The sequence below is a fragment of the Pseudoliparis swirei genome, chromosome 10 (genome assembly GCF_029220125.1).
Source record: "Pseudoliparis swirei isolate HS2019 ecotype Mariana Trench chromosome 10, NWPU_hadal_v1, whole genome shotgun sequence".
NCBI lineage: Eukaryota > Metazoa > Chordata > Actinopteri > Perciformes > Liparidae > Pseudoliparis > Pseudoliparis swirei.
Genome location: NC_079397.1, coordinates 15749049 through 15821137, shown reverse-complemented (window position 1 = coordinate 15821137; position 72089 = coordinate 15749049). Strand labels below are relative to the sequence as shown.

At 42.9% G+C, this 72089-nt stretch overlaps 2 protein-coding genes and 1 long non-coding RNA gene across 3 annotated transcripts in view; 1 reads left to right on the top strand and 2 right to left on the bottom strand.

Moving 5' to 3' along the window:
* Positions 1-24297: 24297 nt before the first annotated feature.
* Positions 24298-27213, bottom strand: LOC130200344 (uncharacterized). The gene is made up of 3 exons (XM_056424561.1): positions 25051-27213; positions 24793-24949; positions 24298-24652 (listed from the first exon to the last, which is right to left on the bottom strand). The coding sequence occupies exons 1-3, from the start codon at positions 25583-25585 to the stop codon at positions 24502-24504; spliced, it is 843 nt and encodes a 280-aa protein (XP_056280536.1). The 5' UTR covers positions 25586-27213; the 3' UTR covers positions 24298-24501.
* Positions 27214-44313: 17100 nt separating this feature from the next.
* Positions 44314-45368, top strand: LOC130200353 (uncharacterized). Its single transcript, XR_008832992.1, has 3 exons — positions 44314-44516; positions 44656-44780; positions 44910-45368. It is a non-coding gene; the product is annotated as an uncharacterized LOC130200353 (long non-coding RNA).
* Positions 45369-57466: 12098 nt separating this feature from the next.
* LOC130200345 (zinc finger protein 595-like) overlaps positions 57467-72089 on the bottom strand; it is a gene marked incomplete at its 5' end in the record, with an annotated part of 26985 nt that continues 12362 nt past the window's right edge. The window contains one exon of the mRNA XM_056424562.1: positions 57467-57505. The remainder of the gene's footprint in view (positions 57506-72089) is intronic.

The window sequence follows — 72089 nt, the reverse complement described above, 5'->3', positions numbered from 1 at the left end:
GGTAAATGCTTTGGGGTAGCTGAGGTGTAGTGCATACATGAATCCAAAGACTACCAGGAAGGCATCGCCAAGTCTGGGGAGACTAACCATGACATCACTTTCAATAATCACAGAGATTTTCACAGGGTGGTAGTGAACTGCACTTGTGTTATTGTCACTGGTGACAGTAAGGAGGCCCACTGCAACCCCATCAAGCTCTGGCTCATCAGACTCGTCCTGAATGAATGAAAAAGAGATACCAATCACAAACTAACACATGGAACAGCACAGATGACATAATGTATCTTTCCTTAACCAAGTCCCAATGAAAACATACAGGCCTCTTTTACAAGGGAGACCTGTGTCTCATTGTAAGAGGGGAACAACATAAGATCCATGTTCTGCACACACAAATCAACCAAATTACCAGAGAATCCAAGTGGTGAGAGACTGAAACCAAGCTAAAGGACATTGACAGGAACATGTTTTAGACATCTTCTCACTTGCAATACAGTTCCTTTGTAGTGAGGCGAAAACAGACTATACCCGAAAAGTGTATGGGTAGACTAAACAAAGGTAAGTCCTAAAAGATATTAGTATTTTGATGAACTGTTTACATCATGCACACGTATAATCTGTTAGTGACTTAAGAAGACTCACTGTGCAGGTTCTGAAGAATCCAGATACATCCTCGCACAGATAGACAGGAAGGCCGTGGAGAACAGTCGTGCGTTTGGTGTGTATGTCCTGGTTTTCCTATTCAGATAGAAACACATTTGTACATTTAAAATAATCTATTCAGAACATATGGCCACAAATAACCTGTTCACATCTTTAATGCAATCAAACAAATGTCAAACACAAAGTGGACTAATTGCAAAATTCACAAAGCTCATTTGAGTCATTGAACCTGTTCGAAGTTCCACCGGTTCAACCTATGAAGTGTGTAATAATCTATTTACCTGTTCATCGTGGATTTTTAAAATTTCAGCCAGAGCATCTGCTGTCTTTCCAGTTCTTGATGCCTTCTGCCTAAATAAAGTCATTTCAATCAGGAGAGACGGGTATTTAGAGTTGAACAATCATTTATTACAATAGAATATTGCAATAGTGCAAAGTCTTTTTTGGCGATTGGACTCCATCCTGAAGTAGGATAAACCAGGGGTAGAGATGCTGATATCTGCGCAGGCAGAATCCCCCCATGGAGTCCAGACACTGGTGGTGGTGTCGAAGAAGAGTTGCCACAACTCCAACTGGAGGAGCCTGGGGTGGCGGAGGGGCAGACTGACGCGAGCTGAAACGACAACTGACAGCAGCAGAGAACAGAACTTTAAAGTGTTACCAACGACTCTGTGATAGGCTTATCCAACTGGGCTGGCTCTAAATGGTTGGTTCATTCATCGGGCCCGCCCCCAATCAGCTAATGAGTAATCGCTGCAAGACTTGTGAATGAACCAGCTGTACCCAATGTCTTCCTGTCTGAATTTTCGCTAAGCTACATTAGTCGTGGAAGATGGCGGTCAAGCTCAGCATAGAATCGGTTGGGCAGGTTCTGATTGGTTATCCTCTGGAACTCTGCATACAACTACATTGAAATAACAACAACAAATAAAAAAACATTCAATTAGAAGAATCTAGCACACATTTATTAAGCCGACAATAGCGGTCAAATGAATAAGAATCACAATTTTCACTTAAAGAGAGATGATCCATATTACCTCAGACTCTATTCTGAGGGCAGGCCAGAGGTCCATGAGCTCGTTCACGGGTGGGCAGCACATAATTATGGTCTGTCGGCGTAGGGCAAATGTGGTGTCCATCATCATCCTAATGAGCAGCATGTTCTTTTCAGTCTTCTGGACCTCCTCAACAAGTGTCTTCCTCAAATGCTCAAGGCTTAAAGGGTCTTTTCCTTGGGGAAAGTTGGGGAGGAAGTTCACTTCTGCCCGCTTCGGTCTTTTAATGTTGGAATGTGGCGAAGCATTTTCAGGATGACTCAGACTTCTTTTTCCTGCATTTACTGTGACCTCCTGACATCCAGCCTGTCTCATCTTGTTTCTGTAGTTGCCCATCTTAAACTTTATGCTCTTTTTCCAGCCATTCCAGCCAGTCTCTGATCCAACTTCCTTCAAGCAGTGATGTTTGGCAACAAGAGCCTCAGCAGCCATTGCAATCTCCTTGTCACTTGGGTACGCCTTAAACCCATATATGGAAGATGCAAGGTGTTCTAATATGTCGTGTTTTAAGCCTCTTGCCAACTTAAGGTGCGTGCCGTTTTTCTCAAATTCAGCATTTCCATCCCCAAGTTTTAGTTCAACATCAAATGCAAATGTGGGAACAGGAAAAGGACCTGGAGGCCACCTGCTGAGACGTTCTGGAGAGGACACATCTGAAAGTTGAACAGTTGATGCAATAGAGCTGGAGTCTTGTGACGGGGAAATGTGCACAACAGCCTTTTGAGGTAATTCGTCAATGTCGATAAGAGAAGTAAGCTTTCCTTCAAAGTCCGGATCTTCATACAGCAAATCAAAGTCAATGTCGATCTCCAGCTGTTCTTTTATAATTTTTACCAGTGCATCAACAGATGCTGGCCGTGTGCCGAGTTTTAGTTTTCGAGCCTGGTCTGGTTCAACGACACGTAAAATCATTGCCTGTGGGGATGCAGCAGCCATTGCGCTAATGAAAAGACAAAAACAGGTTGTTAGAGTACCGCTTATAGTATATAGTTTAGAAATTAATTCAACAGAGTGAATAAAGACACTATAACTGATAAATAAAAGAACCATCGATTATTACCTGAACTCAGTTCTGTCTCACTTGAATGAACCGCTTGGGGGTCAGCAGCAGCGAGCCGTCTATCTTGTACGCCGAGAGAGGCAGTGTGTCATTCAGACCAGACTGCAGGTGGCTCGACAGGCTTGTGTTTGAAGTTGACAGCTCGTAGGATCGTATATGTTCTACATACCAGGAGTCATAATCACAACACAGAAAAGACACGTTGTGATTCACAAGGAGGATCTGTTCTATTTTGCTAAATTTAGAGAGTCCACCGCTGACTCCTACAGACAGAAACATTCCACAAACATAGTCTGTACCATCAATGGTCACCTTTGATGTCTTGTAGACTGTGTCACTACTTGTTTGTTGTCTAATGTGCATTTGAGCAACCTCTGGTAGAGCTGAAACCAGAACAGAGTCAACCCTGGATGCCTGAGTTTTTGGCTTGAAAAATGATGGTGCAGCAAGATGATATGCCATCATGTGTTGGTGTCTGACTGCCATTGTCTTCAAAATATTTTTGAAGTTTTGAGCATCATGCACCACTCTTTTGAAAAAGCGGTGCTTGGCCTCAAACCGCATGGTCCAAACGTGCAGCAGGGGCCCACAGCACTTGATTAGAGCGGGATAATGCTCCACATAATGATGTTTAGGAAGGAGTCTAACCTGGGGGAACACCTCTAGCAATGCCTGTCTATGATCACTGATTTTGCACACAAAATAGTCTATGGTTTCATCAGTAAATGATGGGCACAATGCTAACTCCACCACCTCTTTCAACTCCATCAAAACTGCCCATGTGCCATCACCCTCTGGCACTACACTGCCAACAAGCAATGGAAGAAGTCGGAGCAGAGTTGCATTTTCATGTCCATTACCTCCAATCGTTCCTCGAGAAAGAAACGTTTTGGGAAGTGGCTGAGGTCTATCCACTTTATCAGTGTGTTGATATGGGAATGATGTAATCTTGTTGTTCAAATACTCCAAAGTGAAGTACTTCAGCCGGATCATCTCTTTAACACAAAGAGAAATCTCCATGGGAACAATACCTTCCAGAAGATCATGGAGTATATCAGGAGGGAACCCTGTGATTGTATGGAAGTAATTCAGGGACTCACGCAAGACACAACCACCTTTAACACCAAAGTGGATGCGCAAAGTGTCACTTTCTTGAACAGTTTGCACATGTAGGTCATGGCTGGCTTTGGTTCTCTGAGGAAACTTCATCTCTCTGACTTCAGTTACTTGAAACTGTTCAACTGAGCCCATACAGAACCTGCAAACATGGCCTGCTCTAAATGACTCTACAAAGCCACCTAATCCATGAGCAGCCAAATTGTCAGCAGAAACACAAAAGACAGTGCCTCTGACATTCTGACCAACTCTTTTGATGAAGACACCATCTTTTTCCAGAGTATGAAGATCACGCAGCAATGGAGCAAGTACAGCTGCATATCCATACTTACGGAGGTCTGTCACTTTTACCAATATTGCTAGCTGTATAGCATGTAATGCTGATCTGTATTTTGGTGGCACATTAGCGAGGACCCAATACACAGCGCAAAATTTGTGAATTTTGCGTGATGTGCCAAGCGGATTGCAAATTTCAAGATCATCAGTATATAGCTGGAGTGGTAGGATGAGATCCTCTTTTGACAGCAACTCATTTTCAAGGAAATGAGAGCCATTGGAGCAAGACGCATATTGACCAGATGCAGCATTTGCTTCAGTTATCTTGTTAAGAATGTCTGTGTTTTTAAACAACTCTTGTATCATTGAAAGGATAGGAACATACATGCTGGTATGTCCAGGTTGCTCCAACTGATACTCCACTGGCATTACATAAGGATAGTTGTGCTCAATAAAGGTTTTTCTGCGCTTGGATGAACTCAATTCAGCACCTTTAGAGGTTGATGTAGAGAACATTGCAGTCCATGACAGCGGCAACAACTTCACTCAGTGTAGGTTCTGCAATACTGTGACCATTTCTTTGCAGTATGTCATTAACGGCCTCTTTGATCAATGGCTCAGATAAGGAGAAGATCTGATTCAAGTGGTCTACTATTTCCTGAATAGCTGTGTTCGAGACATGAAGGATAGCCTGCATCTTTAGAAATAAAGAAGCTAAATTTGTTTTAAGTTGATTTCTTAGACTGCCAGTGTCACACTGATCACCGTTCCCCACTTCTCTGCTCTGGTCTGGGCATTCTTCATGCGAATCACTAGTTTCCTCAGAAATACTGGCTTGAAGAATATGGGGATCCTCATTGACAATATCAGTTTGAAAGTCAGATGCAAGACCTGCTTGGTGTTCTCTACTTTTATGAGAATTGAACGAGGAGTACACATTTGTGATATAGCTACAATCCTTATATGGGCATGTCACCGTTTCATGATTTTTCAAATGCTTTCTGAGATGACTGAAAACGGCTGAATGAGAAAAGGGTTGCTGAAATGTGCATAAGGGGCATTTGAATAACACAGGCCCCTGACTCTGCTCTGTACAACTGCTAGGTTGTGCTGTATGATATCTTGATAAATGAGTACTCAGTGAATTAAGTGTCTGAAACCTGCAAATGCAATCGGTGTAGAGGCATGGAAGAGGGCTGATTCTGGAAAAGTGGCTGTGCTGCAGCCTACAGTGTTTAAATAACTGTATTCTGGAGGTGCAAGAAGCTGCGCACAACTTACACTTCCAGATCATTTTGGAACCAGCAACCTAAAAGGCAAAGAAAAAAATCACAAAGTTTAGACCAACATCTAAAACTTTAAAAACAGAATTACTATTACTTACTAATTAATATAACAAGTTAATTACTATTAGCTTACCAAAACATGATCATGGACTACAGCTAACACTGCTTTAAAATTTCATGTGTTCCATTTTTGTATGCGATGTAAAACTAAAAGTAAATATTTGATTTGAAAGAACACTGACTAAAAAAGGACCGGTAACTGTTTCCCTATTCATCAAAGAGAAGAAAAGGAAAGACTGAGTTTTGAATGCTATTACAAACAAATTTTTTGCACAATTTTTCTCATTCTAAAAATATATAATGTGTGGTTCTTAACCTTTAAATGAGTCCAAAAATATTTTACTGGTTGGCCACCTTTTCAGGAAGGCTTTTTTTTTTTTTTAGTGGAGATAGGTTGATGCAAATGATATGCCATAGTACAATTACTGTCAATTATTTCATTTTATTTCTTCAAACAAGATTTTTCTGTGCTGTTCTTTGATATTTCTTACTTAAGGACTCTTCCCACAACACGTTGTGATTCCCATGCAACAGCCTGTGAGGTCCTGACACCCAGGTTAGGAACCGCTGGTATAATGCACTGACAAACATAGTTGTCAATACATAATTTGTTGGTGGCATATCTAAACATTTCATTTATGCAGCTTACATGCAAGTCTCAATAACACCACCGTAAAACACTATCTATCTAGGATTTGCCATACAGGGTCTAACAATAACGTGTTTTTAATTTGACGTGCACAAAAACAAAAGAAATGCCAGAGATGCGAGTGACGTGAATAGTCAAGCATAAACACCAAGCGCTGCCCGTGAACCAACAGAGAAGCACGGGAGATCACTGTCAAGTTACGTTAGCTAGCGTACGTTCGTTAGCCGCGATGTTCTCAGTCGAACAAGGTAGTTTAGTGGAACACCTCGTGCTCCTCCGCTGGTACGTCAAGTTACGTTAGCTTACGCGAACCGACGTGCGTTAGCTATAGTACCTTAGTACACGAGGAGCGTACGTTAGCCAACGTTAGCCGCCACTTGTGTCTCTGAGCTCAAACCAGCCACTGCTGAAGTTGAGAGACAGACTCGGAGAGGACTGGAGTCTCGTGAGTGAAGCAGGCGTAGCTAGCTCGTAATGTCTCTCGCAAAGTCTAGGAAATTATTTTATGTTTTAGTTTTTCGAGGTTTGGCAACTGGCTGATTGTAACATAATGTAACTAAACACATTACACATATCAACGTATATATAAAAACACTTTAGATCTCACTCACCTTGAAAACCGTCCGAGTCGACGATGACTCCACAGCCTCGCGAAAAGGTGCAGGACAGTAAAGTAACGACTCGCGTAATCCCCATAATGCACTTTGATAACGGCCAAAACACGTGATGACTCCAAGTTGATTTACACTACAAGTTGAATGTGAATTTTCAGCGTTACGTTTTATTTGTCGTTGATATGTTACTAGTTATTTTGTATTATCATGACAACTTCAATAGTCTTTTATGATACTGACTAAAAAACAACTAAAAGCACATTTTACTGTGTATTTTACACTTTTATTGTATTTTAGCATGTGATTTAGGTTTATTTTTAAATCATCCATATTTAAAACAATAGAAATAACAGGACTTTATCATTAGCAGCATATAATTACTAAATTCTATTACGTTGGGCGTACGTTATGTTTTACAAAATAGTTCCATTTAATAAAAAAATATTAGTTAAAATTACTCAAAAAGAAGAACATGTTACACCAACTTGACATATTTAAGTTAGTAGAACTTTCTCTAAAACTTTGAGTATACACTACTTAATCTATTTGATTAATTTGGACGTTCGGGTTTACAGTGTAGGTCTGGACCAGGTGAACTTGATTCAGCTCTAACTATAAGATTTAATAAGACTTTGTAAATTAGGACACTAACTTTATTTAACAGAGAGCCAGTGCGGAGCAGCTCATGAAGGAGTAATGTTATCTCTTTTCTGGGATCTGATTAAAACGACCTAAAGGTGTATCATAAAGATAAACTCACAGTATGTGTCACAGCTCTAGACTTCCCCACACAACTATACTATGACCTTTATTTCGACATATTTTGGCATACTATACAATGACTTTATTTTGACATATTTTGGCATACTATACAATGACTTTTATTTTGACATATTTTGGCATACTATACTATGACTTTTATTTCGACATATTTTGGCATACTATACAATGACTTTAATTTTGAGATATTTTGGCATACTATACTATGACCTTTATTTTGACATATTTTGGCATACTATACTATGACCTTTATTTTGACATATTTTGGCATACTATACAATGACTTTAATTTTGACATATTTTGGCATACTATACAATGACTTTAATTTTGATATATTTTGGCATACTATACTATGACCTTTATTTTGACATATTTTGGCATACTAAACTATGACTTTAATTTTGACATATTTTGGCATACTATACAATGACTCCCCCAGGCCACAACAGACAGAGTTCTCAGACCGCAAGATGGTCGTTGCCATGGAGATAGCCTTGAAGGGTCTTGGGGAGAAAACAACCACAGGTGTCTGTGGATAGGGGGAAGGGAATGAGAGAGATTCTCGCTTCAGTGATCTTCGGGGGAGTTGTTGTTCCAGTCACGGCCTTGGCCAAGGCCCGTCCTGCTAGAGGGAGCCGAAAGCAGATAAGATTGGGATTGTTTGGTCTTCCAGTAGCTGCATTTCAATTTGCGCAACTACTATTCCTCCATTTTCCTCCCATTTCCCAATAGGATTTCAAATCGATCCAATTTCATTTGCAGAGCCGTCAGCTTCTCCACGATGTTGTCATTCTGGCGGTTTAATGCCACAGTCTGAGTGCCAACAACTCTACCCAACGCGTCAATCATGTCGGGCAGCCTTAGGGGGCTTTTAACAGCTGTCACCGTTTCCTTAATTTTCCGATAAGCCAGGACAGCGCCAAATCCAAACAGCAGAAATCCTGTAATCATAGTTCCGAATAGGTAGAGAGTCTCTCAAGTATAAAACAAGACAAGACATGACGATAGGAGCCAAGCAGGGAAGGGAAGGTCATGGGGACCTTTATTTCGACATATTTTGGCATACTATACTATGACCTTTATTTTTGACATATTTTGACATACTAAACTATGACTTTTATTTTTGACATATTTTGGCACACTATACTATGACTTTTATTTTGACCTATTTTATTTTTGAAAACTCCAGGAGGAGCGGAAAAACACAAGAGCTATCAAAAAAAGCTGAATAATAAAGTTATAGCTAACAATTGCGTCAACATTTTAAAGGTGGGATTGTTTCTTTAGCTGAATGTATGCCGATATTGTAAGCTTTTAAAATGTAAAAAGTTTAAGCGGATTTGAAGATGTCCACCATTGGATCCCATTCATTTTTTATTCCATAAAAAAAATTAATCATTTAAAAATTTGAAAAAGATAAAAAATATTTGAAAATATTAGGGCTGTCAGCGTTAACGCGTTAATCTATGCGATTAATTTGGCCGCGTTAACGCACTAAAATATTTTAACGCAATTAACGCAACTTTGTTTACTTCCGGTGTTCGTTGAAGTTTTTACACTCAAACCGAGTGTCAAACCGCGGCAGTACGGTTTAACACTGTTTCCGTTTTTAAAACAATTATTTCTCCGCGAAAATAAGGAGCAGAAATCAGTTTAAACTCGTGGATTAATCAGTCGGGTTTCCTCCTGCTCCTCCTTCCTCCCGTCTCCCCCTCTGATACACAGAGGAACAGAGGGGCGACGTGTCGGGTGACGCGCGGAAAGAACTCGTCACACGAAACCTTCAACGTGATTGGTCAATCCGTTTGTCTGTCAACATTTTGGGAAAAAAACAACCAATGAACACTCAGTAAATCACAAAGGACCTCCCACCTCACAGGTGAAGCTCATTAGCAGCCTGTCAGTCAGAGAGCAGAGAACACGGCACGAGGACAACTGAGCCTCATTGAATAGAGCTGAGATTGTTCTGGAATGTTTGATGTAGAACACGGGGGTATGTGTCATATGCAAACGCCTTTAAAAGGTGAATTTACATGTTTTGTAAAATGTATAAAATGAGCCCAGCCTCCAGAGGGTGAACAGGACATATGTGAATGTCAGTCAGTTACCAAGGCCACTGGTTCTGCTGTTCAGTGTTAAAGATGACAGGACCAATGGGGTCTCAATATACTTCTTTTTTTTAAACTAATCTGATGTTTCACTGAAGAAACAATTTATCATCCACAATATTAAATACCTCGCTGGCACTTTATAGGTAGGAGCCTCTTTGAAAACACAGCTCTGTGTGAAGTTTGGTCTTTAAAAAGAATGAACTTTTAACTTTCAACTTTTAATTGCGATTAATCGCGATTAATTAATGAATTTCAAAATGTGCGATTAATTAGTTAATTTTTTTTAATCGATTGACAGCCCTAGAAAATATACAATAGGGGAAAACTATGTGAACATTAAAAAAATTAAATAGCTGAATTTTCTGAAAATATGAAGATACTGTAAGCTTTTAAAGTTTTCTCCATAGGATCTGATGCACCAAAAATAACATTAAAGTATTTAAAGATATAACCATTTGAAACATTTGAAATATGAAAAGTCTTTCCCCTCTATAGGGTATGGAATAAATAGAATAATATAAAAGTTTAATAAAGAAGACAAGAACAATAGTTTGACTGCTGAAGCATTCCAACTAATTATGGAAATAGATAGGAAACCAACACTATATGTTAAAGATACAACTTGTTGTCTTTTGTCCTCTAGAAATCAACTATAAAAATGAATGAAGATGTTGACCTTTTCATGACCTTGACCTTTGACACGATCGATCCGAAAATCCTATCAAATGGTCCCCGGATAATAACCAATCATGCCACCAAATTTCATGCGATTTGGTTTAATACTTTTTGAGTTATGCGAATAACACGCATACAAATAAATACACAGCGATCAAAACATAACCTTTCGCATTTTCAATGCGAAGGTAACGAGTACCACATGTGGACCGCCAGTTTAGAGATCTTGAAATACTATGTAATGAAAAATTTACTACAACACTATGGAAGAAGAAACTGGTTTGACACACGTGCCCAGAAAACATTAAATATTAATACATACAGTATGTATCATATTTAATGGCTTGATGTTTCAAAGTGTTATGTTTATGATCTGAATGCCGTCGTCATGCATGTATCCAGAGTTCTGGATCAGACAGCGGTGAAGGGAGTAAGAACAGGGTGTGTTGTTCTACACTGTGACACTTCAATTACAAGCTTGTTGTCATAGTAACCCTCTCTGGCACAGTCGGAAAATACAGCATCAGTATAGAGTCTACACAGTATACTGATGCTCTATTTTCCAAATGTTGGATAATTTATTTGTATGCGTGTTACTCGCATAACTCAGAAAGTATTAAACCGAATCGCATGAAATTTGGTGGGATGATTGGTTATTATCCGGGGACCATTTGATTAGATTTTGTGATCGATCGGGTCAAAGGTCAAGGTCATGAAAAGGTCAAAATCTTTATTTATTTATTTAATATAATATAATTTTTATCCAATTGGCATGCAACTAATGCCAACATGTACATAATTCAATGCCCGATATCAGGCATGAAAACGGGTCAGGGGTGAAAAAGGTGAGGAGGATAGGCGGGGGTGTGCTGGTGGTGACTTCCACGAACATCGATGTTGGACGTTGTATGATAATCTATAGGTCCTCCATTCTGACACCAAGTCAGTGATCGGGCCCTATAGTACTATAATAATAGTAATATTGTGTATAATATGGTCATTCATGAACCAACTTCCTTTTTTTGTTGTTGGCGTGAACAAGTCTTCAAGTCTTGTGCTCTGCTGAGCCACGAGTCTGTTCCTCGAGTCTGTTCTGCCTCTACCTGGTTGTCACGATCTTCTATACCATACCTGCCATAAATATCATGATACAATACCATAAAAACAGGATACCATAAATACGATACTGGTATATTTATCTATAATAGTAATAAATAAAATATCTGTATGGTTCACTTTTTACCAACTTTTTCAACACTGAACAAATAGCAGTAATATTAGTATTAATACAGCCAGATATGAATGAAACTACATGGAGCCATCATAGCATTGATCAATGATTATACACGATGAGGCCGTTAGTCTCTGACCAGAGGATACAGAGTTCATGAGGATGAGCAGCTGTAGAGTTACAGAACTTTACAGACTGAACTTAAACATTTCACTTCTGGCATCTTTTTTTATTTTTATTTTTAAAGCCGAAAATTCCGCCACTTAACGCCTCGCTGTGCTGCGCTGCAAACAGCTCGACACGGAGCAGCTGCGCACTCTGATCGCTTTTAATGAAGTATTGAGACTAAAAATATGCTAAATCACATCGCTCTTAACGTACGGGTACTTTGTTAGCATCGCTCCACCGTGCAGCGCGACAGCAGCAGAAGTAGCGTCTAACATTCAAGCTAACCTAAACCACCAAACGCTGAAGACATCTTGACGCTGATTGGCCGAGACGCGACACGTCCCATCAAAGATGTTTTATGTTTGTATTTGTAAACGATGACGCCTCGATAACCACCAACGTTAATCACGGAGTTCCACAAGGTTCTGTGCTTGGACCAATTTTATTTACCTTATACATGCTTCCTTTGGGCAATATTATCAGGAAACACTCCATAAACTTTCATTGTTATGCAGATGACACTCAACTATATTTATCGATAAAACCAGAGGAGAGCAACCAACTCTGTAAAATTCAAGCATGTCTTAAAGACATAAAAACATGGATGACCTGCAACTTCTTGATGTTAAACTCAGACAAAACCGAAGTAATTTTAATCGGCCCTGAGCACCTCAGAGATCAATTATCTGGTGATGTGGATTCTGTAGACGGCATTGCCCTGGCATCCAACACCACTGTAAAGAATCTTGGCGTTATCTTTGATCAGGACTTGTCCTTTAACTCCCACGTAGCAAATCTCAAGGACTGCATTCTTTCATCTACGTAATATTTCAAAAATCAGGCACATCTTGTCTCAAAAGATGCAGAAAAATTGGTTTGCTCGTTACGAGACTGGATTACTGCAACTCCTTATTAGCAGGCTGCTCTAATAAATCTTAGGTCCCTCAGTTGATCCAGAATGCTGCAGCTCGTGTTCTCACTAAAACTAAGAAAAGAGATCACATCACTCCTGCACTAGCTGCTCTGCACTGGCTCCCAGTAAAATCAAGAATCACTTTTAAAATTCTTCTTAACCTACAAAGCCTTGATTGGTGATCGCCCATCATATCTTAAGGAGCTTGTCGTACCATATTGCCCCACTAGAGAGCTACGCTCACTAAATGCGGGACTACTTGTAGTTCCTAGAGTCTTAAAAGTAGAATGGGAGCCAGAGCCTTTAGTTATCAAGCTCCTCTTTTATGGAACCAGCTTCAATTTCAGTCCGGGAGGCAGACACAGTCACCTCGTTTAAAAGTAGACTTAAGACCTTCCTCTTTGACAGAGCTTATAGTTAGGGCTGAATCAGGTTTGCCCTGGTCCAGCCCCTTGATATGCTGCTATAGGCTTATAGCTGCGGGGGGACGTTTTAGGATGCACTGAGTACCTATCTCCTCTTTTTTCTCTCCTTAAGGATGAATTTTCATCTCTCAATCACACGTTACTAACTCTGCTTTCTCCCGAAGTCCTTTTGACTTTCGTCTCATGGGGTCATCGGACCCTATGAGACGGCATAGATCCTATCTGCCTGATGGATCGTCTGGGTCGTGGAATTCCTGCTCATGACTACGCCACTGTCCTGTTGAGACTCCGCACACTCCTCCTCCCCGCCATCTGCCTGATGGATCGTGGAGGTCTCCATCGTGGAATATGCCTACTATGAACTATTCATACACTCTGTCATATTCATTGAATGTATTTTAACTCTAAATCTGTCCTTCTGTACACATTACATCTATTGCATCTGTCCATCCTAGGAGAGGGATCCTCCTCTGTTGCTCTCCTCCAGGTTTCTTCCCTTTTTCCCCCTGAAGGGTTATTTGGGAGTTTTTCCTGGTCCGATGTGAGGTTTTGGGGCAGGGATGTCTATGTGTACAGATTGTAAAGCACTCCGAGACAAATTTGTAATTTGTGAAATTGGGCTATACAAATAAACTGAATTGAATTGAATTGAATTGAATTGCGAAGAGCAACACTTCACACTTTCTCCGCGTCCCACTCCAATCTCATAAACGCCGGCCGGCCAATTGACCCCCTACCCCAAAACAAAAACTCTTCGGATCTACACGATTCACGTAAGTCACCTATTTTGGTTTCAAAACGGCGAATTTCGCCGAAAGGTGAGGGATTCTCATGCCTGTAAACTAATCTGATGTTTCACTGAAGAAACAATTTATCATCCACAATATTAAATACCTCGCTGGCACTTTATAGGTAGGAGCCTCTTTGAAAACACAGCTCTGTGTGAAGTTTGGTCTTTAAAAAGAATGAACTTTTAACTTTCAACTTTTAATTGCGATTAATCGCGATTAATTGCAATTAATGAATTTCAAAATGTGCGATTAATTAGTTACTTTTTTTTAATCGATTGACAGCCCTAGAAAATATACAATAGGGGAAAACTATGTGAACATTAAAAAAATTAAAAAGCTAAATTTTCTGAAAATATGAAGATACTGTAAGCTTTTTAAAGCTTTCTCCATAGGATCTGATGCACCAAAAATAACATTAAAGTATTTAAAGATATAACCATTTGAAACATTTGAAATATGAAAAGTCTTTCCCCTCTATAGGGTATGGAATAAATAGAATAATATAAAAGTTTAATAAAGAAGACAAGAACAATAGTTTGACTGCTGAAGCATTCCAACTAATTATGGAAATAGATAGGAAACCAACACTATATGTTAAAGATACAACTTGTTGTCTTTTGTCCTCTAGAAATCAACTATAAAAATGAATGAAGATGTTGACCTTTTCATGACCCTGACCTTTGACACGATCGATCCGAAAATCTAATCAAATGGTCTCCGGATAATAAGCAATCATGCCACCAAATTTCATGCGATTTGGTTTAATACTTTTTGAGTTATGCGAATAACACGCATACAAATAAATACACAGCGATCAAAACATAACCTTTCGCATTTTCAATGCGAAGGTAAAGCGTACCACATGTGGACCGCCAGTTTAGAGATCTTGAAATACTATGTAATGAAAAATTTACTACAACACTATGGAAGAAGAAACTGGTTTGACACACGTGCCCAGAAAACATTAAATATTAATACATACAGTATGTATCATATTTAATGGCTTGATGTTTCAAAGTGTTATGTTTATGATCTGAATGCCGTCGTCATGCATGTATCCAGAGTTCTGGATCAGACAGCGGTGAAGGGAGTAAGAACAGGGTGTGTTGTTCTACACTGTGACACTTCAATTACAAGCTTGTTGTCATAGTAACCCTCTCTGACAGTCGGAAAATACAGCATCAGTATAGAGTCTACACAGTATACTGATGCTGTATTTTCCAAATGTTGGATAATTTATTTGCATGCGTGTTACTCGCATAACTCAGAAAGTATTAAACCGAATCGCATGAAATTTGGTGGGATGATTGGTTATTATCCGGGGACCATTTGATTAGATTTTGTGATCGATCGGGTCAAAGGTCAAGGTCATGAAAAGGTCAAAATCTTTATTTATTTATTTAATATAATATAATTTGTATCCAATTGGCATGCAACTAATGCCAACATGTACATAATTCAATGCCCGATATCAGGCATGAAAACGGGTCAGGGGTGAAAAAGGTGAGGAGGATAGGCGCGGGGGGGGGGGGGGGGTGCTGGTGGTGACTTCCACGAACATCGATGTTGGACGTTGTATGATAATCTATAGGTCCTCCATTCTGACACCAAGTCAGTGATCGGGCCCTATAGTACTATAATAATAGTAATATTGTGTATAATATGGTCATTCATGAACCAACTTCCTTTTTTTGTTGTTGGCGTGAACAAGTCTCAACACTTAATAAATGCCAGTAATATTAGTATTAATACAGCAAGATATTAATGAAACTACATGGAGCCGTCATAGCATTGATTATCACGATGAGGCCGTTAGTCTCTGACCAGAGGATACAGAGTTCATGAGGATGAGCAGCTGTAGAGTTACAGAACTTTACAGACTGAACTTAAACATTTCACTTCTGACATCTTTTTTTAAATTTATTTTTAAAGCCGAAAATTCCGCCACTTAACGGCACTATGTGGCGCTGCGTGCAAACAGCTCGACAGGAGCAGCGTGCGCTCTGATTGCTCTTTTAATGAAGTATTGAGACTAAAAATATGCTAAATCACATCGCCTTAACGCACGGGTACTTTGTTAGCATCGCCCACCGCAGCGCGACAGCAGCAGAAGTAGCGCAACATTCAAGCTAACCTAAACCCCAAACGCTGAAGACATCTTGACGCTTGGCCGAGACGCCGACACGTCCCATCAAAGATGTTTTATTGCGAGCACCACTCCACATTTTCTCCGTGTCCCACTCCAATCTCATACACGCCGGCCAATTGACCCCCCCCACACCCCAAAACAAAAACTCTTCGGATCTACACGATTCACGTAAGTCACCTATTTTGGTTTCAAAACGGCGAATTTCGCCGAAAGGTGAGGGATTCTCATGCCTGCAATATTGTGCTATGCGAAGGTATGCGCTCTACCGAGTGCCAGTTCTAGTTCCAAACTTGCTTTGTTGAACCAAAAAGCCTCACTTGTGATCTCATCCTGAAAATGATCCAGCTAACTACGTTAGCCAGGTACGAGAAACAGGGCCCAGTAGTGCTTCAGGTCAAATGATCACACATATTCAGTTCAGTTAATTTTTTATATATCGACAGACACACACACCTGCGTAACCCTCGACTGTGATGTCACAGACTGTGAACTCATAAAACACTCAGTGTTCACTCATATAGGGTCAAGACTGGCAGAGAAAACTTCTTCAACCTTTTCATGAACAACAACAACGTAGCTGAATGAACTTATTTATTCAACCCTCCGGTTTTTAAGTATTTAACCATGTCTCATTTATTTCTGACGATCTTATCAATGCAATAGTGATTTTCTTAAATCACAGAGAAGAGAGAATTTTTAAAAGAAAAATGTACCACTAATTTGTTTTTCCAGTGTGGACAGTTGAGTGTCGTTTCAGATTGCGTGCTTGTGTGAATGTTTTACCACAAACTGAACAACTGAATAGTTTCTCTCCAGTGTGGACAGTTGAGTGTCGTTTCAGATTGCGTGCTAGTCTGAATGTTTTACCACAAACTGAACAGCTGAATAGTTTCTCTCCAGTGTGGACAGTCGAGTGTCGTTTCAGAGTGTTCGCTTGTCTGAATGTTTTACCACAAACTGAACAGCTGAATAGTTTCTCTCCAGTGTGGACAGTCGAGTGTCGTTTCAGATTGTTCGCTAGTCTGAATGTTTTACCACAAACTGAACAACTGAATAGTTTCTCTCCAGTGTGGACAGTTGAGTGTTCTTTCAGATTGTGCGCTAGTCTGAATGTTTTACCACAAACTGAACAACTGAATAGTTTCTCTCCAGTGTGGACAGTTGAGTGTAGTTTCAGACTCTGCGCGTGTCTATATGTTTTACCACAAACTGAACAACTGAACAGTTTCTCTCCAGTGTGGACAGTTGAGTGTTCTTTCAGATTGTGCGCTTGTCTGAATGTTTTACCACAAACTGAACAACTGAATAGTTTCTCTCCAGTGTGGACAGTTGAGTGTAGTTTCAGAGTGTGTGCTCGTCTGAATGTTTTACCACAAACTGAACAACTGAATAGTTTCTCTCCAGTGTGGACAGTTGAGTGTCGTTTCAGATTGTGCGCTTGTCTGAATGTTTTACCACAAACTGAACAACTGAATAGTTTCTCTCCTGTTTTGACTCCAGAGTGTCTCTTGTGGCCAAAGCTTCCAGAGGAGCTTATTGATGTTTTTCCAGTATTACAGTCCACGTCACTTTCAAGTACTTCATTGTTTTGCAAAGGGTTTAAATGAGACAGAGGTTCCTTCCAATCATTACTGTTATCAGTCTCACATTCAGAGGATTGGGAAGTCTCATCAGCAGTCGGTTGTAAAGGACTATCTGGATCTGATCTGGATCCGTCTTCCTCTCCATCTCTTTCTGCTTTCAAATGTTTTTTTTTTTTAGTGGACTTTGAGAATTGAGCAAATGGAAACTTGATACCAGCCTCCTCCAGCGCTTGAAGCTGCACTCCTTCCTGACTGATCCCGAGTTCCTCCTGTTCCTCTTTAATGTGTGGGGGCCCTGGGTCCTCCTTAATGTGTGGGGGCTCTGGGTCCTCCTGGTCCTCCAGTTCCTCTTTAATGTGTGGGTGCTCTGGGTCCTCCAGTTCCTCTTTAATGTGTGGGGGCTCTGGGTCCTCCAGTTCCTCTTTAATGTGTGGGGGCTCTGGGTCCTCCAGTTCCTCTTTAATGTGTGGGGGCTCTGGGTCCTCCTGGTCTTCTTTAATGTGTGGGGGCCCTGGGTCCTGGGTCCTCCAGTTCCTCTTTAATGTGTGGGGGCCCTGGGTCCTCCTCCCTCAGTTCCTCTTTCATGGGGCCCTGGGTCCTCCAGTTCCTCTTTAATGTGGGGGCTCTGGGTCCTCCTGGTCCTCCAGTTCCTTTTAATGTGGGGGCCCTGGGTCCTTGGTCCTCCAGTTCCTCTTTAATGTGTGGGGCTCTGGGTCCTCCTGGTCTTCTTTAATGTGTGGGGCTCTGGGTCCTGGTCTCCTTTAATGTGTGGGGGCTCTGCGTCTTCCTGGTCCAGACTGGAGCTCCAGTCATGCTGCTCAGAGGGAACCTCTGGTTTAGTCACCAACAGTTGCTGGACATCTGTGCAGATTAATACAATACATGTATACATCTTAAGAATCTCATATTGAACTGTAATATTCAAGAGGTTTATCAATGAGTGAGGACAGGTTTCTTTAGGGAGAACCTGAACAAAATAAACTCAGAAGTGAAATCAATAAGTCATGACACAGAAAGAGGAAGAAAAACTGTCATCTGAAAAGTACACCATGTACCTCTGAGGTGTCGTAGCCTACAGTAAAAAGTACAATATGTACCTTTGTGATGTATCATAATAAAAAGTATGAACGTGTTTACATACTGCAGAACAGTACCTGTAACTCTACCTCAGTACATGATGTGAATACTTCCTCCAGAATTGTTTCCGACAGTTTAAAGTTATAAAGAAACATCTTTCCTACCCGTTCTACTCACACCCAGCACCTTGTCACAGGAGGCCTCTGGAACTGTCAGTCAGCCAACCGCAAGGCCCATTTCATCTCTGGCTTCGCTATGGAGCAGTCGCTTGACTTCCTGGCTCTCACTGAGACCTGGATCACACGTCTACCCCGGCTGCTCTCTCCTCGGCCTTCTCCTTCAGCCACACACCCAGACCCTCTGGTCGGGGTGGAGCTACAGGTTTACTCATCTCACCCAAATGGTGTTTCTCTCTCTCTACCCGCTTCCACTTTTTACCCCACTGACTTTTGAGTTCCATGCTGTGATGGTTACTCATCCGGTTCAACTACACATTGTTGTTCTCTACCGTCCCCCTGGTTCTTTGGGAGATTTCTTGGAAGAGCTAGACGTCCTCCTGTCGAACTTCTCGGAACACGGCCCCCCGCTCATCCTTCTGGGTGACTTGAACATCCAGACAGAGAAGTCATGTGACCTGTTACTCTTACTGTCTTCCTTTGACCTCTCACTCAGTCCCTCCCCTCCTATGGAGGACTTAAAATGACTTAAGTATAAATAAATAAATGCATGAATAAATACAAGAATAAATAAATAAATGCTTAAATAAAGGAATAAATAAATAAATACTTAAATAAATAAATACAAGAATAAATGTATAAATACAGAAATAAATACAGAAATTAATATATATAAGTTATAACTCAACAGGACATCATTAAATAAATGTATTTCTACATTTCTGTATTTCTTCATTTATTTATATCTCTATTTATGCGTCCACACGTATTTCTTCATTTATTTATGTGTGACATTTACGTGTCCGTATATTCAAATGAGCTGGGCGGTCCGAACCTCATTGTTAAACAGGATTGGTCAAGTCGGAGAGCAAGACAGAAGCAATCGATCCCTAGCACTTGGACCTGTAGACGAACAGCGTTTATTATGCATTCTTGTTTGTACATTCTAAATACTACTGTTGTTGAGTCACGGAATGTAATTTAAGGATGTTTTCAGCCGAGAAGTTAGTAGTTTAAGCATAAAATGTGTGGTCGGTTTATCGAGATTCAGCCTAATAAGGATATGCGACGGAGATTTGAGGTCCTGCTCGCGGGACCACTGAGCTCCACAGCGCCGGGCGGTCAGCGCGCTGTGTGGCCGCCGAGAGAAGCCTGATCTCGGCAGGACTTTTTGAAATGCTCCGCTGGCTCTGACGTCTCAGCGGCTAAACATGAGATATAATTAGGTTTTGGAGGATCTAAAGAGCAGAATGAGTTTATTATTTATTAAAAGATAACGTTATGTCAATTTGACTGAGGGTTAAGATTCATAACTTCATATTGTAGCGACCCTGGGTCAGGAAAGCTACGAGACGTTGTATAGTTATTACCGCTATTCGTAGCTCACGCCAAACGACAGTGAACACCGCAACACATTCTACTCCACTGTAAAGTATTTTACAGTGAATAATTGGAGGAAATTCATGAGCAAGAACAGTTGATGTGGTGACGTCACAAGACCAGAAAGACCGTCCTGCGTCCTCGAGAGTCTGGACTCCCAAGACCAGACTCACAAGACCAGACTCCAAAAGAACACGAGTCTGTACTCAGTGTACATGGAAATGATAAACGGCTGAAGTCAAAAAGCTGTCTAGGCTAACTTCTGCTAACGGTGAGCTGAGCGAGCCAACTTCAGCTTCATGTGCCAGGCAGAAGTAGTAGAGCACAACACACCAGGTGCATCATACTCCTGTGACCAATCATGCTTTAGACAAAGGTTCGGACCGCCCCAGCTCATTTGAATATACGGACACGTAAATGTCACACATAAATAAATGAAGAAATACATGTGGACACGTAAATAGAGAAATAAATAAATGAAGAAATACAGAAATGTAGAGATATATTTATTGAATGATGTCCTGTTGATTTATAACTTATATTTATTCATTCCTATATTTATACATTTATTTAAGCATTTATTTATACATTTATTTAAGCATTTATTTATTCCTATATTTATTCATGCATTCATTTATTTATTTATACTTAAGTCATTTTGAGTCCTCCATACCCTCCTACTCACAAAGCCAGCAACCACCTTGACTACATTTTCACTAGAAGCTGCTCTACCTCTAACCTCACTGTGACTCCTCTCCATGTCTCTGACCACTTCTTCATCTCTTACTCTCACTCTCTGGTACTGATAACCCACCCATATCTACAGACTCTGTCCCTCCTCTCTGGCCTCCTCTATCCTATCTGCTCTCCCCTCAACTGACTCCTTCTCACTCATGCAGCCTAACTCTGCCACAGACACTCTCCTCTCATCCCCGTCTTCATCTCTTGATTCTCTTTGTCCTTTTAGACACGACCGGTTCGCAAATCCTCTCCGGCTCCGTGGTCGCCTGACTCGGTGCTCGCGAGAGAGCCACCTTATGAGCGACGGAAAGGAAATCCCATCCCAGTCACAACCTGACTACCACCTTCAACAGCTCTGTGTTGGCCCCTACCCTGACTGCCAGGAACCTCGGGGTGACACGAGACAGTCAACTCTCTCTGACGACCAACATCACTGCGACAGCGCGTTCCTGTAGGTACATGCTGCACAACATCAGGAGAATACGGCCTCTTCTTACTCAGAAGGCGGCACAGGTTCTGGTCCAGGCTCTGGTCATCTCACACCTAGACTACTGCAACTCCCTCCTGGCTGGTCTACCTGCTTAGGCCATCCGACCTCTGCAGCTCATCCAGAACTCAGCAGCTTGACTGGTCTTCAGCCTCCAGAAATTCACCCACACCACTCCGCTCCTCCGCTCTCTTCACTGGTTACCGGTGGCGGCTCGCATCCGCTTTAACACATTGGTTCTAGCGTACCGTGCTACGAACGGATCGGGCCCCGTCTACATCCGGGATGTGGTCACACCGTACACCCCGGCACGTTCGCTCCGCTCGGCAACAGCCAACCGACTTGTGGCTCCTGCACTTCGAGCTAATCACTGGAAATCCAGACTGTTTGCTGTCCTGGCTCCTCATTGGTGGAACGAGCTCCCCGCTGACATCAGGACAGCAGAACGTCTCTACACCTTCCGCCGGAAACTAAAAACACATCTTTTCCGAGTATCTGGATTAAAACACAGATTAGCACTTCAGTGGCACTTAAATTAGGGTGACCAGACGTTCCTCTTTTCCCCGGACATGTCCTCTTTTTTAGACCTAAAAAATGCGTCCGGCAGGGATTCCAAAAACGTCCGGAATTTTACTTCGTCGGATATTTGTGTTTCTCTAGGTCTTTCACAAACTATTATTTACCCCTTACAAGTTTTGGAAATGGTATCTCCCTTACGTTCCACCTTCTTGCGCGAGCTCTGACTGTAGAGAGAACAGTCATTGGTCGACCGATCTGAGGGTTGCCAGATACACGATAATTATCCTCCAAATACGACCATTTTGAGCCTTTGGTACGATACTTCACCATTTCCAATCTGGCAACACTGAGCACCTTGCCGCCTCCACTAGTTGCATGCTATACACTACTACTACCCCCCCCCCCCCTCTCTTTTTCACAAACTCAAATCTGGTCACCGTACTTAAATAGCTCTTATTATGGTACTTTTGTAATTCGACTATGTTGAGGAAATGTTACTTTCTGTATTCTTGTTGTTCTTAGTTTGTACTCTAGGTTGATGCACTTATTGTAAGTCGCTTTGGATAAAAGCGTCTGCTAAATGACACGTGATGTAATGTAACGTAACCAACCTGCTCGTTGTAACCGGACTTTCGGGTTGAACATGGCGTCCAGTCGTTTCCGTTGGCGCTCGTGCTCCTCTTTTAAACTAGTCAGTTCCTCCTCGTGCTCTGCTGTGTCTTCAAACAGCCCACATATCTCTCCAGCAGCCGCAGTCAGTCGCTGGTTCACTAAACATATCAGCTCTGGGACGTTACACATGTTCACGAACTCACGGACAGACGTTTCCTCCACACGCGCTCGGCTCCGTCTACTTCCTGCTCATGACGTCATGACACCGGGAGACAATCCGGACGGAAACAACAACTAGGCCGTAAGGTGAACACTGTTTTCGTTTCAACCCGCTCCACAGTCGCGCATCTACACAATCGTTAGCTCATAAAAAAGAACGAGTTGTGCTAACCTACCAAAAAAAATTCCGCCGCTGAATTTGCCGTCGATTCTCGATGCGACTATGTTTTATGCCGAACTAGTTTCTTCAGAGCGTAATAGGATCTTGGTCACGAGGGGTGGCACGGTTCGACACGTGATCGGTCTACACCAATGAGGTAGCTGCTTTTTGTCAACAGAATGGCAAGATGGCGGCTCCCGTGGTTGGATTCAACGTTACCGATAAAGAGGAAAACACCCTTAAAAGTGGGCTAAATGGATTCTAAATAGTGCTGTATACATAGCCGCGTCCAATAAGAACAATGAGGCAAATATACGATCATGTTATGCTTATGTTAAGTCATTTAGATCAAGTTTGACATACCTGGGAATACACCTTACTGACGATCTAACATGGACTGTGAACACCCAGCACACACTGAAGAAATCAAGGCAAAGACGTAGTCTTTGGCAGTAAAAGTAGGACGTACAGTCTTTTGGCAGTAATTGTACTTATACCAATGACCATTTGTTCGTTCGTTCATTCATTCTTCCACAAATGAAAACAACACTGATGAACAATAGAAACAATCTTTATGAAAAATATGACTGATATATAAAACTGTACAAAACTACAAAAGAAATAACATATTAAGGACGCTCAGTCCTCCCTGTCAGTGTCAGGACAGTTGTCTTCCAGTTGCTCGGTGTCTTTGGTGTTGGCACAATTACAGCAACGACATAAGTCTGTGCAACACAATCCTGCAGAAAAACAGGAACATCTTCCTCTCACAGGCACCTTTACAGCCGCAGTGTATGACATGCAAAACACTGTCAGGGGCCGGATTTCTGGTCATCCAGGTGATGTGCAAGGTCCCATCCTCTATTTGCCAACCATATCCAGCAGGTGATGGAGCACTTATTTTTTGTTTGCGACAGGACCTCATTATTGCAGCCTGGTAGTTTGCCCTTTTGCAGTGCTGTTGGAGGGCATCAGTAGTTGGGGGAATGCATATTTCTGGCAAGGCTGATGATGCCATACAGAAAGCCTTGTACCTAGCTTCATTGACATTATCGGCAGCTGGCTGATCATATAAGTGGCACACATACTGGCAAAGAAGTGCAAATGTTGACTGCTCCAAGTTAAAGTGAGTACCTAAACTTTTAAAAGCCTTTAGGTACTCACCTTTCTCACATGCAACAGAAAATGTCTTTTTTTCCCCCTTGCCATAAAAGGCACTTGTGGAGTCACACCCAGAGAATGTGTGAATTCATCAAGGCTGAACACACACTGGTTCAAAGCTGATGACACCTTGGTAATGTCAATGATACGTGTCCTGCCAGTCCCTGTGAAAACATATAAACTGCATGGGAAATCTGTCTGCACACTTACAGCAATGACTGCCACATCAGTGTCAGAGCTCTTGATGATGACAGCTTTATGCTCCCGTGCAGCATGTTGTGCATGTAAAAACACCCTTGTCACATTCTTCATGATCACACTGCAGGTCTTCAACAACACGAACAGACTGTACACCCTCCTTAACAGTCACACATCAAGACCTTCATTTGCTTTCACCAGTTCAATGAAGGCCTTCCTCAGCTGGCCCATTCTCAGCACCTCTTGGTTGACAAGCAGCCTTTGGCGAATGATCCTTTCACAGAATATCTTATCGCTGACATCAAACGTGGGCTCATTCCTAGAACACATATGAATGAGAAGGAAATAAATGAATATGTGTTGTGATTGTGTGCACATACAACAGAATGCGGATTGAATGTTTACTTATGCAATGTTAAGTTAGTAGCTCCTTGAAATGCCATATAATAAATAACTTACTGTTCTTTCTCTGGTTTTTCAGGCCTCATCAAAAACCTGGTGTACTGATTATAACAGCCTTTGTGGTCCTGCACCTCCAGAGCCACACAGTCTTTGTCTTGTATATGCAAAAGAATACTTTGGTCCTCCTTCAACTCGGCAGCTTTCTGCAATTGGCCTTAACAAAACAAAAAGGATAGCTCAATGACTTTGTTGACATATCTCACACATAATTGTACCTTTCAGTCACTCAACCACAGTGTGTGTGTGTGTGTTTACCTGCTGTTAATGTTTCAGCCTTTGACAGAGTATCCCTTTGTCGTTTGCCTGCTCGGTTGACGAACTTCTCCTTTTTTTGGCAAATTATGCACAGGGCAGGAAGAACGGGGCCAGAGCCTGCGATTGGCAGCCCTGACCTGGATCGCAGTTTCTTTGTTGGACTCGTGCCGCTAGAAGTTGATGGAATGGCCTCGTGGTCTTCCGTCGCTTCTTGTCTCTCACGTGCGAGACGTCTTTCCACCTTTGCCATGGATTTTTTGTCCGTAAATCTACGGTAGCACGTGTGATGGAAGCCAGCATCCTCGGGAATATTGTCAAACTCCACATCGACACAGTGTTTGAAGTTCTCAGCCACGTCCCGAGACTCACCGTCCAACCCGAGGCTTGTCCTGTATGTATTCCATCGTGTAGTGGTGAAATAATGTACCTCCTCGTGCTTGACTGAAGTAATATGCATAAAACAAAGTTTGTTTTTTGATTTATTAATATATTCCGGTGTATTTTCTTCGTCTTCCGTACTGCTCGAGGACGCCATCTTGCCATTCTGTTGACAAAAAGCAGCTACCTCATTGGTGTAGACCGATCACGTGTCGAACCGTGCCACCCCTCGTGACCAAGATCATATTACGCTCTGAAGAAACTAGTTCGGCATAAAACATAGTCGCATCGAGAATCGACGGCAAATTCAGCGACAGACTTTTTTTTGGTAGCTAAGCACGACTCTTTCTTTTTTATGAACTAAATATTGTGTAGATGCGCGACTGTGGAGCGGGATTCATTTTCTAAAGGACTTTTCGATGTTCACCTTGCGGCCTAAACGCCGCGTCCACTCGGACAGGGTCACGTGGCGGGAGGAGGACACACGCGGTTTGGTCCCGAATACGAAGAGTCACTGCGACGGCCGAGTTCCGGCTCCGTCTACTTCCGGTTGGCTCCGTTCTTCTTCTTCTTCTTCTTAAATTTGTTGGCAGATGGCATCCAGTGAACGGTGCATTTCCGCCACCTACTGTAGTGGAGCGTGGACCAGAGTACCCTATCCCCTTTCAAAACCAAACAAACAAAACAAAACCCAACAAAATAACCACAAAACAAAATCAATAAAACAAAACAAAAGGGAGATTCAAAATTTCAGTGCTTTAAATTCTATTGCTTAATCCTGTTTCTTTCAAATATTGTAATACCTGTCTATTACATGCATTAATGAGGAACAGAGGTAGAGATATGGCTGTTTGTTTGATGTGACATGCGCGATGCTAAAGCAGTTTGCAGCAATGTGCTGTAGCTTTTATCTAAAGTTCATGAAAGCATTATCTCCAGAGCTCCTTCCAGCAGATGTTTTTTTAAATAATGGCAGCCATAAAAGTAAGGCAAAAAATAATGAGGCTGGATCGGCTCCCTGCAGCTTCACAACACATGCACGCAACATTTTCGGGAATTTCATTATTCTGCTTATCCTTCGTTTCCAGCTTATCTTGCATGAAAATGTTTTACTCGAAATATATTCACTGTCCCTGGAACATCTCAGGTACGACCACCTTTCAGGGCGCGGAGGAGAGCCGGCATGGCCCACTCCATTTTCATCCAGCTTCTTCAGCTGTGTGGCTTTTTTCCATTCTACGTTAAAACTGGAAAACAAAACCTTGTGAGCTGTGACGCTTTGCAGGAGCCTGACCGGACCACTAATGTTCTACAATACATCGCCAGGAATATCATGTCGTCAGCTAACAAAAATGTAAACATAAATTCCTAAAATAAGTGAAAGGATAATTTCCTATACCTTTCAATTCAGTTTGTTTTATACAGCCCAATATCAAAAATTTACGAATGTGCCTCAGAAGGCTTTAAAATCTCCACACAAAACATCCCTGACCTTTGACCTCACATCAGAGTAAAGTGTGATGGAGAGATGTAAATTCATCCATAAGGAGAGAGAGAAGAGGAGATAGGTGCTCAGTGTTTCCTAAACGTCCCCCAGCAGCCTATCAGCCTATAGCAGCATCTCTAGGTCTGGACCAGGTGAACCTGATTCAGATCTAATTATAAGATATGATGGTGCATCACCAATCAAGACTTTGTAAGTTAGGACACTAACTTTATTTAACAGAGAGCCAGTGCAGAGCAGCTCATGGAGTAATGTTATCTCTTTTCTTGGATGTGATTAAAACGACCGCTCTAGACTTCCCCACACACACCCATTGAAAACTCCAGGAGCGGAAAAACACATAAAACTAAAACGGGGACAGTTAAATAACTATAAGAGTTATCAAAAAAAGCTGAATAATAAAGTTATAGCTAACAATTTGGTCAACATTTTAACGGTGGAATTGTTTCTTTAGCTGAATGTATGCCGATATTGTAAGCTTTTTAAAGTTTTCTCCATAGGATCTGATGCACCAAAAATAACATTAAAGTATTTAAAGATATAACCATTTGAAACATTTGAAATATGAAAAGTCTTTCCCCTCTATAGGGTACGGAATAAATAGAATAATACAAAAGTTTAATAAAGAAGACAAGAACAATAGTTTGACTGCTGAAGCATTCCAACTAATTATGGAAATAAATAGGAAACCAACACTATATGTTAAAGATACAACTTGTTGTCTTTTGTCCTCTAGAAATCAACTATAAAAATGAAGCCAGGCATCTGTGAATATTTAATCAGTTATGCTTAAGAGTTTCACACATTCGGCTTCACCCAAAACATTTTCAGTTTCATCTCAATGTGAGCCAATAATTAATAATAATATGAATTAATTAATAACTAGAACGGGCACTCGGCAGAGCGCATAGCTTCGCCGCAGCGACATTTTGGTATTAGTTGCATGCCAATTGGATAGAAATTGACCGTGCTATAGTAAAAAGAAGATTTTGACTTTTTCATGACCTTGACCTTGACCTTTGACCCGATCGATCCGAAAATCTAATCAAATGGTCCCCGGATAATAACCAATCATCCCACCAAATTTCATGCGATTTGGTTTAATACTTTTTGAGTTATGCGAATAACACACACACACGCATACAAATAAATACACAGCGATCAAAACATAACCTTACGCATTTTAAATGCAAAGGTAAAGCGTACCACATGTGGACCGCCAGTTTAGAGATCTTGAAATACGATGTAATGAAAAATATACTACAACACTATGGAAGAAGAAACTGGTTTGACACACGTGCCCAGAACACATTAAATATTAATACATAAAGTATGTATAATATTTAATGGCTTGATGTTTCAAAGTGTTATGTTTATGATCTGAATGCCGTCGTCATGCATGTATCCAGAGTTCTGGATCAGACAGCGGTGAAGGGAGTAAGAACAGGGTGTGTTGTTCTACACTGTGACACTTCAATTACAAGCTTGTTGTCATAGTAACCCTCTCTGGCAGTCGGAAAATACAGCATCAGTATAGAGTCTACACAGTATACTGATGCTGTATTTTCCAAATGTTGAATAATTTATTTGTATGCGTGTTACTCGCATAACTCAGAAAGTATTAAACCGAATCGCATGAAATTTGGTGGGATGATTGGTTATTATCCGGGGACCATTTGATTAGATTTTGGGATCGATCGGGTCAAAATCTTCTTTTTACCATAGCGGTCAATTTTTATCCAATTGGCATGCAACTAATGCCAAAATGTACATAATTCAATGCTCAATATTGTGATATGCGAAGGTATGCGCTCTAACGAGTGCCCATTCTAGTTCCAAACTTGCTTTGTTGAAGCGAAAAGCCTCACTTGTGATCTCATCCTGAAAATGATCCAGCTAACTACGTTAGCCAGGGATGAGAAACAGGGCCCAGTCGTGCTTCAGGTCAAATGATCACATATTCAGTTCAGTTAATTTTTTTTATATCGACAGACACACACACCTGCGTAACCCTCGACTGTGATGTCACAGACTGTGAACTCATAAAACACTCAGTGTTCACTCATATAGGGTCAAGACTAGGGCTGCAACAACGAATCGATAAAAATCGATTATTAAAATAGTTGGCAACGAATTTCATTTGTTGTGCCTGCGATTATTACGTCTCAATACGTCACAGAGTATAAACAAAGAAGAGTTGAGCGCAGAGCGACGCAGCAGAGGGCGGACAGAACGCTGCGTTGTGAGCCAATCAGCGCTGAGCTGCTCCTCTGTTGATGAATCTAATTGGCTGCTGCTGCTCACGTGGCGCTGGATGCGGAAGTCATTCACATAGTCGGAGACATTCACGGAGATAAGTGCGCCTCCGGGTGACGTTATGACCCCAGACACCAGGGCGATACATGTCACGACGTGTGTGGCATTTCCACAAGAGTATAACGTAGAAAACGTGGTTATTTATTCCGTGGCGGATAGTGGAAAATATTTTTCCACGGAGAAAGGCAACGGAGATAAGCCACGACGCCACTCGCTCTGTGCGCTGCGCGTGCGGACAGCATTTAACGGAGCGGAGCAGCGTGCGCTCTGATCGCTTTTAATGAAGTGTCGATCCTAAAAATATGCTAAATCACATCGTTTTTAACGTACGGGTACTTCGTTAGTATCGCTACACCGTGCAGCGTGACAGCAGCAGATGTAGCGGACTAACATTCAAGCTAACCTAACTTCCCAAACGCTGTTCACATCTGAACGCTGATTGGCCGTGTAACGTAATTCAGAATTGGCAGCCTGGAAGAGCTTCAACAATAATACGATCCACAGTCCGCTGTAGTTCTCTCCTTTAGGGAGACGTTTATTCACTGATCAAAAGCAAAGTACAAACGCTCACCAGCGATTGCAATCACACGGGGAGCTCTCCTCAACATGCAAGTCGAGGCCCAAAAACCACACCCTCTCCTCACATTAAGATTCAATCTTTTATACCCAGATCTCGTCACAGGTGCATATCCCACCCCCCCTGAGATCTTCTTGACTCTTGTCATCTCATGAGAATTCACTCTTACCCCCGGGTGGGGGCTGTCTGTTGGCCGTGCCTCTTGGTATGTGTAAATACTGATAACATATGTGAATGTTGAATACTGTCAGGCGTGTAGCTGCCCTTGAGCTGCAGACACAATATCTCTCTCTCCTCACAGGCAAAGTGCCGTCTCTTCTGATGTTTTGCCGGAACCTAGACATTACGGTCCCTTCAATAAATCAGATTAATATTAACAATCCCCATTTTTACATAATTCATTCTGTAACTCAATTTTAATACAAATCTAGAAGAACTGGCTCGATCAGTGACAGGGTGGAGATCTGAACATTATAAGTAGAAATAAGTGTAGTGTGATATCCAAAAACTTGATAGATGTCATAAGAAGCTAAGCTGAACCCTCTTATATCCAGGATCTTTATATTCCTCGTACTAGAGAACCGTTGTCTCCAGGTATTTGTAACCCTCTCCTTTCTACTGGATATTCCTCTGAGCACATAGTATGCTAATACAAAAACAGTATGAAAAAAAAACTCCCTATCAGAACAGTCTCCCGCCTCTTTAAGTGTGTGCTTGTGTGCACTATATGGGATATGATCAAACCTTAGCAAGTTATGTGTACAGGAAGGGAGCGTCCAATTCGGTTTCTTCCTCGGATCCGTCGCCGTTGATACTTATCTGCTCACCATCGTCCCCATCCTCTCCATTAGTTCTCGTCACTCAGTGTGACCTCTGTCCCAGTCCACGCCGGTTACTTTAAGGAATGTGGAGGTTTCTTGCTGACGTCTCCCCCCTCGTCTCTCTTATCGTTAGTGTGTCAGAGCCTCCTGGTCCTCTCTGCAGTCTCCTCTCTACCGGTTCAGACTGGAGCAGCACAAGGCCGCTGGGTCTATCTCTGTCTGGCGTTGTTGACCCTTGTCTGAGGGAGAGAGCTGTGTGTGCCCTCTCAATCATCTTTGTAGATGTAATTTAAGCCTAATATAACACAATGTAAAAGTTTAATACACCCTATGTATATATGTTGTGGAAGCACACAATTTGAACCATTTTAACCAGCACATTCCCCCCTTGGGAGACAGAAGTCTCTCACCAGACAGAACATGTTGTTGCTCCTTTGACTCTTCTGGTTCATGTACTTTGCGTACAGCAGGAACCGCTCATGCCTCAGGTTACCAGCACCTGGTGGATGAATGCATGAGCTGCTGCAGGTCTTCTTTGGGGTCGGGTCCTTTGGGGGCGTTATTGCTTATATCTTGTTATCCATTATTATCACATCACATAAGTAAACAGAAATGCCCTTTTATAAGGGTTACACTCTACTAATGTCACTGAAGGCAACCCGACATCATCGCAGGTCAATCTGACCTTTAGTCCGATAATGGCTGTTACCTCCTATTGCTAGGGACCACGTCTCCTTCTTGGGGTTCCATGAGACGGGCATTGTTCTTTCAGCTGGGCTCTCCATATTGTTGTTCTCCTTTCTGTGAGTGTGAAGGTCATCCCCCTCTCCAGCTCCCTCAGCCGGCTGCTGGTGTTCTGGTGTGGATTGGCCACGCCTTGCTTCTCCTCTCCTCTGTGGCCGGTGGGGCTTTGCCGTGATGGTCTCTGTGACAGGTTCGTGGCCGTCACCGGTAGGTTTGCCCCCAAAAGCCCCCAAGGAATGCGCAACCAGAGGGAACGTTGGTAACGTGTTTTATTCTAGCGCTCTGACCGCCGACTGTGTCTCTGCTCATGGCTCCCCTCTTCCTCCTGTCCAGCTCCTTTATGGGGACAGAGCCTCGCAGATACACAACCCCAGATTGTCATCAGCTGGTCTGATGACAATCAGACCAGCTGATGACAATCAGACACCGTTCCTGAACCACACCCCGCTCCACCCACTCTGCAGCCGAGCTTAAACACCCCGCTGCCACATACCTCCACCGCCCGACTTAGGCCGGGCCAACATCGACTAACCTACTCCCTCCCCCATGAGGCGGGAGCGGGAGAGGAAGTCCACGACCATCTGTGTCCCCGGCCTATGGATCACCTTGAAATTAAAAGGCTGTAAAGCCAGATACCACAGTGATTCGGGCGTTGGTATCTTTCATGCGGTGGAGCCATTGGGCGGGCGTGGTCCGACCAGAGGGTGAATGGCGTCCCAGGAGGTAGTAGCACAGGAATCGACCGCCCACCGGATGGCGAGGCACTCCTTCTCCACCGTGCTGTACCTGCCCTCCCTCTCCGACAGCTTGCGGCTGATGTACAGCACGGGCGGGCGGTCAAACCCCTCTACCTGCTGGGACAAACGGCCCCAGCCCTTTGTTCGACGCATCAGTCTGCAGAGTAAAGGGAGAGAGAGAAGTTAGGTGTGTGGAGGAGTGGTTCCCCAAGAGCTTGCTTTACCTCCTCAAGCGCCAACTGGCACCGCTCCGTCCACTGGACGGATCTGAGGCACCTTTCCAGGTCAGGTCAGTCATGGGGCTGGTCAGCTCCGCAAAGTTCGGATGAACCGCCTGTAATAGCCCGCCAGCCCCAAAACTGCCTCACCTCTTTTTTTTTGGGCCGCAGGCAGGCTGCGATGGCGGCGGTCTTGTCCACCTGAGGCGCACCTGCCCGGCGCCCAAGTGGTACCCCAGATACCGTACCTCCCTCCGTCCAACTGCACACTTCCCGGGTTGGCCGTAAGCCCCGCCTGCCTCAGGGACTCCAGCACCGCGCCCACCCGCTGCACATGCTCCGCCCAGGTGGTGCTGTGTATGATCACATCATCCAGGTAGGCGGCAGCATATGCGTCTTGCGGCCGCAGCACCCGGTCCATGAGGCGTTGAAAGGTGGCTGGGGCCCAACAACCCAAAAGGCGTGGTGAATTGGTATAACCAAACGGAGTGGAGAAGGCCGTTTTCCTTAGACTCTGGCGACAGAGGAATCTGCCAGTAGCCCTTGGTTAAATCCAGTGTCGTAAAAAACGCGCAGTGCCCAGTCGGTCCAGGAGCTCGTCGACCGGGCATTGGGTAAGCATCGAACCGTGACACATCGTTCACCCTGCGATAGTCCATAGACCCATCCTTCTTGACCACAAGAACAATGGGACTACACCAGGCACTGTGGGACTCTTCTATTACCCCATCTCCAGCATTGCAGCCAATTCCCGCTGAACCACCTTTCTCTTGTGTTCAGGTAACCTGTAGGTCGTAACCGCACCGTCACGCCGGAGGAGTCTCAATCTGGTGCTCTATGAGGTTTGTGCATCCTGGAAGGAGAGAACACATCAGCAAACTGCTTTTGCAACGGGCAATGTCTGTTTTCTGGGTCCCGGAGAGCGGTCTTCACAAAGGAGCGAGGCGGATTGGTGGATTTTGGGACCTCAGGCCCCAGCTCCTCTCTCAGATACCGAGGACACCAGAGAAACAGACTCCGCCTCCTCCATGCTTTTAGGAGGTTGAGGTGGTAAGTCTGTGTAGCTCCGCCCTATCAGAACGCACCACCTCATAGTCGACATCCCCACTGCCGTGTGACCACAAGGGCCCTTGCCACTTGGCGAGTTTAGAGCTGGAAGAAGGAAGCAATACAAGTACCTTCTCTCCCGGTGTGAATTGTCTCAGCCTGGCACCTCTGTTGTACAGCCGCTGCTGGCGCTCCTGGGCCTGGAGCAAATTCTCACGTGACAGCTGACCCAGTGTGTGGAGTTTTGCTCGCAGGTCCAGGACGTGTTGGATCTCGTTCTTACTGGTGCTCGGCCCCTCCTCCCAGTTTTCTTTAATGAGGTCGAGCACCCCCGTGAGTCCTGCCGAACAAAAGTTCAAAGGCGAAAATCCCGTGGAGGCCTGGGAACCTCCCGTGCTGCAAACAACAGGCGTCAAGCCATTTATCCCAATTTCGTTCATCGTCATTAATAAATTTACGGATCATGGACTTCAAAGTCTTATTCAGGCGCTCCACCAGACCGTCGGTCTGTGGGTGGTACACACTACACTGGTCCGAATAGACTTGATGCCCAGTAACCCGTAAAGTTCTCTCAGTGTTCTTGACATGAACTGGGTGCCCTGGTCAGTCAGAATCTCTTCGGATTCCGACTCGGAGATGACCTGAAACAGCGCCTCGCGACACTCTTTGCAGAAATGTTGCGCAGGGCACCGCCTCGGTATCGTGTTGCGTAATCCACGAAGACTAACACAAAGCGATATCGCGTGCACTCCGGTGAAATGGCCCGATGAGGTCCATAGCGATTCGCTCAAATGGAACCTCCATTAATGGCAGAGGCGCAAGGTGCCCTCGGAATGGCGGAGGGTTTACCAATTGACACTCCGGGCAGGACGCACACCAACGGCGCACATCCGCCCGGATGCCCGGCCAATAAAATCGGGTCATTATCCGGTCCAGAGTTTTATCATACCCCATGTGACCAGCCATCGGGTTATAGTGAGCCACCTGGAAAACCATTTCCCGGCGGCTCTTCGGCACCAGCAACTGGGTGCTTTCCTGCCCTGTGTGAATGTCACGGCTCACTCTGTACAGTCTGTCCCTGATCAATGTAAAGTGCGGATATGTCTGCGCTCGTCAGGCGCACCAGCTGACCATCAATTCGTATCACTTGGTCAAAGGCTGAGCGTAGAGTATCGTCCCGAGACTGCTCGGTGGAAAATCTTCCATGGAGTGAAACTGGAGCGGGCGGAGGAGTCGCCATAGGGCTCCACGGTTCCCCCTCCGTCTGCAGTGTCGGACGACCTCGCGTCACCGCTGAGCACGGCGCACACCGCGCATGACCCTGTCTGCCGTGAACGCACCCCGCAGTCTTCCCCATTAACTTATCAAAGCCCGCCAATCGGTTCCCAAGATTAAGGGTGCGTAGAGCTAACCGCAACCTTCACGTTATGCTTTTTACCCCCATGTCTAATTTCCACTGACACTATGGAATACTCGTGAATGTCCCCCTGCACACACCTTATCTTCACCCACAATGCCTCCACCAATGCCCTGGTCGAACCAGGCTCTGGTGGATCATAGACTGTGTACAGCGGAATCCACCATTGCCTGATGTATACCCCTGGTTCTTACCGGTACATATGTCGCTCCCGGACCCGGGGAGGGTGTTGGAGAAGCGGCAACCCGGATCACCTGGCCCACCTCCATCCGGACACTCCGCCCGGATGTGTCCGGGCTGCACCTCCAACACTCCTGCCCTGGCGTTTGAGGGACTACCTGTGGGTTGGGAAGGTGCCGTTGTTTACTGGGGCGGTATGGGTCGCGTCAGGGTCTGCATCGGCCTGGCGAACGAGCCTTGCGCCGTCGCTGTCTGCCTGGCGCGCCGGGTGCACCGCCAGGTGGTCCTCCGCCAGCGTGGCGGCCTCCAGCGATGTTGGGCGGTGGCAGCAGACCCATGTCGTTTCCGCCGGCAACCCTCAACAAACTGCTCCAGGATCGCCCGTTCTGCCACCGCCTGCGCCTCTCTTGTGCTCCCGGGCTGCAGCCACCTCGTGTGGCGTCCCTCAGCCGTTATGGCGTATCACGAATGGCGGCCAGCCCCCATCGTCGTCTCGCGGCCGCCGCGGTGATCCTCGAGTCAGCCCCAGCCGATCAATCACCGCCTTCCGCACGTCCGTGTAACTGTGGCGTGAAGCTGGGGAAGGCCGGGCGCCGCAGTCTGCGCCTCCCCGGTGAGCAGGGGCAGGAGGCGCACCGCCCACTCCCCCGCTGGCCAGTCGCATGTCTCCGCCACCGTCTCGAACGTCTCCAAAAATGACTGTGTGTCGTCCTCCGCCGTCATTTTCTTCAGCTCCACCCGCCAGGGGGAAGGGATAGGTGTAGCCGCCGCGGCCTGGGCGGCGAGCAGTTCCAGGGCCTGAGTCTGCTCCTCCGCCTGGCCCAGGAGCCTCCACAGTATCTGCCGGTCTGCCTCCGCCCGGTCGTTCATCGTTGCTGCCATCTGACACAGCATCTGCCCCAGCAACATCACGTGCTGGGTTGGCAGATCTGGGTCTTGTTTGACGCTCTCCATTTGAGGCGGAAAAAAAAATATATATTTTGTTAAAAAATAAAAAAAAATTTTTTTTTTTTTAAAGGGGTCCCACGTTTGGCTCCAGTGTGACAGGTTCGTGGCCGTCACCGGTAGGTTTGCCCCCTAAGCCCCCAAGGAATGCGCAACCAGAGGGAACGTTGGTAACGTGTTTTATTCTAGCGCTCTGACCGCCGACTGTGTCTCTGCTCATGGCTCCCCTCTTCCTCCTGTCCAGCTCCTTTATGGGGACAGAGCCTCGCAGATACACAACCCCAGATTGTCATCAGCTGGTCTGATGACAATCAGACCAGCTGATGACAATCAGACACCGTTCCCTGAACCACACCCCCGCTCCACCCACTCTGCAGCCGAGCTTAAACACCCCCCGCTGCCACAGTCTCCTCTCCTCTCCTCTGGCCTTCCTTCAGGTGCTTCTGCCTTGGTGCAGTGTGTGATGTGGTTCCAGTGTGGTTTCTCTTCACTGCGGTGGGCGTGGCCAGTACCACCAGGTGAGGTCCAGTCAGCCGTGGCTCGTCCCCCTTCCTTGGATGGACCTCCTCCTCCTGTGGGTCTGGTCCCACGTGCCTCTCCTCCATGGCTCCTTCCACCTGTTGAAACAGTGTTTCCTGCCTACCTGTCGCTCCCTGGACATAGCTTCGTATTTCTTTGGCTAACAGATCCCATGGGGGACCTTTCTGAGGTCTCTTCTGGTAGCGTATCGGGCTGAGGGTTCGGGAGGGTTCGGGGCTGTTATCTGGAATAAAGGGGCAACAACTTTGGCCAAAGCTGGAGCAGAGTCCTCCATCTTTTGCTAACAACATATCGAGTGCCATCTTGTTCTAATAAGTCATTAGCTGTCCTTGCATTCCTGTCGGTCATGTCAAGTTGTTGAAATGCACATAGTTTAGACAGTCCACATTCTGATTCTAAACCTACTGCTATCTGATCTATTGGTCTGTATTCGTCTGGCCCTCCTCTGCGTACTCTGGCGTCAACATAGATTGTCGAGCCAGCTTCTAGGTCAAAAACAACCTTTTCTTTCTGTCCTTTTATCTTCCTCTCTCTCTCACTGTCTAAAACACATGTTAAGTCGCTCCCTTCCCCCTTTTGAAATAGGATTAATATTAACAGCCGAGACGCGACACGTCCCATCAAAGATGTTTTATTGCGAAGAGCACCACTTCACATTTTTTCCGCGTCTCACTGCAATCTCAACGGCAGCGGGCCAGGTGAAAAAAATAATAAATCTGAACGCGTCTCTGATATTGTTCAGGGGGCGGGGCCACATGGGGACCACTGCTCAGGAGAGGAAAGCTGTCAGTCTGTTTGTGACGGGTTCATCACCATGGTAACCAGTGAGCAGGTTCATCACATGCTGACCAGTGGACAGGTTCATCACCATGGTGACCAGTGAACAGGTTCATCACATGCTGACCAGTGGACAGGTTCATCACCATGGTGACCAGTGGGTCTCCAGGACCTTTCCATGACTTTAAACCACATTTCCATGATTAAACATGTTGTGAAAACTCTGTCTATACGTGACAAAGTGAGAAGATGTAGTATTTAAAATAACAATGAGAATTCCAAAGCATACCGTATATATACCGTGTAAATTAACATTTGAATAAAACAAATTTGCATTACTTTATCAAATATTTTGGGATTTTATTTTTTTCAATTACTTTTCTAGGCCTGCTAATAGCCATTTAAAAATGCCATGACTTTTCCAGGTTTTCCATGACCGTACGGACCCTGTTTTGAATAAAGGGTTGAAAATGAAAGTTTTTGTTTTTTTATCCGATTAATTGATTAATCGATAAAATAATCAACAGATTAATCGATTATCAAAATAATCGTTAGTTGCAGCCCTAGTCAAGACTTGCAGAAAACTTCTTCAACCTTATCATGAACAACAACAACGTAGCTGAATGAACTTATTTATTCAACCCTCCGGTTTTTAAGTATTTAACCATGTCTCATTTATTTCTGATGATCTTATCTATGCAATAGTGATTTTCTTAAATCACAGAGAAGAGAGAATTTTTTAAAGAAAAATATACCACTAATTTGTTTTTCCAGTGTGGACAGTTGAGTGTCGTTTCAGACTCTGCGCTTGTCTGAATGTTTTACCACAAACTGAACAACTGAATAGTTTTTCTCCAGAGTGGACAGTTGAGTGTCGTTTCAGAGTGTGTGCTAGTCTGAATGTTTTACCACAAACTGAACAACTGAATAGTTTTTCTCCAGTGTGGACAGTTGAGTGTCGTTTCAGATTGTGTGCTCGTCTGAATGTTAGACCACAAACTGAACAACTGATTGGTTTCTCTCCTGTTTTGACTCCAGAGTGTCTCTTCGGATGTCTCTTGTGGCCAAAGCTTCCAGAGGAGCTCATTGATGTTTTTCCAGTATTACAGTCCACGTCACTTTCAAGTACTTCATTGTTTTGCAAAGGGTTTAAATGAGACAGAGGTTCCTGAGTCTCCTTCCAATCATTACTGTTATCAGTCTCACATTCAAAGGATTGGGAATTCTCATCAGCAGTCGGTTGTAAAGGACTATCTGGATCTGATCTGGATCCGTCTTCCTCTCCATCTCTTTCTGTTTTCAAATGTTTTTTTTTTTTAGTGGACTTTGAGAACTGAGCAAATGGGAACTTGATACCAGCCTCCTCCAGCGCTTGAAGCTGCACTCCTTCCTGACTGATCCCGAGTTCCTCCTGTTCCTCTTTAATGTGTGGGGGCCCTGGGTCCTCCTGGTCTTCTTTAATGTGTGGGGGCTCTGGGTCCTCCAGTTTCTCTTTAATGTGTGGGGGCTCTGGGTCCTCCTGGTCCTCCAGTTCCTCTTTAATGTGTGGGGGCTCTGGGTCCTCCTGTTCCTCTTTAATGTGTGGGGGCTCTGGGTCCTCCTGTTCCTCTTTAATGTGTGGGGGCCCTGGGTCCTCCTGGTCTTCTTTAATGTGTGGGGGCTCTGGGTCCTCCTGGTCCTCCTGTTCCTCTTTAATGTGTGGGGGCCCTGGGTCCTCCTGGTCTTCTTTAATGTGTGGGGGCTCTGGGTCCTCCAGTTCCTCTTTAATGTGTGGGGCCCTGGGTCCTCCTGGTCTTCTTTAATGTGTGGGGGCTCTGGGTCTTCCTGGTCTTCTTTATTGTGTGGGGGCTCTGGGTCCTCCAGTTCCTCTTTAATGTGTGGGGGCTCTGGGTCCTCCTGGTCTTCTTTAATGTGTGGGGGCTCTGGGTCCTCCAGTTCCTCTTTAATGTGTGGGGGCTCTGGGTCCTCCAGTTCCTCTTTAATGTGTGGGGGCTCTGGGTCCTCCTGGTCTTCTTTAATGTGTGGGGGCTCTGGGTCTTCCTGGTCCAGACTGGAGCTCCAGTCATGCTGCTCAGAGGGAACCTCTGGTTTAGTCACCAACAGCTGCTGGACGTCTGTGCAGAATAATACAATACATGTATACATCTTAAGAATCTCATATTGAACTGTAATATTCAAGAGGTTTATCAATGAGTGAGGACAGGTTTTTTTAGGGAGAACCTGAATAAAATAAACTCAGAAGTGAAATCAATAAGTCATGACACAGAAAGAGGAAGAAAAACTGTCATCTGAAAAGTACACCATGTACCTCTGAGGTGTAGTAGCCTACAGTAAAAAGTACAATATGTACCTTTGTGATGTATCATGTTTACATACTGCAGTACAGTACCTGTAACTCTACCTCAGTACATGATGTGAATACTTCCTCCAGAATTGTTTCCGACAGTTTAAAGTTATAAAGAAACATCTTTCCTACCCGTTCTACTCACACCCAGCACCTTGTCACAGGAGGCCTCTGGAACTGTCATTCAGCCAACCGCAAGGCCCATTTCATCTCTGGCTTCGCTATGGCTTTTTTCCATTCTACGTTAAAACTGGAAAACAAAACCTTGTGAGCGGTGACGCTTTGCAGGAGCCTGACCGGACCACTAATGTTCTACAATACATCTCCAGGAATATCATGTCGTCAGCTTACAAATATGTAAACATAAATTCCTAAAATAAGTTAAAGGATAATTTCCTATTCCTTTCAATTCAGTTTGTTTTATACAGCCCAATATCACAAAATTACGAATGTGCCTCAGAAGGCTTTAAAATCTCCACACAAAACATCCCTGACCTTTGACCTCACATCAGAGTAAAGTGTGATGGAGATGTAAATTCATCCATAAGGTGAGAGAAAAGAGGAGGTAGGTGCTCAGTGTATCCTAAGCATCCCCCAGCAGCCTCTAAGCCTACACAGCAAAATCAAAAGTGTTGGATATTCAGTGTTAGGGTTGAGTGTTAAAATATAGAGTTATTTCAACTCGGGTTTAGTGTTCATCAACTCCAAGAGAGTTATTGTTCAAAATGAGTTGGTGTTAATACAGGGAGTCAAATGTCATAATCTGCAAACAACTCTACAGTGTTGATTTTACACTACAGCTAGTGTTACCCATCCCCCAGAAGGCTGCATGTTTGAAAGAGGCGGGAGATTGTTTCACGCAGCCAGACAAACACTCTGACTCTTTTCTGTGGACTGGACATGTTCAGACATCATTCCAACTGTGACTAGGATGATACGTGTGTAAGTATGTCTCCGCATATGTCTCTTCATTAAATGTTCTACCCTAGTGTGTATTTCTACAGGTAACATTAACGTTGGAATAGGTATAACCTTGATGGTTAGCTAACATTAGCTAGCTATCCAGCTCACTAGGTTTAGCTAACCGAATAGGATAAAGAATGTTTAGCTAGCCAAAGACTGTGGTGTTAGCCAAGTAGGATGAATAGGGATATTTTCTCATTAAGAAATTAGAATAATCAACACACGTTGCAATCACGTTATATTATGAACCGTGATTGTAATTTTTAAAATTCTGTAATGGTAGAGCACAGACATTTATTTTAAAGGCAGGTTAAAAATTATCCTATGTTGTCCACTATTTTCTTTCTTTTCGTTTATTACTGCCATTTCCCAAATGTGTGTTATTAAATTATTTAAACAAGTATATTGGGCTTCATATTAAGGTTAGACACTTTTAAATAAAGAGAAATGTGGGGTTGTCGTGAAATGTCGAGCATTTTATGTTGACTGCATTTATCTCACTGTTCCGTTAGCTTTACTTCCTGTTAGTGTCGGGACTTTTCGGGGTAAGCCACGTTTCCACTCTGCTCTTTGCACTTTCGTAGATTTGGTTCAAATTTAAACTGAAGTTATTTGAAATACATGGAAAGTCAATGTATTATCATCTGTACATTATCTACTTGCAATTTAAGTTATTTTGTATGTCCGTGTGTCGATGTCTGTGGGTAGGGCTGCCATGTGGCTAACGTTCTAAGCTAGCATGTACAGTCAAGAACGTGTGCTAGCATTTGTGTGTGTCGATATAATGCGTGACCAGAAAAATGCAAATGTCAGAAGGAGTAGAGTAATTAAAACATGCTTTGGACAAACATGTCTGCACAATGGAGACGTAAAGAGATGTGCAAGCTTGTTGTTCTGGCCGACACATAGTTAGCTAAACAGAAGGTCAGGCTCAGGCTCTTTTAAGTGAAGGATGGGAGAGCCGGGCGCTCCATGCAGTCGCAGAAGTCAAGGCGCTGCCACTCTCCCAACGTTTTCAATAGCGGCTCTGTTAAGCGTTTTACCCGAAGCGTGTCCCGAGGTCGGCATGAAACCGCCAGGTTACCCGCCCATTACGGATGATCTTTCGCGATTTTCAACCCGCAAAGTGATCGAAACTTGGACGCCAGACTTGGGAAAACCACGCCAAATTATAGAGCGACGCATAATCATCAATTTGGCTGGAGGAGTTTTCAATAGCGCCTCCGAAACCGCTTTACCCGGCGAAAATGTCCCGATGTCGGCCATGAAACCACCAGGGTACCCGCCCGTTATGGAGGAATGTTTTAGATTTTCAACCCGCCCAAAGTGATCGAAATTCGGACCCAGACTTGGGCAAACCACGCCGAATCATGGAGCCACGGATAATCTTTAATTCGACTGGAGGAAGTTTTCCTTAAACGGGTCCATAAACCGCTTAACCCGATGAAAGCGGGCGCATTCGCCAGGTCAGGACATTTTGGAGTATGAAAGGGGCTTAAGTGACTTAAAATAGTTAGTCACACAAGTATGATGCACATTAATTTGATTTAGTCGCACACTGCCGACGCTAGGTGGCATAGAAAAGGCAAGGGAAAAACAAAACATGAGTTTTAGATTTTTTATGAATGTTTTTTTCTTTTCTTTGTAGGACAATATGCTGGTCAAGGTGAGATTTGGTTCAAGTCAGAAGTATGTTAAGGTGGCAGAAACCGAAGCAGGCTATGAAGACTACAATACATTTATTGAGAAAGGTTGGTATTACTTGTTTATTACACAGCCATATCTGTTTGGAGTAAACTAATTATTTGCTTGAATGTCAGTTCATGTTATAGTGTCTTTTTTATATTATTTAAAGTAATATGTTTGGTTGCCTCGCCTACCCAATTGTTTTTTTATTATGTTGACCAATTGTTATGTCTTGTGAGCAAGTCAAAATGGACAATTGGTGTATGATGGGGAATTTATATTACATATTCTGCACACTGCTCAGATTATAATAATAAAAGTGTCAATAGAAGTTTACAAAGGACCATTTTTCTAAATCTGATATTCTCTCAGTAATAGGAAAGTTAGGTCTTCCTCTACAGACAGACTTGCACTTGACAGATCAATCAGGGACAGAGGTGGATGCAGATGTGTTTGAGGAACTCTTACAAGCAGGGGATCTTACCGTCAATGTGTCCACAGAAAAGTCTGGAGGTAAGACTTAGCTTTGTTCGGGAAAAATGAGGATCATCAACTGTAATGTACTGTGAGCTGTTTTACTGACTAGTATTGTAGAGTTGTGACGGTATAACCAATTGTTTGTGTATTTCTTTGAATTGTCTTGTAGTTGTGCTTCAACCAGATCAAGCAGAAATTTCTTTTGAGTCGAATGTGTCAGACACCGTATCCTCTGTGCCTTCTGATTCATCTGATGCAACAATAACTCTTGAGAACGATGGTGGGAGGAAAAGGACCCACGACGATCGGGAATCAGCTGAAGCGGTATATAGCACATTACATTTGTGAATAAAACTGAAACCCAAAGACATTGTCCAAACGAGCAGTGCTCTTGTTGCCGTAAAGGTTAACATAATAACTTATTGTCTGATTCTTTTTATTTTTAGATGGTGAGAGATGTTCTTCAGTCCAAGCCAGGGGAGAAAAGGTGTTGCATGAATATGACAAAATGAAGACATTGACGGATGGTCACCGGTGACATATGATAAACCTACTGGTGGCTGACATGATTGAAGTTCATGGGTAAGCATTTTCTGTTCACTGGTGCAGATCTTAAATCTATTTTTCTTCATAGCATAAGATGCAGTTGTTACAGAACCCTGTCACATTATTAAATGAGAGATATATATATATATATATAATCTCATTTCTGGAGCAAAAATATTGGAGCAATTAAGTTATACAAATTAATTAGCGAATGGGAAAACCGGCAGATGTATGATCAGTGCAAAAGAAGCCAAATTGTAAACAAAAAGACTAATAGTTATCATGATAACACAAATCATTTGTTTGCATTAATATAGTTTACTTTAGAGATGACTGTCTTTTTTGCTTTCTTCTTGATAATAATACTTATTTTAGTTTGACATTTTAACATTTTAAAGTTTGAAAAATAATATGTTTTCTACTTTTAAGGAGGATCCCACCAACCCTATGTGCGAACGAACAAAATACGCTCTTGGCATTATAACTCTATTTCCTTACCTCGGGATCCTTACTCAAAAAATGGATATGTAAGTTTGTAAATGAATGGCTTATACTACAATGTATGCAGGGAGGTTATTCTGAATTTGCCTTGTTTGGCTGTGACCCATCAGTGATGTTTAGTTTTGTTCTTTCTTCTCGAATTTTATAGGAGCACTTCTATGATGCTGACAGTGGATCTGGTTATTTGGCCTGGAGGATAAAGACAGTCCAGCGCAACATTGCAGTTCTATCTCGGAGATGCTCAACCACCTGTACCTATCAAGCTGGACCAAAAAGCAAGAGATTTTCTCCTAACTGACAATCAACTGTCTGGCGAGGAATGCCGTGAGGCAATCTCCATATTGAAACATACAACTGATGAATCGGTTGTCAAAGAGGAAATGAGGGCAACATTTCAATACCGTCAGACGGTAGTTCAACAAGACCAGCAAGACTCCTCTACAGTCCTGGATGTTTTCCCACGTTTTCTCAATACACCTGGCTTGGTAAGAAACGCATTTGGTTTTATTTATTTTTAAAGTGAACAATGTACATTTAAGGACTACACTTTCAGCACGGTTGCAGGGATTTACGGAGTTTCTTCTGTAGATTGACCAAGACTTTGCCATGATGTTTGGAGAGGAGGCTTCTGGCAGATTCTTGGCAAAATAGCCCACTTTCTTCAAACCCAGGATCCTGGCAAACTGCAAGAATTCTAATGAGAATGTTGAAGACTTGTTGTCTGGGCATCACTCCTCAGATGCGTCTGGTAAGCATCGTTCATTATCTTTTTTAAACATTAATTTACTTGCCTGATTCAGAAATCTTGTATGAGCATAATGTGGATATATTTATTTTCACATGTAAGTCTTTGTTAAATCTTCTACTTTCTTCTGGTTTCCCCCTAGGCTGGGACAGTGACCTGTCAAGCATCCTACTGCTGGTTCACCTACTTCCCCCTACTGCAAAAGGACCCAAGAGTCCTAAAATTAGCTCGCATCAAGCAATCAAACATGTTGTGAGATATTTGAGGGTATGCAATGTTTTAATATGCTTGTTAATTTAGTTATTTTCACAATGCCTCTTTTTGTGAAGAGGCACATGTGTTTTTAGTAATATAGTGGGCCATTAAAATTGTTCTTCATGCTTCTGTTTTTTCCAGATTGGCGCCAGTGTTGAGACCTTCCTTGAGAGATTGGAACCAGGACAACCCATCCTCCTGTGTGTCGGTGAAGAGAAGAACAACATCCAAAGATTCTATGTCATCGTTGACCACAAGGCCATCCCTTGCAAGGCTCAGACGTCCCTGGCAGCTTTCGATGAACTCTTTAAGGCCCACTTCATCTTCAGTGTTCACTACCACGAATCCCTTAACAGCATCTACACATTCATCCAAACAACTGTGTTCAACATTGATGTGGGAAGTACCAAGGAAAGTCCTCGTGTGAAGGAGCTCAGAGCAAGACTGCTGAACACAAGTATCTGAGGTGACACACATCCTTGGCTGCAAATATGTTGATTTGTTTTATCTGCAAGTTACACCACATAAGTTCTATGTTGCTTTGTAAGCATTTGAGATTTTACCATGGTTTATATCCAGGAAAGACATTACGTTTGAAATGTGGACAGCGGGATGTTCTTTATTCTTTGCACTTATTCAGGGTTCAAGAAACACCTTATTCGTTTGCACGGGACACTGTTTCAACAAATACTGTTAACAGTATGGACACTCAAATAATAGATGAGCCTTCAACTTCAAATGCAGTCAGTACAGATATTCCAGTAACCACCAATGTCTCTGTTGACAAGCATAATTTGGTAAACATGTGTTGTTCTGTTGTAGCACAGTTGCAATCATCAGGTGTTGCTGAGAACACTATCCAATCAATGGTCGGGTCAATGGAAGAGCTTGTAAACGATATTCACAGTCAAACGAGAGACTCAGTTCTCAACTGCACTTCAGAGATGCAAGGAACAGACTTTGAAAAAAAGCTAGACAGTTGTTTTGAACAACTACAAAATCCTTTCTCAGTCTTAAATACAAGAGCCAAACGACAGAAGTATTTCAAGGAAAAGTGGGAAATAGTTGAGCCAGTTGAGTATGTTCTTGGGGTGCGATTTGATGTCGTAGAGATCGAACAACAGGAGTTTACAATCAGATCCCTGTAACGGATAAGTTTGTGTATGTACCCATCTTAGGAACCCTGAAGTCTGTTCAAAAATAGTGAAATTTGTGAATGTTTCCTGCAGGCCAAACAAGAGGAAGAAGGATTTTTTAAAGATATATGTGATGGGTCATACTTTAAAAAAAATGATTTGTTTTGCCAGCAAAAACATGCTTTACAAATTCAACTATATTATGATGATTTCGAGACCGCAAATCCCTTAGGTTCAAAGAAGGGGATACACAAACTTGGTTGTATTTACTTTATATTGCGGAACCTGCCCCCAAAATACAATTCTGTGTTGATGAATATTCATGTTGTGGCTCTTTTTCACTCACAAGACCTGAAAAAGTATGGATTTGATGAAATACTGAAGCCTCTCGTTGATGATGTTAAAAAACTAGAAAATGAAGGAATAGAAGTGCCTTTCTCTGACTCACCATTGCTAGGGTCTATTATTCAAGTAACTGGTGATAACCTTGGTTTACACGGGCTGTTTGGTTATGTTGAGTCTTTTTCTGCAACATATTGTTGTAGATTTTTCGTACAATAAACATCCATGCAGAGCATTGTTCAGCATTACGTGAAAATCCTATGTTAGTGACAACATTTGGTGTCAAGAAGACATGCTTGCTCAATACATTGCGTTTTTTTCACATCTCTGACAACTATGCAGTTGACATCATGCATGACTTGCTTGAAGGTGTAGTACGAACTGAAACTTGTCTTTCAATACCTTGTCAAGGAGAAACTTTTATCTTTGGAGTCATTGTCACAGAGAATTCAAAGTTTCAACTATGGTTTTACTGAGAGAAGAAACAGACCAAGTGGGTTGAAAATGGATGAGAGCAAAGATCTTGGATTGAATGCTATCCAGTCATGGTGCCTTGTGAAACACTCCTCTCATTTTTGGTGATCTAGTTGAAAGAAATAACAGTTTTTGGAACCTGCTCCTCCTCTTGCTTCAAATTGTGAATATAGTGTTTTCACCAGTTGTGACTAACGGTATGACATATTATCTGAAGCATTTAATTAATGATCACCACAAGCTATTCAAATATTTGTTTCCTGAGAAAAGACTTATTCCAAAGCATCATTTTATGATCCATTACCCAAGGTGCATTCGTAAAATTGGCCTCCTTCATGTATGGTGCATGAGGTTTGAGGCCAAACACAATTTCTTTAAAGATCTGTCAAAAATTTCAAAAATATAACAAAAACATTGGTCAAACGACACCAGAGACAGCTAGCTTATCACTGGAAGAATTTAAATTTTCAGAGGTTTGAGTTTGGTCCAGTGAGGAAGGAAGTGATTGATAGCGTGGAGTGTGGTGAGGCATTAATTGCAATGTTAAATGTGAATGCATACTCTGATGTGTCAACTACCAATTGGGTGAAGAACTATGGAACAGAGTATCAAATTGGTATGTATGTTTGTATGAAAACAAATATGGAAGTTCCTGTTTTTGGAAAGATCACCAGTATCATTATACATGAAGATCATGCTTTTATTTTGACTTGCACAGTTGATACACTCTATTTTGATGAGCACTTCAGTGCTTATTGTATCAAGGAGAGGGATGATTCATTTTCTGTTGTTTCTATTGATGAGTTGATTTATTATAGACCCTATGATAAACAGTTATCTAATGAGATGGATGACAAAATATACATTGTGCCACATTGCCATGTTGTGTGAACTGTGCTATTGTTTTGTGTTACCCCGTGCTATTGTTTTGTGTGACCTGTGCTGTTGAGGCTGTCATTTAAGAAATGTTATTGTAATGCAAATGCTATGTTTGTGATGGGCTTGAAAATAAAAGTTTTATTTGAACAAACTTTTGTATTTTTGTTCTTCTTTGTAATTAAATAGGAGTATACTGAATTCCAAAGTAAAATTGTACCATGTCTAGCATTAAGGATTGTAACTCCCTACAGTGTTAAAAAATATATATAAATCAACTCTACAAGAGTAAAATACAGAGTTTAATTTTAAATCCTTTATAGTGTTGCATAGCTCAGCAACTCTAGTTGGTGTTAAAACAATATACAGATAGTGTTAAATTCTGACACTGCACACTAGTGTTGTGTAAATTCAACACTGGCCTGTGTTGACTGGTGTTAAATGTCAACTATTGAGAGAGTTGCTTCAACTCGATCACAGTGTTGATCTTTTAACACTTTTAAAAGTGTAGTTTTAACTCAAAATAGGGTGGACCAATATAGACACTTTCAAAGTGTTGAATTTAACTCTATTGGTGTTGAATTGACACTCCGGATTTTGCTGTGTAGAGCAGCATCTCTAGGGGCGGGACCAGGTGAACCTGATTCAGATCTAATTATAAGATATGATGGTGCATCACCAATCAAGACTTTGTAAGTTAGGACACTAACTTTATTTAACAGAGAGCTAGTGCAGAGCAGCTCATGAAGGAGTAATGTTATCTCTTTTCTTGGATGTGATTAAAACGACCTAAAGGTGTATCATAAAGATAAACTCACAGTATGTGTCACAGCTCTAGACTTCCCCACACACACCCATTGAAAACTCCAGGAGGAGCGGAAAAACACATAAAACTAAAACGGGGACAGTTAAATAACGATAAGAGCTATCAAAAAAAGCTGAATAATAAAGTTATAGCTAACAATTTGGTCAACATTTTAAAGGTGGAATTGTTAGCTTTTAAAGTTTAACAAGTTTAAGCAGATTTGAAGATTTCCACCATTGGATCCCATTAATTTTTTATTCCATAAAAAAAATTAATCATTTAAAAATTTGAAAAAGATAAATATTTGAAAATATACAATAGGGGAAATCTATGTGAACATTTACAAAATTAAATTGCTGAATTTTCTGAAAATATGAAGATACTGTAAGCTTTTTAAAGTTTTCTCCATAGGATCTGATGAACCAAAAATAGCATTAAAGTATTTAAAGATATAAAAATTTGAAACATTTGAAATATGAAAAGTCTTTCCCCTCTATAGGGTACGGAATAAATAGAATAATAAAAAGTTTAATAAAGAAGACAAGAACAATAGTTTGACTGCTGAAGCATTCCAACTAATTATGGAAATAGATAGGAAACCAACACTATATGTTAAAGATACAACTTGTTGTCTTTTGTCCTCTAGAAATCAACTATAAAAATGAAGCCAGGCATCTGTGAATATTTAATCAGTTATGCTTAAGAGTTTCACACATTCAGCTTCACCCAAAACATTTTCAGTTTCATCTCAATGTGAGCCAATAATTAATAATAATATGAATCGCCACCTTAACGTGGTGGAGGAGTTTGAAAAGCTCAGTGATCCTGGGTGCTATGTTGTCCGGGGCATTAGCCCTTGTTAGGGTATCCCAAGGCAAACAGGTCTCAGGTGAGAGTCCAGACTAAGCGGTTCAAAACCCTGATGAAAAGCAGCACACGAGCTTCAGCTACCTCGCCCGGACAAGGGAAACTGGCACCCTCCCGGAGCCAGACCCAGGAGGAGGCTGGCGGCGTCTGGTGGCCCCGGAGAACGAGAGGGTCGCCTCCCTGCACCTACGGGTTGCGGGGAGTAAAGCTCTGACTGTGGTTTGTGCTTATGCACCAAACCGCAGTTCAGAGTATCCGCCTTCTTGGAGTCGGTGGGAGGGTCCTGGAGAGGGCACCGCCTGCCGACTCCATAGTTCTCCTGGGAGACTTCAACGCTCACGTGGGCAATGACAGAGAAACCTGGCGGGGAGTGATTCATAGGAACGGCTTGCCCGATCTGAACCCGAGCGGTGTTCTGTTATTGGACTTCTGTGCTAGCCACGGCTTGTCTATAACGAACACCATGTTCGAACATAAGGTGGTTCATAAGTGTACTTGGTACCAGAACACCTTAGGCCGGAGATCGATGATCGACTTTATAATCGTATCATCTGATCTGCGGCCGTATGTCTTGGACACTCGGGTGAAGAGAGGAGCAGAGATGTCAACTGATCACCACCTGGTGGTGAGTTGGATCAGATGGCGGGGGAGTCGGCCAGAGAGACCTGGCAAGCCCAAACGCGTAGTGCGGGTGAACTGGGAACGTCTGGTCAAGGACCCTGTCCGGGAGGTCTTCAACTCCCACCTCCGGATGAACTTCTCACACATCCCGAGGGAGGTTGGGGACATGCAATCCGAGTGGACCATGTTCAAAGCCTCTATTGTGGAAGCGGCCGACAGGAGCTGTGGTCGGAAGGTCATCGGTGCCTGTCGCGGCGGCAATCCAAGAACCCGGTGGTGGACACCGGGGGTCAGGGAAGCCGTCAAGCTGAAGTAGGAGGCCTACCGGGCCTGGTTGGCCCAGGGGTCTCCTGAAGCGGCTGACAAGTACCGGCAGGCCAGAAGGGCTGCAGCTGCGGTGGTCGCGGAAGCAAAAACTCGGGCATGGGAGGAGTTCGGGGAGGCCATGGAGAAGGACTTTCGGTCGGCCTCAAAGAGGTTCTGGCAAACCGTCCGACGGCTCAGGAAGGGAAAGCAGGGTCTACCCCAGGCTGTTCTCAGCGTGGGGGGGGGGGAGCTGCTGACCCGGACAGGGGACATCGTTGGACGGTGGAAAGAATACTTTGAGGAACTCCTAAATCCGGCCAACATGTCCACTCTAGAGGGGGCAGTGCCTGTAGACTTGGGGGGGTCGCACCAATATCCCTGGCAGAGGCCGCTAAGGTTGTTAAAAAGCTCCTTGGTGGCGCCGGGGGTGGATGAGATCCGCCCTGAGATGCTGAAGGCGCTGGACATTGTTGGGCTGTCTTGGCTGACACGCCTCTTCAATGTCGCATGGGGGTCAGGAACAGTGCCCTTGGACTGGCAGACCGGGGTGGTGGTTCCCATTTTCAAAAAGGGGACGGAGAGTGTGCTCGAACTATCGTGGAATCACACTTCTCAGCCTCCCTGGGAAAGTTTATGCCAGGGTACTGTTAAGGAGGCTCCGACCGCTGGTCGAACCTCGGATACAAGACCAGCAGTGCGGATTCTGTCCCGGTCGTGGAACTGTGGACCAGCTCTTCAACCTCGCAAGGGTCCTCGAGGGGTCCTGGGAGTTTGCCCAACCAGTCTTCATGTGTTTTGTGGACTTGGAGAAGGCTTTCACCGGGTCCCTCGGAATTGTTGGGGGTGCTGCGGGGGTATGGGGTTCCGGACCCGTTGCTACGGGCTATCCGGTCTCTGTACGCCTGCAGTAGGAGCTGTGTTCGCATCCTCGGCAGTAAGTCAGACACGTTTCCGGTGGGTGTTGGTCTCCGCCATGGCTGCCCTTTATCACCGGTCCTGTTTGTGATTTTCATGGACAGGATATCTAGGCGCAGCCTAGGGGTTGAGCAGGTCAGGTTTGGGGGTCTTGGGATCGCCTCTCTTCTGTTTGCAGATGATGTGGTCCTGTTAGCATCCTCAGACCATGACCTCCGGCACTCACTGGGGCGTTTTTCTGCCGAGTATGAAGCGGCAGGGATGAGAGTCAGCACCGCAAAATCTGAGGCCATGGTGCTCTGCCGGAAACCGGTGGATTGCTCCCTCCAGGTGGGGACAGAGTGCCTGCCCCAAGCGAAGGAGTTCAAGTATCTCGGGGTCTTGTTCACGAGTGAGGGTAAGATGGAGCGGGAGATCGACAGGCGGATCGGTGCAGCTGCAGCAGTAAAACAGGCGCTGTACCGGTCTGTCTTGGTGAAGAGAGAGCTGAGCCGAAAGGCGAAGCTCTCAATTTGATTGATTGATTGATTGATTGATTGATATATTTATTTGTCGTTTGCCAGAGTACAGGTACAAAAGCATCGAAATTACAAGAAAGGGTGGATGAAAGATTACAGCATAATATGAGGGAAGAAGAAGGCGAGAAAAAACACCAACCCCCCGACTATGCCCCGAGAGAGGGGTACAGTGTGGGAGCAGGAAAAAAACACCTTAGCACATAAGCACATACATTTAGACATAACTTGCAACGAGTAGGAAGGGGGGAGGGGAGGTAATCCAACAACTGGGTGATCTAAGCCCATCCATTGGGGGCAGAAGGTAACCAGCACCGACAAGCAGCCAGCCGGTCCGGCGCCAACTCAGCAGCGCCCGCACAGCCGGGACCGTCACACTGGGGTAAAAAGCAGGCGAAGGCGTGGGATGGGGGGAGGGGGGTAGTGAATGCAATCAGTATTATTGAAAGTTCGTGTATGCGTGTTCTGGTATGTCGTCCTCCCCCAGGCCACAACAGACAAAGTTCTCAGTCCGCAAGATGGTCGTTGCCATGGAGATAGCCTTGAAAGGTCCTGGGAGAAAGACAACCACAGGTGTCTGTGGATAGGGGGAAGGGAAAGGGAATGAGAGAGTCTCGCTTCAGTGATCTTCAGGAGTTGTTGTTCCAGTCACGGCCTTGGGCCCGTCCTGGTAGAGGGCGAAAGCAGATAAGATTGGGATTGTTTGGTCTTCCAGTAGCTGCAATTCAATTTTGCACCACTATTCCTCAATTTCCTCCGTTTGCCAATAGGATTTCAAATCGATCCAATTTCATTTGCAGAGCCGTCAGCTTCTCCACGATGTTGTCATTCTGACGGTTTAATGCCAAAGTCTGAGTGCCAACAACTCTGCCCAACGTCAATCATGTCGGGCAGCCTTAGGGGCTTTAACGGCTGTCTCCGTTTCCTTAATTTTCCGATAAGCCAGGGCAGCGCCAAATCCAAACAGCAGAAATCCTGTAATCAAAGTTCCGAATAGGTAGATGTCTTCACGTCCTCCACGGAGAGTGGTGCTAGGCACAAGACCCGCCACTTCCCCCACGCGTCCATCGTGTATCCAGCAACATTCGTCCCAGCAGGACAGGCAGGTTCCCCCGAACCCGAGCTTCTGTCGAGAAGATGGTGTCAATTGCGTTTAAGGACCAGTTGATTACGTCCATGGTTTTTAGTTTGAAGAGCGATGCGGAGAGAGTCTCTCAAGTATAGAGACAGACAAGACATGACGAGAGAAGCCAAGCAGGGAGGGGAAGGTCATGGGGAGGAGAGGGGGAGAAAAGTGCGACCGCCTTCGTCGAGAGCCAATCCTGGTCGGTCTACGTTCCAATCCTCACCTACGGTCACGAACTTTGGGTAGTGACCGAAAGAATGAGGTCGCGAATACAAGCGGCCGAAATGAGTTTCCTCCGTAGGGTGGCCGGGCTCAGCCTTAGAGATAGGGTAAGGAGCTCGGACATCAGGAGGGAGCTTGGAGTCGAGCCGCTACTCCTTCGCATCGAAAGGAGTCAGCTGAGGTGGTTCGGGCATCTGATCCGGACGCCTCCTGGACGCCTCCCGTTAGAGGTTTTCCAGGCACGTCCTACTGGGAGGAGACCCCGGGGAAGACCCAGGACACGCTGGAGAGATTACATCTCCCGGCTGGCCTGGGAACGCCTCGGGATCCCCCAGAATGAGCTGGAAAGTGTTGCGGGCGAGAAGGAAGTCTGGGTCAACCTGCTGGGTCTGCTGCCCCCGCGACTCGACCCCGGAATAAGCGGATGAGAATGGATGGATGGATGGAATATGAATGAATTAATAACTAGAACGGCACTCGGTAGAGCGCATACCTTCGCCGCAGCGACATTTTGGTATTAGTTGCATGCCAATTGGATAGAAATTGACCGTGCTATGGTAAAAAGAAGATTTTGACCTTTTCATTACCTTGACCTTGACCTTTGACACGATCGATCCGAAAATCTAATCAAATGGTCCCCGGATAATAACCAATCATCCCACCAAATTTCATGCGATTTGGTTTAATACTTTTTGAGTTATGCGAATAACACACACACACACACATACAAATAAATACACAGCGATCAAAACATAACCTTACTCATTTTAAATGCGAAGGTAAAGCGTACCACATGTGGACCGCCAGTTTAGAGATCTTGAAATACGATGTAATGAAAAATATACTACAACACTATGGAAGAAACTGGTTTGACACACGTGCCCAGAACATATTAAATATTAATACATACAGTATGTATAATATTTAATGGCTTGATGTTTCAAAGTGTTATGTTTATGATCTGAATGCCGTCGTCATGCATGTATCCAGAGTTCTGGATCAGACAGCGGTGAAGGGAGTAAGAACAGGGTGTGTTGTTCTACACTGTGACACTTCAATGACAAGCTTGTTGTCATAGTAACCCTCTCTGGCACAGTCGGAAAATACAGCATCAGTATAGAGCAGGGGTATTCAACTAAAATGTTAAGAGGTCCAGTTAGAGAAATTTTCTTGAAGCAAAGGTCCAGAAGATCATAATGTCTAACTATTTAGTGTGATATATTTAGCCTGGTAGTTGTATCAACATCTGCATGTAATCAATACCTTTCAAATCAAATGAATTCAGTACGATTAAAACACTTTTTAACAATATTTATTATCATGTAACATAGAACTGGACTGCAGATATGTATAATGTTCTCATGAACTAAATAAAAATAGGGCTGCATTTTAAAATAAAATAAATACAAAATGAAAATTGTGCATGTAATAATAAATAATAATAATCAAATAAAGTGCTTAACTTCAGAAAAATTAAATAAAGGGAGGAAAAGCTTAAATTTCCCATTTGTTTCACAGTCTCAAACAATTTTACAGATAATAAATCTCAACACATCTTAACAATTGAACATTTTTAGTGTATCACTCTTGCATCCCACCCCCACTTGTTTGCTCAGTGTGAGAATTGAGCTCTAGCTTGTCCTGCCAGGACTTTAAACCTGGGCTTGAATGGAGTCAGGGCCATCCTCATGCACATGTGGAGGTGCTCATTGGTGAGCCTCGAACGATATTTATTTTGATGATATTCATCGTGGAGAAAGCTGCCTCGCAGTTGTAGGTGGAGCCAAACATGGTCAAGATGTATATGGCAACTTTCCTCAGACCTGGAAAAGCTGTCTCAGGGACCGTTTGGAGCCAGAAAGTGGAAGGGTCAGTTCTTAGAAACTGCTCTTTCAGGGACACATCTGCTTGGAGATCAACCAGTTGCATCTGGAGGCCCAGGATTTACCCATTTAAAGTGCTGCCTGACTTCCTTTGAGAACCCCTGACATCAGTGATGATAAATGGGTTCTGAATGAACATGGTGAGCTGCTGTCCAAAGCTGAAGCTGTCAAAACGGTTGCTGAAGTTTACGATCAGCTTATCAATGAAGTCAACAAATGAAGACGCATCTCTCTGTCCCTGAACCTGTTCCTGCACTGCTGGGAAGTGTGCACAGTCTCCCTGCAGGTCTTCCTTGAACAAATCAAGTTTCTTTTGAAAGGAGCGGACAGCGGTCATCAGTTCTAAATTGAATTGTCCTTGCCTTGTAGCCTCAAATTCAGTTCATTCAGATGTGCAGTGATATCAACCAAAAGGCCACATTATCCATCTGTTTATCATTTCCTAAAAGAGAAAACTGTGTTGCTTTCTGATGTGTTAGCTCTGCCAAAAGATGCTACTTCCTCCTGATGGACCAAAAGCGCTAAGACCCTCCCTTTGCTGAGCCATCTCACATTATTGTGCAGCAAAAGATCATCAGCATTGGCATCAACTTCTCTGAGAATTCCCTCAGCATGCGATGCTGGGTGGAAGAGGATGCCCTGAGAAAATTGATCATTTTCATCATTGTATTCATCACTTCAGCATGCTCATCTGACAGGGAGGCACAGAGGACAGATTGATGAATGATGCAATGGTAAGCTATGAGCTCTGGATTGTCCTCTTTCAGTCTTGCTACAGCTCCTTTCTCTCTCCCTATCATAGCAGGGCTCCATCTGTGGCTATTGAAACCACTTGTGTTGGTTCTATTCCTCTCTTCGTTAACATCTCCTTAATGGCCAGGTAGATATCTTCTCCTCTTGTACTGGTCTGAAGGGAGTGACACCTAACAGGTCTTCACAGAATGCTTTCTGGTCTGTGTTGAAAACCTGACGTACACTAACAGCTGAGCATTGTCACAGATGTCAGTGGACTCATCCACAGCTAAGCCTACACATGGTGCCTTATGTATGGCTTCATTTAGCTGGGTTAGCACATCCTGAGTTAATATTTCACTTTTCTTTGTGGCAGATGATGCTGACATGGGTATTTGCTTTATCTTATCACAAAGCTCTTGTTTTGGTTTTCCGTCAAGTAATGTTTCAGCGACACTCATGCATTCTTTGACAAGCCCTCCATCAGTAAATGGCTTTTGTGTTGCCCCAAAATCCAAGCAACTCTGAGGAACACTCATGAGCACGTTGTTGGGCAGTGAACGTGTGGCTCAGGATCCTGGTGGACTGTTCATATTGGGCTGTGAGACCACTTATTTTCTGTGATCTCACTTGATTTGAGTGGGTATGTTTGCTCAAAACCTTTATGTTTTGTCTCATAATGGCGTTTCACATTGCCACTTTTAATAAGTGCCACGGTTTCTGAACATATAAGACACACTGGTTTTGTGCTCCCTGTGGGAAGTATGAACAGAAATGAGTCTGTCCATTCCGGATTAAATGCTCTATTTTCGCTGTCAACTTTTCTTTTTTTGGATGGCGACATTTGTTCATATGTTTCTCTCCTTTCTCTGTCTCACTCGCCTTTTTCTCAACTTTCTCCGGCGCAGTTGTCCGTTTCTCTCCCTTTCGCTGTCTCACTCGTCTTTTTCTCAACTTTCTCCGGCGCAGTTGTCCATTTCTCTCCCTTTCGCTGTCTCACTCGCCTTTTTCTAAACTTTCTCCGGCGCAGTCGTCCGTTTCCCTTTGTTTTCTACATGTATCGCTATCTTTCTTTTTCTTTCTACCGTCTTTTCAAGTGTAACCTGCCTCTACTTTCTCATCTGTCTGCGTAGCGCTGTCTGTTGAGACGTAATGTTTACCGCCGAGAATGCATAGATTTGATTGACTGAGTGGTATCACGTGGGATGGCTTAACTCGCATGCAATTGGTCTGTGCGTTTCCGCATCCGCTAAACCACTACCGTAAAGACTGCAAAAGCTGCGCGCCGCCGGTAAAAAAATTAAAACACCCCGTCAGGTTTTAAATCATAACATTCTGTTTTGGCTGGCGGTCCAGGTCCGGATGGGACGGCCTCTGGGTCCGGACCCGGACCGCGGTCCGCCAGTTAGTGACCTGTGGTATAGAGTCTACACAGTATACTGATGCTGTATTTTCCAAATGTTGAATAATTTATTTGTATGCGTGTTACTCGCATAACTCAGAAAGTATTAAACCGAATCGCATGAAATTTTGTGGGATGATTGGTTATTATCCGGGGACCATTTGATTAGATTTCGGGATCGATCAGGTCAAAGGTCAAGGTCATGAAAAGGTCAAAATCTTCTTTTTACCATAGCGGTCAATTTTTATCCAATTGGCATGAAACTAATGCCAAAATGTACATAATTCAATGCCCAATATTGTGATATGCAAAGGAATACGCTCTACCAAGTGCCCATTCTAGTTCCAAACTTGCTTTGTTGAACCGAAAAGCCTCACTTGTGATCTCATCCTGAAAATGATCCAGCTAACTACGTTAGCCAGGTACGAGAAACAGGGCCCAGTAGTGCTTCAGGTCAAATGATCACACATATTCAGTTCAGTTAATTTTTTATATATCGACAGACACACACACACCTGCGTAACCCTCGACTGTGAACTCATATAGGGTCAAGACTTGCAGAGAAAACTTCTTCAACCTTATGAACAACAACAACGTAGCTGAATGAACTTATTTATTCAACCCTCCGGTTTTTAACCATGTCTCATTTATTTCTGATGATCTTATCAATGCAAAAGTGATTTTCTTAAATCACAGAGAAGAGAGAATTTTGTAAAGAAAAATTTACCACTAATTTGTTTTTTCAGTGTGGACAGTCGAGTGTCGTTTCAGAGTGTTCGCTAGTCTGAATGTTTTACCACAAACTGAACAACTGAATAGTTTCTCTCCAGTGTGGACAGTTGAGTGTAGTTTCAGAGTGTTCGCTAGTCTGAATGTTTTACCACAAACTGAACAACTGAATAGTTTCTCTCCAGTGTGGACAGTTGAGTGTTCTTTCAGATTGTGCGCTAGTCTGAATGTTTTACCACAAACTGAACAACTGAATAGTTTCTCTCCAGTGTGGACAGTTGAGTGTTCTTTCAGAGTATGCGCTAGTCTGAATGTTTTACCACAAACTGAACAACTGAACAGTTTCTCTCCAGTGTGGACAGTTGAGTGTAGTTTCAGATTGCTTGCTAGTCTGAATGTTTTACCACAAACTGAACAGCTGAATAGTTCATCTCCAGTGTGGACAGTTGAGTGTCGTTTCAGATTGCGTGCTCGTGCGAATGTTTTACCACAAACTGAACAACTGAATAGTTTCTCTCCAGTGTGGACAGTTGAGTGTAGTTTCAGACTCTGCGCGTGTCTATATGTTTTACCACAAACTGAACAACTGAACAGTTTCTCTCCAGTGTGGACAGTTGAGTGTTCTTTCAGAGTGTGCGCTAGTCTGAATGTTTTACCACAAACTGAACAACTGAATAGTTTCTCTCCAGTGTGGACAGTTGAGTGTAGTTTCAGAGTGCGCTAGTCTGAATGTTTTACCACAAACTGAACAACTGAATAGTTTCTCTCCTGTTTTGACTCCAGAGTGTTTCTTGTGGCCAAAGCTTCCAGAGGAGCTTATTGATGTTTTTCCAGTATTACAGTCCACGTCACTTTCAAGTACTTCATTGTTTTGCAAAGGGTTTAAATGAGACAGAGGTTCCTGAGTCTCCTTCCAATCATTACTGTTATCAGTCTCACATTCAGAGGATTGGGAAGTCTCATCAGCAGTCGCTTGTAAAGGACTATCTGGATCTGATCTGGATCCGTCTTCCTCTCCATCTCTTTCTGCTTTCAAATGTTTTTTTTTTTTAGTGGACTTTGAGAATTGAGCAAATGGAAACTTGATACCAGCCTCCTCCAGCGCTTGAAGCTGCACTCCTTCCTGACTGATCCCGAGTTCCTCCTGTTCCTCTTTAATGTGTGGGGGCCCTGGGTCCTCCAGTTCCTCTTTAATGTGTGGGTGCTCTGGGTCCTCCTGGTCCTCCAGTTCCTCTTTAATGTGTGGGTGCTCTGGGTCCTCCTGGTCCTCCAGTTCCTCTTTAATGTGTGGGGGCTCTGGGTCCTCCTGGTCCTCCAGTTCCTCTTTAATGTGTGGGGGCTCTGGGTCCTCCTGGTCTTCTTTAATGTGTGGGGGCTCTGGGTCCTCCTGGTCCTCCAGTTCCTCTTTAATGTGTGGGGGCTCTGGGTCCTCCAGTTCCTCTTTAATGTGTGGGGGCCCTGGGTCCTCCTGGTCCTCCAGTTCCTCTTTAATGTGTGGGGGCTCTGGGTCCTCCTGGTCCTCCAGTTCCTCTTTAATGTGTGGGGGCTCTGGGTCCTCCTGGTCCTCCAGTTCCTCTTTAATGTGTGGGGGCTCTGGGTCCTCCTGGTCCTCCAGTTCCTCTTTAATGTGTGGGGGCCCTGGGTCCTCCAGTTCCTCTTTAATGTGTGGGGGCTCTGGGTCCTCCAGTTCCTCTTTAATGTGTGGAGCTCTTGGTCCTCCAGTTCCTCTTTAATGTGTGGGAGCTCTGGGTCCTCCAGTTCCTCTTTAATGTGTGGGGGCTCTGGGTCCTCCTGGTCCTCCAGTTCCTCTTTAATGTGTGGGGGCCCTGGGTCCTCCAGTTCCTCTTTAATGTGTGGGTGCTCTGGGTCCTCCTGGTCCTCCAGTTCCTCTTTAATGTGTGGGGGCTCTGGGTCCTCCTGGTCCTCCAGTTCCTCTTTAATGTGTGGGGGCCCTGGGTCCTCCTGGTCCTCCAGTTCCTCTTTAATGTGTGGGGGCTCTGGGTCCTCCTGGTCCTCCAGTTCCTCTTTAATGTGTGGGGGCTCTGGGTCCTCCTGGTCCTCTTTAATGTGTGGGTGCTCTGGGTCCTCCTGGTCCTCCAGTTCCTCTTTAATGTGTGGGGGCTCTGGGTCCTCCTGGTCTTCTTTAATGTGTGGGGGCTCTGGGTCTTCCTGGTCTTCTTTAATGTGTGGGGGCTCTGGGTCCTCCTGGTCTTCTTTAATGTGTGGGTGCTCTGGGTCCTCCAGTTCCTCTTTAATGTGTGGGGGCTCTGGGTCCTCCTGGTCTTCTTTAATGTGTGGGTGCTCTGGGTCCTCCAGTTCCTCTTTAATGTGTGGGGGCTCTGGGTCCTCCTGGTCTTCTTTAATGTGTGGGGGCTCTGGGTCCTCCTGGTCTTCTTTAATGTGTGAGGGCTCTGCGTCTTCCTGGTCCAGATTGGAGCTCCAGTCATGCTGCTCAGAGGGAACCTCTGGTTTAGTCACCAACAGCTGCTGGACGTCTGTGCAGAATAATACAATACATGTATACATCTTAAGAATCTCATATTGAACTGTAATATTCAAGAGGTTTATCAATGAGTGAGGACAGGTTTCTTTAGGGAGAACCTGAACAAAATAAACTCAGAAGTGAAATCAATAAGTCATGACACAGAAAGAGGAAGAAAAACTGTCATCTGAAAAGTACACCATGTACCTCTGAGGTGTAGTAGCCTACAGTAAAAAGTACAATATGTACCTTTGTGATGTATCATTATAAAAAGTATGAACGTGTTTACATACTGCAGTACAGTACCTGTAACTCTACCTCAGTACATGATGTGAATACTTCCTCCAGAATTGTTTCCGACAGTTTAAAGTTATAAAGAAACATCTTTCCTAACATCTTTCCTAACCGTTCTACTCACACCCAGCACCTTGTCACAGGAGGCCTCTGGAACTGTCATTCAGCCAACCGCAAGGCCCATTTCATCTCTGGCTTCGCTATGGAGCAGTCGCTTGACTTCCTGGCTCTCACTGAGACCTGGATCACACGTCTACCCCGGCTGCTCTCTCCTCGGCCTTCTCCTTCAGCCACACACCCAGACCCTCTGGTCGGGGCGGAGCTACAGGTTTACTCATCTCACCCAAATGGTGTTTCTCTCTCTACCCGCTTCCACTTTCTACCCCACTGACTTTTGAGTTCCATGCTGTGATGGTTACTCATCCGGTTCAACTACACATTGTTGTTCTCTACCGTCCCCCTGGTTCTTTGGGAGATTTCTTGGAAGAGCTAGACGTCCTCCTGTCGAACTTCTCGGAACACGGCCCCCCGCTCATCCTTCTGGGTGACTTGAACATCCAGACAGAGAAGTCATGTGACCTGTTACTCTTACTGTCTTCCTTTGACCTCTCACTCAGTCCCTCCCCTCCTATGGAGGACTTAAAATGACTTAAGTATAAATAAATAAATGCATGAATAAATACAAGAATAAATAAATAAATGCTTAAATAAATGTATAAATAAAGGAATAAATAAATACTTAAATAAATAAATACAAGAATAAATGTATAAATAAATACAGAAATTAATATATATAAGTTATAACTCAACAGGACATCATTAAATAAATGTATTTCTACATTTCTGTATTTCTTCATTTATTTATATCTCTATTTATGTGTCCACACGTATTTCTTCATTTATTTATGTGTGACATTTACGTGTCCGTATATTCAAATGAGCTGGGCGGTCCGAACCTCATTGTTGAACAGGATTGGTCAAGTCGGAGAGCAAGACAGAAGCAATCGATCCCTAGCACTTGGACCTGTAGACGAACAGCGTTTATTATGCATTCTTGTTTGTACATTCTAAATACTACTGTTGTTGAGTCACGGAACGTAATTTAAGGATGTTTTCAGCCGAGAAGTTAGTAGTTTAAGCATAAAATGTGTGGTCGGTTTATCGAGATTCAGCCTAATAAGGATATGCGACGGAGATTTGAGGTCCTGCTCGCGGGACCACTGAGCTCCGGGCGCTCAGCGCTGTGTGGCCGCCGAGAGAAGCCTGATCTCGGCAGGACTTTTTGAAATGCTCCGCTGGCTCTGACGTCTCAGCGGCTAAACATGAGATATAATTAGGTTTTGGAGGATCTAAAGAGCAGAATGAGTTTATTATTTATTAAAAGATAACGTTATGTCAATTTGACTGAGGGTTAAGATTCATAACTTCATATTGTAGCGACCCTGGGTCAGGAAAGCTACGAGACGTTGTATAGTTATTACCGTTTATTCGTAGCCTACGACAGTGAACACCGCAACACATTCTACTCCACTGTAAAGTATTTTACAGTGAATAATTGGAGGAAATTCATGAGCAAGAACAGTTGATGTGGTGACGTCACAAGACCAGAAAGACCGTCCTGCGTCCTCGAGAGTCTGGACTCCCAAGACCAAACTCCCAAGACCAGACTCCAAAAGAACACGAGTCTGTACTCAGTGTACATGGAAATGATAAACGGCTGAAGTCAAAAAGCTGTCTAGGCTAACTTCTGCTAACGGTGAGCTGAGCGAGCCAACTTCAGCTTCATGTGCCAGGCAGAAGTAGTAGAGCACAACACACCAGGTGCATCACCCTCCTGTGACCAATCATGCTTTAGACAGAGGTTTGGACCGCCCCAGCTCATTTGAATATACGGACACGTAAATGTCACACATAAATAAATGAAGAAATACGTGTGGACATGTAAATAGAGAAATAAATAAATGAAGAAATACAGAAATGTAGAGATATATTTAATGAATGATGTCCTGTTGATTTATAACTTATATTTATACATTTATTTAAGCATTTATTTATTTATACATTTATTTAAGCATTTATTTATTTATTCCTATATTTATTCATGCATTTATTTATTTATTTATACTCAAGTCATTTTGAGTCCTCCATACCCTCCTACTCACAAAGCCGGCAACCACCTTGACTACATTTTCACTAGAAGCTGCTCTACCTCTAACCTCACTGTAACCCCTCTCCATGTCTCTGACCACTTCTTCATCTCTTACTCTCTCACTCTCTGGTACTGATAACCCACCCATATCTACAGACTCTGTCCCTCCTCTCTGGCCTCCTCTATCCTATCTGCTCTCCCCTCAACTGACTCCTTCTCACTCATGCAGCCTAACTCTGCCACAGACACTCTCCTCTCATCCCCGTCTTCATCTCTCGATTCTCTTTGTCCTTTTAAGACACGACCGGTTCGCAAATCCTCTCCGGCTCCGTGGTCGTCTGACTCGGTGCTCGCCGAGAGAGCCACCTTGCGAGCGACGGAAAGGAAATGGCGCAAATCCCAGTCACAAAATGACTACCACCTTCAACAGCTCTGTGTTGGCCCCTACCCTGACTGCCAGGAACCTCGGGGTGACACTAGACAGTCAACTCTCCCTGACGACCAACATCACTGCGACAGCGCGTTCCTGTAGGTACATGCTGCACAACATCAGGAGAATACGGCCTCTTCTTACTCAGAAGGCGGCACAGGTTCTGGTCCAGGCTCTGGTCATCTCACACCTAGACTACTGCAACTCCCTCCTGGCTGGTCTACCTGCTCAGGCCATCCGACCTCTGCAGCTCATCCAGAACTCAGCAGCTTGACTGGTCTTCAGCCTCCAGAAATTCACCCACACCACTCCGCTCCTCCGCTCTCTTCACTGGTTACCGGTGGCGGCTCGCATCCGCTTTAAAACATTGGTTCTAGCGTACCGTGCTACGAACGGATCGGGCCCCGTCTACATCCGGGATGTGGTCACACCGTACACCCCGGCACGTTCGCTCCGCTCGGCAACAGCCAACCGACTTGTGGCTCCTGCACTTCGAGCTAATCACTGGAAATCCAGACTGTTTGCTGTCCTGGCTCCTCATTGGTGGAACGAGCTCCCCACTGACATCAGGACAGCAGAAAGTCTCTACACCTTCCGCCGGAAACTAAAAACACATCTTTTCCGAGTATCTGGATTAAAACACAGATTAGCACTTCAGTGGCACTTAAATTAGGGTGACCAGACGTTCCTCTTTTCCCCGGACATGTCCTCTTTTTTAGACCTAAAAAATGCTTCCGGCAGGGATTCCAAAAACGTCCGGAATTTTACTTCGTCGGATATTTGTGTTTCTCTAGGTCTTTCACAAACTATTATTTACCCCTTACAAGTTTTGGAAATGGTATCTCCCTTACGTTCCACCTTCTTGCGCGAGCTCTGACTGTAGAGAGAACAGTCATTGGTCGACCGATCTCAGGGTTGCCAGATACACGATAATTATCCTCCAAATACGACCATTTTGAGCCTTTGGTACAATACTTCACCATTTCCAATCTGGCAACACTGAGCACCTTGCCGCCTCCACTAGTTGCATGCTATACACTACTACTACCCAGTGGCGGCTCGTCCATAGCCCCTGTCAACAACCACTTAAGTTAATGTGAAAAAATATAATATATCGCCATTATCACGGAGAGAAGCCCCTCCCCTTTTTCGAGCTGGTCTAATGTGTGTACGCATCGATACAACATTTCAGTCGTTTGCAATGACCGGCTTCACATTGGCGGATGAAACCGGGAATCTTGGGCGCACAAATGTGCACGCGATTGGATTATTCGGCAGATCAGAGACCCGTATGTTCCCTCAGCCCATAGAGCAGTGTTGCCAGGTCCGGTTTCCTGCGGAATCAGGCCACTTTTGAAGTGTTCTTGTGGGTTGAATTTGTTGTCCTTGGTTGGTAGACCTATTTTGCATGCAAATTACATGAATATCTTTAAATAAAAGTCCATATTTTAAATGAAATAATTTATTCATACCCAAATCCTGCCAAACTGACTCCAGATCAGCACGTACACACATTTTATTTATGATAATATACTGTATCTAATTACACAAGGCCATTTTAGGACCTAGGTGAAATAACTTGAGGGAAAACTGCTTTTAATGCTGGCAAACTAAACATATGTTGTTACTTTGTAGATATTACAATACATTTGGCAATGATAGCAATGCTGTTGGACTTTAAAAGCAGTGTATATGGTTTGGCACGGGCATATTTTTTTGTTTGTTTGCCAACTTGAAAGAGAGGCGAGGTAAATTTCTTTACAAGTAGTGGGGCCAATGTACAATGTGATGCATCTCTTTCTGAATCCAATGTTTCGTTTGTTTAGTTGTTGTGGACAGTGTTGAGCACTGTGTTCTTGAAATAAAGCTTTGTTACAATATTCTACTCAAAACCTCTTTTCTTCTCATTGTGGAGTGCTATTTAAACCGCGCCGCCCAACTGCGCCCCCCCCCAAAAAAAATTCACCCCCCCCCCACCCCTCTCTTTTTCACAAACTCAAATCTGGTCACCGGTGTGCGGTATTAACTGGTTTTTGAATTAACTGGTTTTGGTACGCGTGCATGAGGCAGATGTGCCGTAGGAGTGGCCTCAGTTGCCTCTCAGGACCCGTCTCGACTAACTAGGAAATGCACATTTCCATCGCAACCTCTCTGTCACGTTCTTTTAATGTAACTCTAATGTTTGAAAGACTAAACACGGATGACTTTGCTGTAAAATGTGATACCTGTTCAGGAGGCTGTAGCTGAGACGCCGAGGACACGGAGCGAGGACAAAGTAGGTGACTCTGCTGATGCCTGTTCAATATACTACTAACTTCAATAAATACTTGACAAAATGCTCTTGTTGTCAGTCTGATATTTATGTTATACGTCGTTATCTGACGTCCAGTCGATGTGAGACCAGTTTACTCTTCATACAGTGTGTAATGAAGCATGTAGCCCGTTGTTTACACCCAGCTCGCCCACCGCTGTCAGCTGGGAAACTGTGATCGACTCAGATTAAATTGTGATACAACACTGTGCTCTCACTCTTATGTTTTATATTCGAGACTACGGATCCACATATATCCTCGTAACTATACTCTACCCTGTGCAGCACTCACTGGTCCAGATTAAACATGACTGTTACCTGTTGTTACGATAAGGACACACATTGAATAACTACACACAGGAGTGAGCGTGTCTTTAGACACATGACGGGACTGCGGTCAAGCCAGCCGCCACTTCGAAAAACACAGTCAAGCCAGCCCGCACGATTTTTTTCAGTACACGTATATACCAGACATTACAGTGCACGTGTGAAAGCTGTCTTCAAAATAAGAGCGAACTTCCGGTGAACGTGATATGACGAAACACGCCTTTAAATACAGATATAGTGATAGATTAAACTAAATGAAGAGATGAAAAATCATGAATGGTATTAATGATGAACACATTAAATGAAATAAAGTAATTATTCCAATATTGGGATATTCTGATTTAGAATTTCAAATAAAAGCTAAAGACTTTCACTTCTGATTCATGGTAGAGTACCTCAATGTGTCATCCAGAGATGATCAAGACATTCTGACGTTTGATTTCTAAATGAAAGCACTTCATAAAGAAAATAATAGTAATATATTTCCAATATTTGATATTTCTTTGAAGCAAATCTGTAAGTTTCTTGATAAAAATTACACTGTGGTCTTGTTAATGGTGACCTCTGCTAGGCCCATGATTATTCTCATGAGATATTACTGTGTAGATTTTGAATGAATTCAATTCAAAGTTAGCGAGAAACAAATATTATTAATATTATGGCAATATTTGGATTTTATTTTAAGCAAATCTGAAACTTTCTTGAAAAAAGGTACAATGCAGTCTTGTTAAGGGTGACCTCTGCTAGGTCCATGATTATTCTCATGAGATATTACTGTGTAGATTTTGAATAAATTCACTTTAAAGTTATCGAGAAATAAATATGATTAATATTATTGCAATATTTGGATTTTATTTAAAGTAAATCTGAAACTTTCTTCAAAAAAAGTACACTGCAGTCTTGTTAATGGTGACCTCTGCTAGGCCCATGATTATTCTCATGAGATATTACTGTGTAGATTTTGAATGAATTCAATTCAAAGTTAGCGAGAAACAAATATTATTATTATTATGGCAATATTTGGATTTTATTTTAAGCAAATCTGAAACTTTCTTGAAAAAAGGTACAATGCAGTCTTGTTAAGGGTGACCTCTGCTAGGTCCATGATTATTCTCATGAGATATTACTGTGTAGATTTTGAATAAATTCACTTTAAAGTTAGCGAGAAATCAATATGATTAATATTATGGCAATATTTGGATTTTATTTAAAGCAAATCTGAAACTTTCTTCAAAAAAGGTACACTGCAGTCTTGTTAATGGTGACCTCTGCTAGACCCATGAATATTTTCATGAGATATTACTGTGTGGATTTTGAATAAATTCACTTTAAAGTTAGCGAGAAATCAATATGATTAATATTATTGCAATATTTGGATTTTATTTAAAGCAAATCTGAAACTTTCTTCAAAAAGGTACACTGCAGTCTTGTTAATGGTGACCTCTGCTAGACCCATGAATATTTTCATGAGATATTACTGTGTAGATTTTGAATAAATTCACTTTAAAGTTAGCGAAAATAAATATGATTAATATTATGACAATATTTGGATTTTATTTAAAGCAAATCTGAAACTTTCTTCAAAAGAGGTACACTGCAGTCTTGTTATTGGTGACCTCAGCTAGGTCCATGATTATTTTCATGAGATATTACTGTGGATTTTGAATAAATTCACTTTAAATTTAGCGAGAAATAAATATTATTAATATTATGACAATATTTGGATTTTATTTAAAGCAATTCTGAAACTTTCTTCAAACGGGGTACACTGCAGTCTTGTTATTGGTGACCTCAGCTAGGTCCATGATTATTTTCATGAGATATTACTGTGTAGATTTTGAATAAATTCACTTTAAAGTTAGCGAGAAATAAATATGATTAATATTATTGCAATATTTGGATTTTATTTAAAGTAAATCTGAAACTTTCTTCAAAAAGGTACACTGCAGTCTTGTTAATGGTGACCTCTGCTAGACCCATGCATATTTTCATGAGATATTACTGTGTGGATTTTGAATAAATTCACTTTAAAGTTAGCGAGAAATCAATATGATTAATATTATTGCAATATTTGGATTTTATTTAAAGCAAATCTGAAACTTTCTTCAAAAAAGGTACACTGCAGTCTTGTTAATGGTGACCTCTGCTAGACCCATGAATATTTTCATGAGATATTACTGTGTAGATTTTGAATAAATTCACTTTAAACTTAGCGAGAAATCAATATGATTAATATTATTGCAATATTTGGATTTTATTTAAAGCAAATCTGAAACTTTCTTCAAAAAAGGTACACTGCAGTCTTGTTATTGGTGACCTCAGCTAGGTCCATGATTATTCTCATGAGATATTACTGTGTAGATTTTGAATAAATTCACTTTAAAGTTAGCGAGAAATCAATATGATTAATATTATGGCAATATTTGGATTTTATTTAAAGCAAATCTGAAACTTTCTTCAAAAAAGGTACACTGCAGTCTTGTTAATGGTGACCTCTGCTAGACCCATGAATATTTTCATGAGATATTACTGTGTAGATTTTGAATAAATTCACTTTAAACTTAGCGAGAAATAAATATTATGGCAATATTTGGATTTTATTTTAAGCGAATCTGAAACTTTCTTGAAAAAAGGTACACTGCAGTCTTGTTAAGGGTGACCTCTGCTAGGTCCATGATTATTCTCATGAGATATTACTGTGGGAATTTTGAATGAATTCAATTTAAAGTTGGCGAGAAATAAATATTATTAATATTATGGCAATATATGAATTTTATTTTTTGCAAATCTGAAATATCAGCTAAATAACAGGACCTCAAGTGGGAGCTGAACATCAGCTCCATCACTAAAAAGGCATGGCAGGGGACGTTCTTCCTGACGTAGCTGAATTGAACCTGCCAAAGACCATGATGGTGCACTTCTACACTGCCATCATCGAGTCCATCCTCTGCTCCTCCATCACCGTCTGGTACGCTGCAGCCACTGCTAAGGACAGAGCCAGACTGCAGCGGATCATCTGCTCCGCTGAGAGAGTGATTGGCTGCAATCTGCCATCCCTCCAGGACTTGTCTGCTTCCAGGACCCTGAAGCGAGCAAGGAAGATTGTAGCTGACTCCTCTCACCCGGGTCCCTCCCCAGGACAATTTCCTTCCGCACCTAATTATTCACTTAAATGCTGCATACACTTAGGAAAACTTCAAGAATTAGAAAAAACTCTTCCTTAGACTTTTTGTTGCTAACTATGTTATTATTTTTTGTGAATGCTGGTAAAGTTATTGCTATATGACTACTTCATGAGTAGATTTGGTTAATTATAACTGAATTGTTTCTGTGTTGAAATATTGTTGCATATGCTGTTGTTGTTTTTTACTTAATGTCTCAATCACTTTGTTTGGAACTTGTTTTGAGTAAAATTGGGTACCATAAATGGGGTAGTACTATATATTGCCAGCCTACATGGTTGGGCCCCATTTGGGAGTGGCTACAACCTGGGAAAGAAAGCTAAGCTCTGACATGTTTAGAAAAAGAAAAGCTAAAATCCTGCCCAAACTCACAACAGGGTCTCAGATTTGCTAAATCACACACCCTCTTCAAGTCCTGGATTTCAGACAGCCAATTAACTCTTGTGGGTGTTTTGGAAGAAATGTCATCAACATCATTGTAGGCCCTGTCTTGAATGTCGTCAATTTAGAATTTCAGGAATAATATTTAGGACATTATGGCCATTTTGCACTTGTCAATAAATCTGCAAATACAAGAGAACAAGGCCCAATTTTACCCTTTGGACCTTTTTGTGGGGCCCTTAACTCAGACCTATCGGTTCTAAACCTTAGGGTATTCAGATGCCCTTCTTTGAATTTGAAAAGGATCCACATCTCGAAGTAGATTGGAAGTATGACAAATTAACTAAAAGACTTATGTTGAATATAAAGCAGTAAGGTTATATTCTAGAGAGAATTTGAAGGTCGAAGGTCAGTCTGCAGAGTAGTGTTTGTGTGTGTTAATAATATTTATTTTTCGCCAATTTTAATTGAATTTCTTCAAAATCTACACAGTAATATCTCATGAAAATAATCATGGACCTAGCTGAGGTCACCATTAACAAGACTGCAGTGTACCTCTTTTGAAGAAAGTTTCAGATTTGTTTTAAATAAAATCCAAATATTGTCATAATATTAATAATATTTATTTCTCGCTAACTTTAAAGTGAATTTATTCAAAATCTACACAGTAATATCTCATGAACATATTCATGGACCTAGCTGAGGTCACCAATAACAAGACTGCAGTGTACCTTTTTTGAAGAAAGTTTCAGATTTGCTTTAAATAAAATCCAAATATTGTCATAATATTAATAATATTTATTTCTCGCTAACTTTAAAGTGAATTTATTCAAAATCTCCACAGTAATATCTCATGAAAATAATCATGGACCTAGCTGAGGTCACCAATAACAAGACTGCAGTGTACCTTTTTTCAAGAAAGTTTCAGATTCGCTTAAAATAAAATCCAAATATTGCCATAATATTTATTTCTCGCTAAGTTTAAAGTGAATTTATTCAAAATCTACACAGTAATATCTCATGAAAATATTCATGGTCTAGCAGAGGTCACCATTAACAAGACTGCAGTGTACCTTTTTTGAAGAAAGTTTCAGATTTGCTTTAAATAAAATCCAAATATTGCCATAATATTGATAATATTTATTTCTCGCTAAGTTTAAAGTGAATTTATTCAAAATCTACACAGTAATATCTCATGAAAATATTCATGGGTCTAGCAGAGGTCACCATTAACAAGTCTGCAGTGTACCTTTTTTGAAGAAAGTTTCAGATTTGCTTTAAATACAATCCAAATATTGCAATAATATTAATCATATTGATTTCTCGCTAACTTTAAAGTGAATTTATTCAAAATCCACACAGTAATATCTCATGAAAATATTCATGGGTCTAGCAGAGGTCACCATTAACAAGACTGCAGTGTACCTTTTTTGAAGAAAGTTTCAGATTTGCTTTAAATAAAATCCAAATATTGCCATAATATTAATCATATTGATTTCTCGCTAACTTTAAAGTGAATTTATTCAAAATCTACACAGTAATATCTCATGAGAATAATCATGGACCTAGCTGAGGTCACCAATAACAAGACTGCAGTGTACCTTTTTTGAAGAAAGTTTCAGATTTGCTTTAAATAAAATCCAAATATTGCCATAATATTGATAATATTTGTTTCTCGCTAACTTTGAATTGAATTCATTCAAAATCTACACAGTAATATCTCATGAGAATAATCATGGGCCTAGCAGAGGTCACCATTAACAAGACCGCAGTGTAATTTTTATCAAGAAACTTACAGATTTGCTTCAAAGAAATATCAAATATTGGAAATATATTGCTATTATTTTCTTTATGAAGTGCTTTCATTTGAAATCAAACGTCAGAATGTCTTGATCATCTCTGGATGACACATTGAGGTACTCTACCATGAATCAGAAGTGAAAGTCTTTAGCTTTTATTTTGAAATTCTAAATCAGAATATCCCAATATTGGAATAATTACTTTATTTCATTTAATGTGTTCATCATTAATACCATTCATGATTTTTCATCTCTTCATTTAGTTTAATCTATCACTATATCTGTATTTAAAGGCGTGTTCCGTCATATCACGTTCACCGGAAGTTCGCTCTTATTTTGAAGACAGCTTTCACACGCTCGTACCGTAATGTCTGGTATATACGTGTACTGAAAAAAATCGTGCGGGCTGGCTTGACTGTGTTTTTCGAAGTGGCGGCTGGCTTGACCGCAGTATGACGGGGGAGCAGCTTGCTCCAGCCTTCGTTTAGGATTTCGACGGCATTAACGAAACGTTTTCCACCTTCATGACGATCATATCACTTGTTGACTGGCGATAAAAAAATATCTAAAACGACAATAAAAAAAATCATGGATTTCTCAAAGAATCGAACAGCCGACTTGTGCACCTGCTGTTCTGTTCTTTGCTTGTGAACTACCATTGAGCTATAGGGTATTTCACCCGATTACCCGCTTTACATTACAATGTACTTTACAATAACAAAAACTGACTTTGAGCAAATTAGGTCAGTAATATAGTAACTTTGGAAGACATTAATATTTATATAATATATTCTAACACCGACTGCCTTTTCTTCTTACATCATAGACCCACCTAACTCAAATACGTGATTGCATAGGCAACAGCCGCTTTGTGCATTAAAGTTGATGCGACCATAGGAAACGCAGTTACTGATTATCACTATTAGTGATTTATCTATTAATCTAAAATGTAAACTGACTGATCAACCCATATTCCTCTATAGCTCAGTGTGGTAGTTGGGATGCCACTGAGGAG

Coding starts and splice junctions, on each gene's coding strand:
- LOC130200344 (XM_056424561.1), bottom strand. CDS start 25,585: ATGGCGTCCTCGAGCAGTACGGAAGACGAAGAAAATACACCGGAATAT. Junction 24,950..25,050: donor GGCTGAAACATTAACAGCAG/GTAAACACACAC, acceptor TGTTTTGTTAAG/GCCAATTGCAGAAAGCTGCC. Junction 24,653..24,792: donor GAAAAACCAGAGAAAGAACA/GTAAGTTATTTA, acceptor TATGTGTTCTAG/GAATGAGCCCACGTTTGATG.